A 72,089-nucleotide genomic window follows, 5' to 3' on the forward strand; every position below is an offset into this window, starting at 1 on the left:
TCTCAATGTTCAACCACCACCATGGTAGCTAAATAAATTTATTTCTTTGCAGTAGGGAAAAACTGGCTTTACGCAAAACTGTAATCATAGAGCTTTCCACCAGCCATATATGCATATAGTATAGCTGTTTCATTCCATTACTCTCTATGTGTTACCTTGCCAGCATATTCCATGTGCTGACCCGGCTGCAACTTTCATGTTGCAGACTTTTCAGACGACGAGTAAGGTGCTTTTAGGTCGTGGTTCTATACTCAGTGATGCCGTTGGAGTTGATGGACCCATTTATCTTCCAAGCCTTCCGCTGTTATCGTCACTAGATGGCCTTAAGCCATATTTATTGTAATAAGTTCTCTTTGAGACAACGATGTAATAAGTGTGTGATTGCCACTCTGCTATAAATCCTTTGATGTACTGTGTGGTGTCAGCATTACTGATCCAGGGATGACACCGGAGTACAGTAGACATGATCCATTCAGGTCGGGTCGCTATAGAAAGTGTCCCTTATGTATTCCTCCGGGGTTATAGTTTCAATAACATTGGTTTCAACATTTATGGGATTACCTGAGATATAATGTTTGACTCTTTGACCGTTCACCACCTTCGGATTTGTGCCTTCGAAGTTGTTGATTTTTAGGGCACCGGAACGATAGACCTCCTCGATAACATAAGGACCTTCCCATTTAGAGAGAAGTTTTCCTGCAAAAAATCTTAAACGAGAGTTGTATAGCAATACATAATCACCTACCTTAAACTCACGCTTTTGTATCCTTTTATCATGCCATCTTTTAACTTTTTCTTTAAACAACTTGGCATTTTCGTAGGCTTGGGTTCTCCATTCATCGAGTGAGCTCATATCAAATAACCTCTTCTCACCGGCAAGTTTAAAATCATAACTGAGCTCTTTAATAGCCCAATATGCCTTGTGTTCTAGTTCGAGAGGTAAGTGACATGCTTTTCCATAAACCATTTTATACGGAGACATACCCATAGGATTTTTATATGTAGTTCTATAGGCCCATAATGCATCATCAAGTTTCTTGGACCAATTCTTTCTAGATCTATTAACAGTCTTTTGCAAAATTAACTTGAGCTCTCTATTACTCAATTCTACTTGACCACTAGACTGAGGATGATAAGGAGATGCAATTCTATGATTAACATCATATTTAGCAAGCATTTTATGGAAAGCACCATGAATAAATGTGAACCACCATCAGTCATTAAATATCTAGGGACTCCAAATCTTGGAAAAATAACTTCTTTAAGCATTTTAATAGAAGTGTTATGATAAACACTACTAGTTGGAATAACTTCTACCCACTTAGTAACGTAATCAGCAACAACTAGAATATGTGTATATCCATTAGAGGAAGGAAAAGGTCCCATATAGTCAAAGCCCCAAACATCAAATGGTTCAATAACGAGTGAATAGTTCATAGGCATTTCTTGACGTCTACTAATATGAGCAATTCTTTGACATTCATCACAAGATAAGACAAACTTACGGGCATCCTTGAAGAGAGTAGGCCAATAAAAACCAGATTGCAATACCTTATGTGCAGTTCTATCTCCAGCATGGTGTCCTCCATAAGCTTCGGAGTGACACTTGCGTAGGATCTGTTCCTGATCATGCTCAGGTACACAATGTCTAATAACACCATATACTCCTTTATAAACATGTGGGTCATCCCAAAAGTAATGCCTCAAATCATAGAAGAACCTTTTCTTTTGCTGGTATGTGAAACTAGGTGGTATAAACTTAGCAACAATGTAATTATCATAATCAGCATACCATGGAGCAGTATGAGAAGCATTTATAACATTTAATTGCTCATCAGGAAAGCTATCATCAATAGGTAGTGGGTCATCAAGCACATTTTCTAACCTAGACAAGTTGTCTGCAACGGGGTTCTCAGCTCCCTTTCTATCAACAATATGTAAGTCAAATTCTTGTAGCAAGAGAACCCATCTAATAAGTCTAGGTTTAGCATCTTTATTTTCCATGAGATATTTAATAGCAGCATGATCAGTGTGAATAGTTACTTTAGAATCAACAATATAAGGTCTGGACTTATCACAAGCAAATACAACTGCTAAGAATTCCTTTTCAGTAGTAGCATAATTTCTTTGAGCATTGTCTAGGGTTTTACTAGCATATTGAATAACATTTAATTTCTTATCAACACTTTGTCCTAGAACAACACCTACAGCATAATCACTAGCATCACACATAATTTCAAAGGGTAAATTCCAATCAGGTGGCTGAACAATATGTGCAGAGATCAATGCTTTCTTAAGTATTTCAAACGCTTCTACACAATCATCATCAAAGACAAATGGTATATCTTTTTGTTATAAATTAGTCAGAGGCCGAGAAATTTTTGAGAAATCCTTAATGAACCTCCTATAAAATCCGGCATGACCAAGGAAACTTCTTATACCTTTGATGTCCTTGGGACATGGCATCTTCTCAATAGCATCAACCTTGGCTTTATCAACCTCAATACCTCTTTCAGAAACTTTGTGCCCCAAGACAATACCTTCATTAACCATAAAGTGGAACTTTTCCCAATTCAAGACAAGATTAGTTTCTTCACATCTCTGCAAAACTCGATCAAGGTTTCTCAAGCAATCATCAAAAGAAGATCCATAGACGGAGAAATCGTCCATGAAAACCTCACAAATCTTTTCACAAAAGTCAGAGAATATAGCCATCATGCATCTTTGAAAGGTAGCAGGTGCATTACATAAACCAAAAGGCATACGTATATAAGCAAAAGTACCAAAAGGGCAAGTAAAAGTAGTCTTTGATTGATCTTTGGCTGGCACGGGTATTTGAGAGAAACCAGAATATCCATCTAGAAAGAAAAAATGTGTATGTTTGGATAATCTTTCTAGCATTTGATCGATAAAAGGTAAGGGGTAATGGTCCTTTTTAGTAGCCTTATTTAATTTGCGGAAATCAATTACCATACTATAACCTGTAATAATTCTTTGAGGAATCAATTCATCTTGATCATTAGGAACGACAGTAATACCTCCCTTCTTAGGGACACAATGAACAAGACTTACCCACTGACTATCAGCAACGGGATAGATTATACCTTCCTGAAGGAGCTTTAGTATTTCCTTTCTTACCACTTCTTTCATTTTAGGATTCAGCCGTCGTTGATGATCACGAATTGGTTTAGCATCTTCTTCCAAATTTATTTTATGTTGACATAGAGTGGGACTAATGCCCTTAAGATCATTAAGAGTATACCCAATAGCGCCACGGTGCTTCTTCAGAGTTTTCAATAATCTCTCTTCCTCATGCTCTGAAAGGTTAGCACTAATAATAACAGGATATATCTTTTTCTCATCAAGATAAGCATATTTAAGAGTATCAGGCAACGGTTTAAGCTCAAACACGGGATCACCCTTGGGTGGAGGAGGATCCCCTAGGATTTCAACAGGCAAATTGTGTTTCAGAATAGGTTCCTGTTTAAAGAATACTTCATCTATTTCCCTTCTTTCATTCATAAACATATCATTTTCATGGTCTAGCAAATATTGTTCTAAAGGATCGCTAGGAGGTACGGCAATAGAAGCAAGACCAATAATTTCATCCTTACTAGGTAATTCTTCTTCACGATGTTGTCTACTAAATTTAGAGAAATTAAATTCATGAGTCATATCATCTAAGCCGATAGTAACAACATCCCTTTTACAATCTATGGTAGCATTAACAGTATTTAAGAAGGGTCTACCAAATATAATGGGACAAAAGCTATCTTGTGGGGAACCAAGAACAAGAAAATCAGCAGGATATTTAGTTTTCCCACACAAGACTTCAACATCTCTAACAGTTCCCATTGGTGAATTATTATCTCTATTGGCAAGTTTAATTGTGACATCAATATCGTCTATCTTAGTAGGTGCAATATCATGCATAATTTCTTTGTATAAGGAGTAAGGTATTGCACTAGCACTATCACTCATATCACATAAGCCATGATAACAATGATCTCCTATTTTAACAGAAATAACAGGCATGCCTACCACAGGTATGTTTTTATCTTTAGCACAAGGTTTAGCAATTCTAGCAGTCTCATCAAGGAAATGAATAACATGCCCATCAATATTATCAGACAAGAGATCTTTAACAATAGCAATATCAGGTTCAACTTTAATTTTCTCATGAGGTGTATAAGTTTTAATATTGCTTTTACGAACCACAGTTGAAGCTTTAGCATGATCCTTTATCCTAATAGGAAAAAGTGGTTTCTCAACATAAGAAGTAGGAACAATTGGATCATTATAAGTGACAATATTTTCTTCAACTTTAATAGGTGCAACTACTTTTACTTCTATGGAAGGATGATATTTAAACCACTTCTCTTTGGGGAGATCAATGTAAGTAGCAAAAGATTCACAGAAAGAAGCTACTATCTCAGAGTCAAGTCCATATTTAGTGCTAAATTTACGGAAAACATCGGTATCCATAAAAGATTGAACACAATCAAACTTAGGTATCATACCTGACTCCTTACCTTTGTCGAGGTTCCAATCTTCAGAGTTCCATTTAATTCTTCCCAATAAATCCCATTTGAATTCAATAGTCTTCATCATAAAAGAGCCAGCACAAGAAGTATCAAGCATGGTGCGATTGCTATCAGAAAGCCGAGCATAAAAATTCTGAATAATCATTTCTCTTGAGAGCTCATGATTGGGGCATGAATATAACATTGATTTAAGCCTCCCCCAAGCTTGAGCGATGCTTTCTCCTTCGCGAGGCCACAAATTATATATATAATTGCGATCACGATGAACAAGATGCATAGGATAAAACTTCTGATGAAATTCCAGTTTCAATCGTTTGTAATTCCAAGACCCCATATCATAACATAGCCTATACCATGTTGGTGCATATCCCTTCAAAGATAAAGGGAAGACCTTCTTCTTAACAACATCTCCGGGTACACCTGCAAGCTTAAATAATCCACAAACTTCATCCACATATATTAGATGCTCATCAGGATGCTTTGTCCCATCTCCTAAAAAGGATTAGCTAGCAGTTTTTCTATCATACCTGAAGGAATTTCAAAGTAGACATTTTCATTTTCAGTAGTTTCAGTAGGTTGAGGAGCAACTCTTTGCTCTACTGGTCGAGGTGAAGATACCCCGAACAAGCCCCTCAGAGGATTACTTTCCATAGTAACAAGTGACAGTAAATTTCAGCACACTATATAAATTTTTCCTTACCAAATTCCACCTACCAAAGGCACTTCACTCCACGACAACGGCGCCAGAAAAGAGTCTTGATGACCCACAAGTATAGGGGATCTATCGTAGTCCTTTCGATAAGTAAGAGTGTCGAACCCGACGAGGAGCAGAAGGAAATGATAAGCAGTTTCCAGCAAGGTATTCCCTGCAAGTACTAAAATAAGTGGTAACAGATAGTTTTGTGATAGGATAATTTGTAACGAACAACAAGTAACCAAAGTAAATAAAGTGCAGCAAGGTGGCCCAATCCTTTTTGTAGCAAAGGATAAGCTTGGACAAACTCTTATGTAGAGAAAAGCGCTCCCGAGGACACATGGGAATATCATCAAGCTAGTTTTCATCACGCTCATAGGATTCGCGTTCGGTACTTTGATAATTTGGTATGTGGGTGGACCGGTGCTTGGGTACTGTCCTTACTTGGACAAGCATCCCACTTATGATTAACCTCTATTGCAAGCATCCGCAACTACAACAAAAGTATTAAGGTAAACCTAACCATAGCATGAAACATATGGATCCAAATCAGTCCCTTACGAAGCAACGCATAAACTAGGGTTTAAGCTTCTATCACTCTAGCAACCCATCATCTACTTATTACTTCCCGATGCCTTCCTCTAGGCCCAAATAATGGTGAAGTGTCATGTAGTCGACGTTCACATAACACCACTAGAGGAGAGACAACATACATCTCATCAAAATATCGAACGAATACCAAATTCACATGACTACTAATAGCAAGACTTCTCCCATGTCCTCAGGAACAAACGTAACTACTCACAAAGCATAATCATGTTCATAATCATAGGGGTATTAATATGCATATAGGATATGAACATATGATCTTCCAACAATTAAACCAACTAGCATCAACTACAAGGAGTAATTAACACTACTAGTAACCTACTAGTACCAATCCCGGACTTGGAGACAAGAGATGAACTAGGGTTTTGAGAGGAGATGGTGCTGATGAAGATGTTGATGGAGATTGCCCTCTCCCGATGAGAGGAGCGTTGGTGATGATGATGGCGATGATTTCCCCCTCCAGGAGGGAAGTTTCCCCGATAGAACAGCTCCGCCAGAGCCCTAGATTGGTTCCGCCAAGGTTCCGCCTCGTGGTGGCGGAGTTTCATCCGAGAAGATGGCTTCTTATTTTTTTTCCATCGAAAGACTTCATATAGCAGAAGATGGCCACCGGAGGGCCACCAGGGGGCCCACGAGGTAGGGGGGCGCGCCCAGGGGGTAGGGCGCGCCCCCCACCCTTGTGGGCAGGGTGTGGCCCCCTGGTGAATTTATTTCGCTGAGTATTTTTTATATATTCTGAAAACGTCTTCCGTGAAGTTTCAGGACTTTTGGAGCTGTGTAGAATAAGTCTCTAATATTTGCTCCTTTTCCAGCCCAGAATCCCAGCTGTCGGCATTCTCCCTCTTTATGTAAACCTTGTAATATAAGAGAGAATAGGCATAAGTATTGTGACATAATGTGTAATAACAACCCATAATGCAATAAATATCGATATAAAAGCATGATGCAAAATGGACGTATCAAGCTTCCACTATATTCTCCTGGAGATTAAGCTTGAGCAGGGACTAGTAACCGTCTTAGACTCGAAACAAAAATCTCCCGAAACCTATGCGGACATGACTAAAATTCTCGAGAAGTAAGTTCAATCGATCACTATCGCACCATATCGGCAACTTTTTGTTCATTTCCTGATATCAAGTAATTGTTTTCTTTGTCTCGCAGGGTTTGGAAAGTATTCACCGCACAAGCTCCGGGACTGTCGGGGGAGTTGCGATGGACATACCCAAAAGTAAGTAGTACTAGCTAGCTAGTTCCACGCATCTCGATCCCGTTGATTCTAGCTACTTTCATCAATGCCATTTATAATGCTTCATTATCAGTTTGATTGACCTCTATTTCTCGTAAAGTGCTTGTGGCAGAAACAAGGGAATGATTGTTGTGGATACTACGTTTGCGAGTTCATCTACAACGCGACTTGCAAAAAAACCCGGGGCTACTCTAAAAGACAATTTGATGTGCGTAAGAAATCCTATTCACAATTTCATTTTATTACCATCATTTGTGTTAAGTTTCATTCATATATATGTATTGACCCCCTTCTTCAAATTAGATGTGGCAGATGCGGGATGAACTCCTACCACAAGATTGCATCAAAGCATTTCAAGAGGAATTGGCGGGATTCTTTCTTGACCACATCATCAATAAAGTCGGAGAATACCATCTGGAAGCTGAGTTCATATATAATTAGGGGATTATATTGTAAGAGATCTTAATATTGTATATATGTAGCTGATAACCCACAAGTATAGGGGGTCGCAACAGTTTTCGAGGGTAGAGTATTCAACCCAAATTTATTGATTCGACACAAGGGGAGCCAAAGAATATTCTCAAGTATTAGCAGCTGAGTTGTCAATTCAACCACGCCTGGAAACTTAATATCTGCAGCAAAGTGTTTAGTAGCAAAGTAATATGATAGTAGTGGTAACGGTAGCAAAAGTAATATTTTTGGTGTTTTATAGTGATGATAACAATAGCAACGAAAAAGTAAATAAGCGAAGAACAATATATGGAAAGCTCGTAGGCAATGGATTGGTGATAAAGAATTATGCTAGATGCGGTTCATCATGTAATAGTCATAACCTAGGGTGACACAGAACTAGCTCCAGTTCATCAATGTAATGTAGGCATGTATTCCGAATATAGTCATACATGCTTATGGAAAAGAACTTGCATGACATCTTTTGTCCTACCCTCCCGTGGCAGTGGGGTCCTATTGGAAACTAAGGGATATTAAGGCCTCCTTTTAATAGAGTACCGGACCAAAGCATTAACACATAGTGAATACATGAACTCCTCAAACTACGGCCATCACCGGTAAGTATCTCGATTATTGTCACTTCGGGGTTAACGGGTCATTTAGATATATTATAACCGAGCATCTTCCCAGCCCTCCGAGGCTATTAGTGTTTGCAGTCGTTGGATCATCATTTTTGGATGTTTCAACCGTCCGATTCGCTGTGAACCAAACCACCGAGCGCTAATCCACAGGGCCGCTACTCCCGTAACAATATCAGAAGCCTGCTGCGAAACTGGGCCTAATGGGCTTTAATCCAGCATAGGGTGAAGTACAAACACGGCGACGGTTCAGCAACAACCTGATTCACCTCTTCTGCTTCTTTTGTCTAAAAAAAACCTCTTCTGCTTCTTCAACCTTGGCACGCCCATGATCTCACGATTAGGGTTTTGTTTGTCGCCGCCACTTCTCTCCTCATGCGTCGTCGACAGCTGCAGCCACCCCGCCGCCTCCTCCTTCCCTCTCCTGGTCCCTTTCCAAGTTTGTCCGCGTCGCCTCCTATCCTCCTTGCTGCGTCCGTCCATCATCTTCTCTCCTTCTTGTCCCGTGGTTCACACTTCTCTTGACTTCACAATGGTGAAACCCTTCACATCTCATGGTTGCGCGAGGAAACTGTGACGAGCACTCCCTGTCTGTCTCGGTGGCGTGAGGGATCTCCTCTTGCGTCGTCTCACGATGGCCGTCGAGCAGGTATAAACATCAGTTTCTACATTTTAGATAGGCCAGCGAGGTAAATTTTTACCATGGAGAAGACTGAATCATGGTTTCTCTTTGTTGTGCACTATCCTTCAGTGCAGTCCAAAATATTTCACCTGACAGGCAGAATTGAGGGAACTAGAATGGGGCAAGGACCTTTATGCATTGGCTAACACAACAATAGTGCCCAGTGACATTCACTTGACCTTCGATTCCAACCTTAAAGTCCAAGGTCCTGCTTTCGCAGTATTTTGCTTTGCCTTTTATACATTACGAACAATGTGCTTTCTTTCTGGCTGCATAACAGCACTTTGTGGTCTGGAGTCTAGACTCTGGAATATGCCTGCAACAATCGAGTCAAATGAATATTTACTGAAGTTTGCAGCATTTATGTAAACTGCAGTTTTTGATCTTTCAGACCACCATTGTTTTCAAATGTATGTATTAACGTCTGTTTTCTTTCTCCCATTTACAGCGTAAAGAAGTTGGAAATTTCTGTAGTCCCCAAGTAAATCATTGATTGATTATATATTGCTCTTTGGTTTAGAAAAATTAAAACATACTCCCTCTTTGTGCTATATATACTGCTCAATATTCGTTACTATCAATAATAGAATTGATAGTGTGTGTGATTTCCCTCTTTGTGCACAAATACTTAACTTGCATTTTGATATTGGCCACCCTTTGGTTACTACATACTTATCCAGATGACTATAGCAAGTCTTTTTTTGGTGGAACTATAGGAAGTCTCTGTTTCATAGCATTCTATCATTTCTTTCCTTTCCTCTAGAACAAGAACACAAAGTATTTTATGAGATCTTTGGCTCTTCCTACATGAAATTTGCCATGTAACTATGGTTCCTGAAAGTACAACATAAATTTGTTTATCTAGACTCGTATGATTTATTACTTGGACAAATAGCGTAAGCATATTGGCCTATGACAATGTTGCTGCAGATTCCAGTGTTCGCATTTGCCACCTTGATTTCCCTTTTAGACAGTTTTAATAAGACCATCACATGGGTTAATTGGTCAGGAGGGGCCAACATTCTGCAAGATATGGTGCTGCAAAATGAATGCCGAATTTGTCCAGCTAATTAGGTGAGTGCAGTACAGTACCCTCATCTGTTCATATCTTTTTTTTCTATTGCGATGGTTGATCTACTAATTATGTTGCTTAGTTGTAGTAGATTGCCATACTGCCCATACATGTGTTGTATCTAGAGCTTCAGAAACCTATGATGATACAGGTTTCTTGAATGGTCAACTCCATTGCTGGCTATCTTTTAATCTTATGATGCTTCTTGCATTATCTACTTCAATGAGAAATTGTTATATGCAAAGAAACAAGCTTGAAGTTAATTTAGAACAGACATAAATACATTCAGTCCAATAGTCAATTAGTATAACACCAGCAACATTTGACTTGCTACTTTTGATTTTCGAGTCATTCATTAATCCTATGTCACTGACCCAGTGCAATTGCTTCTTAGGATCAGACTACATTTTGCCTATCATGCTATCAATTGTTTCAGATGTTGTCTCTAGATGCGTGCTTCATCTTCTTACGGCATGAGACGTCTTCCCATATTTGTCTGAATGAACTAAGTTACACCAACGATATCTTATGACAATCCATCTTAATCAGTGCTATGACTATCGCCCTCTGTCTTGCTGGCTATTTCTGATTTGACTTTAATGGCCTCAGTGATCCCAAACCCTTAGGTGATTCTTCCACGTTTGATATATTTATGGAGTTGGAAATTTTGATACAAACAAGCGTATTTATTTAGTACATTCATGTGTAATCAGTTTCCTGTCGTTTTAATACTCACATCACCTGTCAAATGTTAAAAAAAATCTTTCTTTGGTTCTTCACCGACAGTCCATGGTTCTTGGGAGCCTGTACTGAAACGCCTTACAAAGAAGATAAGAAAAGCTTACAAAACTTCTCTGTAGTATTTAGCTTTTCCTTTTATCATTGTGTATTTGTAGATGATCTTTTTACAACATTGTGCGCTAGATGACGATTATGAACATTTTCAGTACCAGCTATACTGATGAGTTGAAGGTTGTACTCGCAGTAGCAGCATGATGATCCTTTTTCCCACCCGAATGGATATAATAAAATATTATTTACTACTGTATTGGGTGTCTTGTTTCAAAAGAAAATGAAATACTTCCCTGAAATAACTCATTTGAGTCTATTTATCATAAATTCAAGATAGACGGGCGTAGCAACGCGCGTCATCAAAGACTTGCAAGATAGGATAAAGAACTCTCATATATTGATGAAAACATAATAGGTTCAAATCTGAAATCATGGCACTCGGGCCATAGTGACAAGCATTAAGCATAGCAAAGTCATAGCAACATCAATCTCATAACATAGTGGATACTAGGGATCAAACTCTAACAAAACTAACTCGATTACATGATAAATCTCATCCAACCCATCACCGTCCAGCAAGCCTACGATGGAATTACTCACGCACAACGGTGAGCACCATGAAATTGGTGATGGAGGAAGGTTGATGATGACGATGGCGACAGATTCCCCTCTCCGGAGCCCCGAACGGACTCCAGATCAGCCCTCCCAAGAGAGTTTAGGGCTTGGCGGCGGCTCCATATCGTAAAACGCGATGAATCCTTCTCCTTGGTTTTTTTCTCCCCGAAAGTGAATATATGGAGTCAAGGTTGAGGTCGGTGGAGCATCAGGGGGCCACGAGGCAGAGGGGCACGCCCCCACCCTCGTGGACAGGTGGAGGACCCCCTGACGTGGATCTTCCTTCCAGTATTTATTATATATTCCAAAATAATTCTCCGTTGATTTTCAGGTCATTCCGAGAACTTTTATTTCTGCACAAAAATAACACCATGGCAATTCTGCTGAAAACAGCGTTAGTCCGGGTTAGTTCCACTCAAATCCTGCAAGTTAGAGTCCAAAACAAGGGCAAAAGTGTTTGGAAAAGTAGATACGACGGTGACGTATCAACTCCCCCAAGCTTAAACATTAGCTTGTCATCAAGCAATTCAGTCGATAAACTGAAAGTGATAAAGAAAAACTTTTACAAACTCTGTTTGCTCTTGTTGTTGTAATTATGTAAAGCTAGCATTCAAGTTTTCAGCAAATATTATGAACTAACCATAGTCACAATAACATTTAGGTCTCATGTTTACTCATATCAATGGCATAATCAACTAGCAAGCAATAATAATAAATCACGGATGACAACACTTTCTCAAAACAATCATGATATGATATAACAAGATGGTATCTCGCTAGCCCTTTCCGAGACTGAAAAACATAAATGCAGAGCACTTTTAAAGATCAAGGACTGACTAGACATTGTAATTCATGGTAAAAGAGATCCAGTCAAGTCATACTCAATGTAAACTAATAGTAATGGATGCAAATGACAACGGTGCTCTCCAACTGGTGCTTTTTTAATAAGAGGATGATGACTCAGCATAAAAGTAAATAGATAGGCCCTTCGCAGAGGGAAGCAGGGATTTGTAGAGGTGCCAGAGCTTGATTTTGAAATAGATATGAATAATATTTTGAGCGGTATACTTTCATTGTCAACATAACAACCAAGAGATGGTGATATCTTCCATGCTACACACATTATAGGCAGTTCCCAAACAGAATGGTAAAGTTTATACTCCCCCTCCACCAACAAGCATCAATCCATGGCTTGCTCGAAACAATGAGTGCCTCCAACTAACAACAGTCCCGGGGGAGTTTTGTTTGTAGTTATTTTGATTTGATTTGCATGAAGCATGGGACTGGGCATCCCGGTGACCAGCCATTTTCTCGTGAGTGAGGAGCGGAGTCCACTCCTCTTGAGAATAACCCGCCTAACATGGAAGATACGGACATCCCTAGTTGATACATGAGCTATTCGAGCATACAAAACAGAATGTTTATTTGAAGGTTTAGAGTTTGGCACATACAAATTTACTTGGAACGGCAGGTAGATACCGTATATAGGTAGGTATGATGGACTCATATGGAATAACTTTGGGGTTTATGGGATTGGATGCACAAGCAGTATTCTCGCTTAGTATAGGTGAAGGCTAGCAAAAGACTGGGAAGCGACCAGCTAGAGAGCGATAACAGTCATGAACATGCATTAAAATTAATCAACACCGAATGCAAGCATGAGTAGGATATAATGCACCATGAACATAAATATCGTAGAGGCTATGTTGATTTTGTTTCAACTACATGCCTGAACATGTGCCAAGTCAAGCCACTCAAATCGTTCAAAAGAGGATACCATGCACCCTATCATACCACATCACAACCATTTAACAGCATGTTGGCACGCAAGGTAAACCATTATAAGCTCCTAGCTAATTAATCATGGCCTAAGCAACTATAATCTCTAATTGTCATTGCAAACATGTTTATTCATAATAGGCTGAATCAAGAACGTTGGACTAATCATATTTACAAAAACAAGAGAGGTCGAGTTCATACCAGCTTTTCTCATCTCAATAAGTTCATCATATAATCATCATTATTGCCTTTCACTTGCACGACCGAACGATGTGAATAATAATAATAGTGCATGTGCATTGGACTAAGCTGGAATCTGCAAGCATTCAATTCAACAGAGAAGACAAGGTAATATGGGCTCTTTGTTAGATCAATCAATAATGCATATAAGAGCCACTTTAACATTTTAATTATGGTCTTCTCCTCTCAACCCCCAAAGGAAAGAAAAGAAATAAAACTATTTACACGGGAAAGCTCCCAACAAGCAAAAGAAGAACGATAAATCTTTTTGGGTTTTCTTTTTAATTACTACTACAAGCATGGAAAGTAAACTAATTAAAAGCTACAAATAATTTTTTTCTTAAGGTTTATTAAACACACAAGAAGAAAGCATAAAAAGGAAAATAAACTAGCTTGGATGATACAATGAAAAAGTATGAGCACCGACAACTAGCAATGAGTGTGTGAACATGAATGTAATGTCGGTGAGAAATACGTACTCCCCCAAGCTTAGGCTTTTGGCCTAAGTTGGTCTATGGCCATGGCTGGCCTGGTGGATATCCAAAGTTGTAGCTGGGGTCGTACTGTGATGCAGCAGCTATTGCCTCATGAGCTGCCGCTTGGAGGCGAGCTGGTGTAGGGTTCCGGTAGGCATGAATGGCCTCCAACGGAATAAGGTACTTGCCTGCAGATAAATCAAACAAGGAAGGAGCAGGCAACATAATAGTCTCAGGATGATTTTTACCAAATATTAATTTGTACCTGAGCGCCTTTTCCCTATTCTTAACAATAATATCATGTGCTACCATACTCTTATAATCTAGATAAATAGGAGGCAGCAACTTCTCTTCCTTCTCGTAATGCCTAATAGGTATGTTAAAGTGTGCAGCGAGGCGCGAGGCGAAGATGCCTCCAAGGACAGGGCCCTTAGTACGGTTAAGATTTAACCGCTTTGCAACAATAGCGCCCAAACTAAATGTGTCATCACGAAATAAGGCATGGCACAAAATAACAATATCAGGGGCACTGAGATTTCCACATTTTCCATGCCCAATTAAGCATCTACTAGCAAATATAGCAAAGTAACATAGAACAGGAAACTGTATGCTAGTAATTCGTGCGTTGGAAACCTTCCTCGTTTCCCCTACAGTAATTGTATCAATAAACCCATCCACATCATCACGGTGTGGTTCCTCTACGCTGCCCTCGAAAGGGATCAAACAAACATGACAAAAATCATGAAGTGACATCTCCTTATGCTCATCATATAAATAAAATTCCACCGTAGGTGGTGAGCTCCTAGCATGGAAATGAAAGTGTTGCACAAAGATATTGGTGAGTAAGAGATACTGTTCGCGTTGGTCGTGGAGGAACGCGGTAAGGCCTGCATTCTCAGCCAATTCATAGAAATCATCATAAATCTCGGCTGATCTCAAGAAATCATCACAAGGCCATTCACATGGCCGAACCTTCATGGTGCGAGGAATATTATATTTGGGCCTCTTATCCTCCTCACTTCGCTTATCCTTCGAGCTTCGGCTAGTGAGCCCCTCAAAAATCTCTTCATCTTTTTCTGAAAATTTCTGAAATTTTTAGTAACTTCAAAATAAAAGTGAACCAAACTCAACAAAATTGATAGCAACTACTCCTACAAGTGCCTAGAGGCAATATCATGCATCAAAACTACTTTTGACCACATAAATTTGACATGCAAGCTCATGAACAGGGTCACCTAAGCAGCAAAAATATGCAATGAATAAAGCACTAGAACAAAAACTAATTGGACCATTGGAGGAGTCACATACCAAGGAACAATCCCCCAAAGCAATTTTGTGAGAGGTGCTTTGAGCAAGGAGATCGAAATGGCAGCAAAATGAGCTTGGACTCGGGTTTGAGCTGGTTAGTGATGTTTGTGGGAGGAAGAAGGAGTGTGTGGTAGCTGGGATAAGTGGAGGGGAGCCACCATGGGCCCACGAGGCAGGGGGCGCGCCCAGGGGGGTAGGGCACGCCCTCCACCCTCGTGGCTAGGTGCTTGCTCCCCCTGCTATGTTCTCAGTGCCAGATATTCTCAAATATTCTAGAAAAAATCATATTTAATTTTCAGGGCATTTGGTGAACTTTTATTTCTTGGGTATTTTTTATTGCATGGATAATTCAGATAACAGACAGAAAAATACTTATTTTTGCTTCATTTAATATAAATAATAGAGAGTAAAAAGAGGGTGCAAAGAGTTGTGGTTTTGATAACCCACAAGTATAGGGGATCGCAACAGTTTTCGAGGGTAAAGTATTCAACCCAAATTTATTGATTCGACACAAGGGGAGCCAAAGAATATTCTCAAGTATTAGCAGCTGAGTTGTCAATTCAACCACACCTGGAAACTTAGTATCTGCAGCAAAGTATTTAGTAGCAAAGTAATATAATAGTAGTGGTAACGGTAGCAAAAGGTAACAGTAGTAAAAGTAATGTTTTTGGTATTTTGTAGTGATGATAGCAATAGCAACGGAAAAGTAAATAAGCGAAGAACAATATATGAAAAGCTCGTAGGCAATGGATCGGTGATAGAGAATTATGCCGGATGAGGTTCATCATGTAACAGTCATAACCTAGGGTGACACAGAACTAGCTCCAGTTCATTCATATATTGTAGGCATGTATTCCGAATATAGTCATACGTGCTTATGGAAAAGAACTTGCATGACATCTTTTGTCCTACCCTCCCGTGGTAGCGGGGTCCTTACGGAAACTAAGGGATATTAAGGCCTCCTTTTAATAAAGAACCAGAACAAAGCATTAACACATAGTGAATACATGAACTCCTCAAACTACGGTCATCACTGGTAAGTATCCCAATTATTGTCACTTCGGGGTTAACGGATCATAACACATAATAGGTGACTATAGACTTGCAAGATAGGATCAAGAACTCTCATATATTGATGAAAACATAATAGGTTCAGATCTGAAATCATGGCACTCGGGCCCTAGTGACAAGCATTAAGCATAGCAAAGTCATAGCAACATCAATCTCAGAACATAGTGGACACTAGGGATCAAACCCTAACAAAACTAACTCGATTATATGATAGATCCCATCCAACCCATCACCGTCCAGCAAGCCTACGATGGAATTACTCATGCACGGCGGTGAGCATCATGAAATTGGTGATGGAGGATGGTTGATGATGACGATGGCGACGGATTCCCCTCTTCGGAGCCCCAAACGGACTCCAGATCAGCCCTCCGGAGAGGTTTTAGGGCTTGGCAGCGGCTCCGTATCGTAAAACGCGATGATTTCTTCGCTGTGATTTTTTTCTCCCCGAAACACAATATATGGAGTTGGAGTCGGAGAGGAAACAGGGGGGCCACGAGGTAGGGGGGCGCGCCCTAGGGGGGCAGGTGCGCCCCCCACCCTCGTGGTGAGGTGGTGGGCCCCTGGCCTTCATCTTTTGCAGTTTTTTTCTTATTTTCTGAAAAGTGGCTCCGTGAAGTTTCAGGTCATTCCGAGAATGTTTGTTTCTGCACATAAATAACACCATGGTAATTTTGCTGAAAACAACGTCTGTCCGGGTTAGTTCCATTCAAATCATGCAAGTTAGAGTCCAAAACAAGGGCAAAAGTGTTTGGAAAAGTAGATACGACGGAGACGTATCAACTCCCCCAAGCTTAAACCTTTGCTTGTCCTCAAGCAATTCAGTTGATAAACTGAAAGTGATAAAGAAAAACTTTTACAAACTCTGTTTGCTCTTGTTGTTATAAATATGTAAAACCAACATTCAAGTTTTCAGCAAAGATTATAACTAACCACATTTGCAATAATGCATAGGTCTCAAGTTTACTCATATCAATAGCATAATCAACTAGCGAGCCATAATAATAAATCTCGGATGACAACACTTTCTCAAAACAATCATAATATGATATAACAAGATGGTATCTCGCTAGCCCTTTCCGAGACCGCAAAACATAAATGCAGAGCACCTTTAAAGATCAAGGACTCACTAGATATTGTAATTCAAGGTAAAAGAGATCCAGTCAAGTCATACTCAATGTAAACTAACAGTAATGAATGCAAATGACAGCGGTGCTCTGCAACTGGTGCTTTTTAATAAGAGGATGATGACTCAGCATAAAAGTAAATAGATAGGCCCTTCGTAGAGGGGAGCAGGGATTTGTAGAGGTGCCAGAGCTCGGTTTTGAAACAGAGGTGAATAATATTTTGAGCGGTATACTTTCATTGTCAACATAACAACCAAGAGATGGCGATATCTTCCATGCTACACACATTATAGGCGGTTCCCAAACAGAATGGTAAAGTTTATACTACCCCTTCCAACAACAAGCATCAATCCATGGCTTGCTCGAAACAACGAGTGCCTCCAACTAACAAGAGTCCCAGGGGGAGTTTTGTTTGCATAAAGCATAAGACTGGGCATCCCGGTGACCAGCCATTTATCTCATGAGTGAGGAGCGGAGTCCACTCCTCTTGAGAATAACCCGCCTAACATGGAAGATACAGGCAGCCCTAGTTGATAGATGAACTATTCGAGCATACAAAACAGGATATTTATTTGAAGGTTTAGAGTTTGGCACATACAAATTTACTTGGAACGGCATGTAGATACCGTATATAGGTAGGTATAGTGGACTCATGTGGAATAACTTTGGGGTTTAAGGAGTTTGGATGCACAACCAGTATTCTCGCTTAGTACATGTGAAGGCTAGCAAAAGACTGGGAAGCGACCAGCTAGAGAGCGACAACGGTCGTGAACATGCATTAAAATTAATCAACACCGAATGCAAGCATGAGTAGGATATAATCCACCATGAACATAAATATTGTGAAGGCTATGTTGATTTTGTTTCAACTACATGCGTGAACATGTGCCAAGTCAAGTTACTTAAATCATTCAGAGGAGGATACCACTCTATCATACCACATCATAACCATTTTAATAGCATGTTGGCACGGAAGGTAAACCATTATAACTCATAGCTAATCAAGCATGACATAAGAAACTATGATCTCTAGTTGTCATTGCAAACATGTTTATTCATAATAGGCTGAATCAGGAACGATGAACTAATCATATTTACAAAAATAAAAGAGGTCGAGTTCATACCGGCTTTTTTCATCTCAGCCAGTCCATCATATATCATCATAATTGCCTTTCACTTGCACGATCGAATGATGTGAATAATAATAATAGTGCACGTGCATTGGACTAAGCTGGAATCTGCAAGCATTCAATAAACAGGAGAAGACAAGGCAATATGGGCTCTTTTGTCAGGTAAACAATAATGCATATAGGAGCCACTTCAACAATTTAATTATGGTCTTCTCCTATCGACCCCCAAAGAAAAGAAAAGAAATAAAACTATTTACACGGGAAAGGTCCCAACAAGCAAAAGAAGAACATGAAATCTTTTTGGGTTTTCTTTTTAATTACTACTACAAGCATGGAAAGTAAACTAGTTAAAAGCTACAAGTAATTTTTTTGATTTTTCTTAAGGTTTATTAAACACACAAGAAGAAAGCATAAAAAGGAAAATAAACTAGCATGGATGATACAATGAAAAAGTATGAGCACCGAGGTCTAGCAATGAGTGTGTGAACATAAATGTAATGTCGGTGGGAAATACGTACTCCCCCAAGATTAGGCTTTTGGCCTAAGTTGGTCTATGGCCACGGCTGGCCTGGCGGATATCCATAATAATAGTTGGGGTCGTACGGAGAAGAAGAAGAGAGGAAGACTCCGATTGCCACTGGCTGACAATCATCTTCGGATCCCACTAGTAATTAGATTGTCGTGAAGGATCAACTTGTGGTTCCGGCTCTGGCTCCTCAGCTGGTGCAGGGTTCCGGTAGGCGTGAATAGCCTTTAACGGAACAAGGTACGTGCCTAAAGATAAATCAAACAAAGAAGGAGCAGGCAGGGTAATAGTCTCAGGATGATGTTTGTTGAAGAACAATTGATATTTAAGCTCTCCTTCCCTATTCTTAACAATAAAATCATGTGCCACCATACTTTTATAATCTAAATAAACACGAGGCAGCACCTTTTCTTCCTTCTCATAATGCCTAATAGGTATGTTAAAATGTGCAGCTAGGCGTGAAGCATAGATGCCTCCAAAGATGGGGCCCTTTGTACGGTTCAGACTTAACCGTTTGGCAATAATGCCGCCCATACTAACAGAGTTATCACCATATAAACCGTGGATCAAAATAATATTATCAGGGATACTAAGGTTTCCACAGTTTCCGCGACCAATTAAGCAACGACTAGCAAATAATGCAAAATAACGTAAAACTGGAAAATGTATGGTAGTGATTCGTGCATCGAAAACCTTCCTTGTTTCCCCTACAGTGATAGTATCAATAAACCCCTCCACATCATCGCGGTGTGGTTCTTCTGTCTTGCCCTCAAAAGGGACTAAACAAACCCGACAAAAATCATAAAGTGACATCTCCTTATGCTCAATATATAAATAAAACTCCACCGTAGGTGGTGAGCTCCTAGAATGGAAATGAAAGTTTTGCACAAAGATATTTGTGAGTAAGAGATACTGATCGCATTGGTCGTGGAGGAAAGTGATGAGGCCTGCATTCATAGCCAATTCATGAAAATCTTCATAAATTCCGGCTGCTCTCAAGAAATCCTCGGAAGGCCATTCACACGCCCGAACCTCCGCGGTGCGAGGCATATTATACTTAGGCTTCGGTGCCTTTTCCTTCGAGCTTTGGCTCAATGAGCCCCTCAAAAGTCTCCTCATCATTTTTTGAAATTTTCTGAATTTTTTTGAAATTTTTAGTAATTCAAAATAAAAGTAAACCAAACTCAATAATATTGATAGCAACTACTCGTACAAGTGCCTAGGGCCTATATCATGCATCAAAACTACTCTTGACCATATAAATTTGACATGCAAGCTCAAGAACAGGGTCACCTAAGCAGCAAAAATTTGCAATGAATAAAGCACTAGAACAAAAACTAATTGGACCAATGGAGGAGTCACATACCAAGGAACAATCTCCCCAAGCAGTTTTGTGAGAGGTGCTTTGAGCAAGGAGATCGAAAATGGCAGCAAAGTGAGCTAGAACTCGTGCTTGAGCTGGATATTCATGTTTGTGGGAGGAAGATGAAGTGTGTGGGTGCAGGAATAAGTGGAGGAGGGCCACCATGGGCCCATGAGGCAGGGGGCACGCCCACGGTGGTAGGGCGCGCCCTCCACCCTCGTGGGCAGGTGGTTGACCCCCCTACTATGTTCTCAGTGCCAAATATTCTCAAATATTCTGGAAAAAATCATATTTAAATTTCAGGGCATCTGGAGAACTTTTATTTTCGAGGTATTTTTATATTGCACGGATAATCAGATAACAGACAGAAAAATATTTATTTTAATTTTATTTAATATAAATAACAGAAAGTAAAAGTGGGGTAGAGAAGGTTGTGCCTTTTAGTTTCATCCATCTCATGATCATCAAAAGGAATCCACTAACAAGGTTCATCAAGTCTTGTTAACGAACTCATTCCGAATAACATGGAACCAGAGAAATTTCGAATAACACTATGTTACCTCAACGGGGATATGCACATCCCCAATAATAAGAATATCATATTTCTTCTTGACGGTAGGAAGAGGAAATTCAAAACCTCCAAATATAATCGATGGAATTTTTCCAATAGAGTTGATACTATGAACTTGAGGTTGTTTCCTCGGAAAGTGTACCGTATGCTCATTACCATTAACATGAAAAGTGTCATTGCCTTTAGTGCAATCAATAACAGCCCATGCAGTATTCAAAAGGGGTCTTCCAAGAATAATATACATACTATCGTCCTCGGGAATATCAAGAATAACAAAGTCCATTAAAATAGTAACGTTTGCAACCACAACAGGCACATCCTCACAAATACCGACAGGTATAGCAGTTGATTTATCAGCCATTTGCAAAGATATTTCAGTAGGTGTCAACTTATTCAAATCAAGTCTACGATATAAAAAGAGAGGCATAACTAACACCGGCTCCAAGATCACATAAAGCAGTTTTAACATAGTTTCTTTTAATAGAGCATGGTATAGTGGGTACACCGGGATCTCCTAGTTTCTTTGGTATTCCACCCTTAAAAGTATAATTAGCAAGCATGTTGGAAATTTCAGTTTCTGGTATCTTTCTTTTATTTGTAACAATTTCTTTCATATACTTAGCATAAGGATTCATTTTGAGCATATCAGTTAATCGCGTACGCAAAAAGATAGGTCTAATCATTTCAGCAAAGCGCTCAAAATCCTCATCATCCTTTTTCTTGGATGGTTTGGGAGGAAAAGGCATGGGTTTCTGAACCCAAGGCAATCTTTCTTTACCATGTTTCCTAGCAACAAAGTCTTTCTTATCATAACATTGATTCTTTGATTATGGGTTATCAAGATCAACAACAGGTTCAATTTCTATATCATTATCATTACTAGGTTGAGCATCATCATGAACATTATTATTAGCATTATCACTAGTTTCAGGTTCATTACGAGATTGAGTTTTAGCATCAGAAATAGAAATATCATTTGGATTCTCAGGTGTTTCACCAATAGGATCATTAGAAGCATGCAAAGTCCTATCATTTTTCTTTTTCTTCTTTTTAGAAGAACTAGGTACATCTATGTTATTTCTCTGAGAATCTTGCTCAATTCTCTTACGGTAGCCTTTAGGATACAAAGGTTCCTGAGTCACTACCAGTTCTAGTAGCCACTCTAACAACATTATCATTATCTTTACTATTCAATTCATTGAGAAAATCATTTTGAGCTTTAAGTACTTGTTCTACTTGAGTGGTAACCATAGAAGCATGTTTACTAATAAGTTTAAGTTCACCTTTAACATTAGCCATATAATCACCTAACTGTTCAAGCATATTTGAATTGTATTTCAATTGTCTACCAAAATAAGCATTAAAATCTTCTTGCTTAGCCATAAATTTATCAAACTCATCTAAGCATGGGCTAGCAAATTTAGTAAATGGGATTTCGGCTTTATCATATCTATAGAGAGAATTTACCTTTACTACCTGTGGCGGGTTATCAAGACCATGAGTTTCTTTAATAGGTAAAGGATTAAGATTATATGTTTCTTCAACAGGCGGTAAATTAAAACCATGTATTTCTTCAATAGGAGGTAAATTCTTAACATCTTCAACTTTAATACCTTTTTCTTTCATAGATTTCTTTGCCTCTCGCATATCTTCAGGACTGAGAAATAGAATACCCCTCTTCTTCGGAGTTGGTTTAGGAATAGGCTCGGGAATTGGCTCTGGAGGTGTCCAATTATTTTCAGTTGTCAACATATTATTCAATAGAATTTCAGCTTCATCCAGTGTTCTTTCCCTGAAAACGGAACCAGCACAACTATCCAGGTAATCTCTGGAAGCATCGGTTAGTCCATTATAAAAGATATCAAGTATTTCATTTTTCTTAAGAGGATGATCAGGCAAAGCATTAATTAATTGGAGAATCCTCCCCCAAGCTTGTGGGAGACTCTCTTCTTCAATTTGCACAAAATTATATATATCCCTTAAAGTAGCTTGTTTCTTATGAGCAGGGAAATATTTAGCAGAGAAGTAATAAATCATATCCTGGGGACTACGCACACAACCAGGATCAAGAGAATTAAACCATATCTTAGCATCACCTTTTAATGAGAACGAAAATATTTTAAGGATATAAAAGTAACGAGTTCTCTCATCTTTAGTGAACAGGGTGGCTATATCATTCAATTTAGTAAGATGTGCCACAACAGTTTTAGATTCATAACCATGAAAAGGATCAGATTCAACCAAAGTAGTTATATCAGGATCAACAGAGAATTCATAATCCTTATCAGTAACAAAGATAGGTGAAGTAGCAAAAGCAGGGCCAGGTTTCATTCTAGCATTTAGAGATTGCTTACTCCATTTAGCTAATAACATATTGAGTTCATTTCTATTTTTGCAATCTAAAATAGCTAAAGAAGCTTCTTGATCAAAAACATAACCCTTAGGAATAACAAGTGATTATTCATCATCACTTTCATCAGTATCACCAGATTCAATATTTTCAATCTCTCTAGCCCTAGCAAGTTGTTCATCAAGAAAATCACTAAGTGGCACAGTAGTATCAGACGTGGAGGTAGTTTCATCATAAGTATCATGCATAGCAGAAGTGGCATCATCAATAACATGCGACATATCAGAACGAATAGCATAAGCAGGTGTAGGTGTCGCAAGCTTACTCATAACAGAAGGTGAATCAAGTGCAGAGCTAGATGGCAGTTCCTTACCTCCCCTCGTAGTTGAAGGATAGATCTTGGTTTTTGGATCTCTCAAGTTCTTCATAATGATAAGCAGATATATATCCCAAGTGACTCAAAGAATAGAGCTATGCTCCCCGGCAACGGCGCCAGAAAATAGTCTTGATAACCCACAAGTATAGCGGATCGCAACAGTTTTCGAGGGTAAAGTATTCAACCCAAATTTATTGATTCGACACAAGGGGAGCCAAAGAATATTCTCAAGTATTAGCAGCTGAGTTGTCAATTCAACCACACCTGGAAACTTAGTATTTGCAGCAAAGTATTTAGTAGCAAAGTAATATAATAGTAGTGGTAACGGTAGCAAAAGGTAACAGTAGTAAAAGTAATGTTTTTGGTATTTTGTAGTGATGATAGCAATAGCAATGGAAAAGTAAATAAGCGAAGAACAATATATGAAAAGCTCGTAGGCAATGGATCGGTGATAGAGAATTATGCCGGATGAGGTTCATCATGTAACAGTCATAACCTAGGGTGACACAGAACTAGCTCCAGTTCATTGATATAATGTAGGCATGTATTCCGAATATAGTCATACGTGCTTATGGAAAAGAACTTGCATGACATCTTTTGTCCTACCCTCCCGTGGCAGCGGGGTCCTTACGGAAACTAAGGGATATTAAGGCCTCCTTTTAATAGAGAACCGGAACAAAGCATTAACACATAGTGAATACATGAACTCCTCAAACTACAGTCATCACCGGTAAGTATCCCGATTATTGTCACTTCGGGGTTAACGGATCATAACACATAATAGGTGACTATAGACTTGCAAGATAGGATCAAGAACTCTCATATATTGATGAAAACATAATAGGTTCAGATCTGAAATCATGGCACTCGGGCCCTAGTGACAAGCATTAAGCATAGCAAAGTCATAGCAACATCAATCTCAGAACATGGTGGACACTAGGGATCAAACCCTAACAAAACTAACTCGATTACATGATAGATCCCATCCAACCCATCACCGTCCAGCAAGCCTACGATGGAATTACTCACGCACGGCGGTGAGCATCATGAAATTGGTGATGGAGGATGGTTGATGATGATGATGGCGACGGATTCCCCTCTCCGAAGCCCCGAACGGACTAGAGATCAGCCCTCCCGAGAGGTTTTAGGGCTTGGCGGCGGCTCCGTATCGTAAAACGCGATGATTTCTTCTCTCTAATTTTTTTCTCCCTGAAACACAATATATGGAGTTGGAGTCGGAGAGGCAACAGGGAGCCCACGAGGTAGGGGGCGCGCCCCCCACCCTTGTGGAGAGGTGGTGGGCCCCCTAGCCTTCATCTTTTGCAGGTATTTTTCTTATTTTCTGAAAAGTGTCTCTGTGAAATTTTAGGTCATTCCGAGAATGTTTGTTTCTGCACATAAATAACACCATGGTAATTCTGCTAAAAACAGCGTCAGTCCGGGTTAGTTCCATTGAAATCATGCAAGTTAGAGTCCAAAACAAGGGAAAAAGTGTTTGGAAAAGTAGATACGACGGAGACGTATCAGTTTTCTAAATTCATCCATCTCATGCTCATCAAAAGGAATCCACTAACAAGGTTGATCAGGTCTTGTTAACAAACTCATTCCGAATAACATGGAACCGGAGAATTTTCGAATAACACTAGGTTACCTCAACGGGGATATGCACATCCCCAACAATAAGAATATCGTATTTCTTCTTGACAGTAGGAAGAGGAAATTCAAAACCTCCAAAAATAATCGATGGAATTTTTCCAATAGAATTGATACTGTTGACTTGAGGTTGTTTCCTCGGAAAGTGTACCGTATGCTCATTACCATTAACATGAAAAGTGGCATTGCCTTTGGTGCAATCAATAACAGACCATGCAGTATTCAAAAAGGGTCTTCCAAGAATAATAGACATACTATCGTCCTCGGGAATATCAAGAATAACGAAGTCCGTTAAAATAGTAACGTTTGCAACCACAACAGGCACATCCTCACAAATACCGACAGGTATAGCAGTTGATTTATCAGCCATTTGCAAAGATATTTCAGTAGGTGTCAACTTATTCAAATCAAGTCTACAATATAAAAAGAGAGGCATAACACTAACACCGGCTCGAAGATCACATAAAGCAGTTTTAACATAGTTTCTTTTAATGGAGCATGGTACAGTTGGTACTCCGGGATCTCCTAGTTTCTTAGGTATTCCACCCTTAAAAGTATAATTAGCATGCATGGTGGAAATTTCAGCTTTCGGTATCTTTCTTCTATTAGTAACAATATCTTTCATGTACTTAGCATAAGGATTCATTTTAAGCATATCAGTCAAAAGCATACGCAAAAAGATAGGTCTAATCATTTCAGCAAAGCGCTCAAAATCCTCATCATCCTTTTTCTTGGATGGTTTAGGGGGAAAAGGCATGGGTTTTTGAACCCATGGTTCTCTTTCTTTACCATGCTTCCTAGCAACAAAGTCTCTCTTATCATAATGTTGATTCTTTGATTGTGGGTTATCAAGATCAACAACAGGTTCAATTTCTACATCATTATTATTGCTAGGTTGAGCATCAACATGAACATCATCATTAACATTATCACTAGGTTCATGTTCATTACCACATTGTGTTTCAACATCAGAAATAGAAATATCATTGGGATTCTCATGTGTGTCTACAACAGGTTCGCTAGAAGCATGCAAAGTCCTATCATTTTTCTTTTTCTTCCTTTTAGAAGGAAAAGGTGCATCAATATTATCTCTCTGAGAATCTTGCTCAATTCTCTTAGGATGGCCCTCAGGATACAAAGGTTCCTGAGTCATTTTACCACCTCTAGTCATAACTCTAACAACATTATCGTTTTTCTTACTCTTTAATTCATTGAGCAAATCATTCTGAGCTTTATGTACTTGTTCTACTTGAGTCCATAGAAGCATGTTTACTAATAAGTTTAAGTTCACCTTTAACATTACCCATATAATCACTCAAGTGTTCAATCATATAAGCATTGTGTTTTAATTCTCTACCAATATAAGCATTGAAGTTTTCTTGTTTGACCATAAAGTCATCAAACTCATCCAAGCATGGGCTAGCAAACTTAGTAAATGGGATTTCAGCTTTATCATATCTACAGAGAGAATTTACCATTACTACATGTGTCGGGTTATCAAAACCATGTATTTCTTCAACATGCAGTAAATTAAGACCATGCATTTCTTCAACAGGAGGTAAATTATTAACATCTTCAGCTTTTATACCTTTTTCCTTCATAGATTTCTTTGCCTCTTGCATATCTTCAGGACTGAGAAATAGAATACCCCTTTTCTTTGGAGTTGGCTTAGGAGTTGGCTCAGGAAGTGTCCAATTATTTTCATTGGTCAACATATTATTCAATAGAATTTCAGCTTCATCTGGTGTTCTTTCACTGAAAATACAACCAACACAACTATCCAGGTGGTCTCTGGAAGTATCGGTTAGTCCATTATAAAAGACTATCTTCGCCCGCGCAAAAGCGGGTCATAAGGTTTGTTAGGGCTGCCATTGTCCTCGGTTTCTCCTGGCCGAGGTGTCTGGCGAGTCATTCATCCCGGACACTGTGTTTGTAAGCCGCTAAGGCTTCAGTGTCCGGGCAGTCGACAATTTGATTCTTCTTAGTGAGGAATCTGTTCCAAAGCTTTCGGGCTGACTCTCCGGGCTGTTGAATTATATGACTGAGGTCGTCTGCATCCGGAGGTCGGACATAGGTCACTTGAAAATTAGCCCTAAAAGCATCTTCGAGCTCTTCCCAACTTCCAATTGAGTTTTCAGGGAGGCTCTTCAGCCAGTGCCGAGCTGGTCCCTTTAACTTGAGGGGTAAGTATTTGATGGCGTGGAGATCATCTCCGCGAGCCATGTGGATATGAAGGATAAAGTCCTCAATCCAGACCCCAGGGTCTGTCGTTCCGTCATATGCCTCTATGTTCACGGCTTTGAATCCTTCGGGGAATTCGTGATCCAGCACCTCATCGGTGAAGCATAGGGGGTGTGCGGTACCCTTGTGTTTGGATGTGCCATGGCGTTCTGATGGTTGTAGTGTACTGTTTTGATTCTGTGCCAGAGCGCGCTTCCGAGATCCGTAGATGGATCTGGTCAGACCGGCTTTTTGGTGCAAGTCCTCACGTAAATCGTGCGCCGACTTATGTTCGACATCGTTAGTCGCCCTATCGCAGACACGGGGTGGTCCATCCGGCTGATCTGCCGTTTTATTTTTTGGCTGTGTAGGCTCTAAAGCCTCGTCATCGAATTCAGGCAACAACTTGCGCTTTGGATAGCTCTTTGTGTGGCAACTGCCATCGTGCTTTTCTTCAGTGTCGAGCACTTTGTTCCATCTACTGTTGAGTGTAATAGATGACCCGTTGCGCCAATGGCGCAAAGGCCGAGTGTAAGATAATTATTGTGAGAGCATGCATTAATATATTGTTGTTTAAAAAGAATAGCTCATATACTATATGCAGTAAGTACATAAGATTGGAAATGATGCACTAAGTCATGTAGGAAAGGGCTCTTGTGATCTGTTTAGATTCGATACACAATTATGCAGAGGCCTTTGGATGTGCACTTGAAGGCGAAAGCATATATTTCTTTTATCATGGTTGTTTCAAAAGCACACCACACAATAGTTTAAGCAGCAAATAACCGATAGCTAAATGCACATGATGGTCTTAGGGGTTTACATAAGATCCAAAAGGACGATAAACATAGAAGTCTTGATAGACATCTATACTAATACGGAGTTATATAACAAGGGCTCTTGCAACTTGCTTATATTGGGTAGATGATCAAGCGCACTCCCTTGGAAGTGCATTTGAAGGCAAAAGCATATGCTTACCCTTTGTTCATGCTAGATGACCCGTTGCAACGATGGCGCAAAGGGCGAGAGCAAACCAAGTACTGATAGAGTGAGTGATCATTAAAGTATGTAGATACCTATTGTAGTGTATGAAATGAGTAGCTATTGCTGGCAGATAGTGGCCTAGTAATAATATAAAGTGTTCTAAGAATCTTATGAATGATTATCTACAATGATAGTCATAAGACACATTATATAGGCGGTACGAAGTGAAGAACATTAGATAGATCCATCATGACGTGCTTCACTGGCATTGAGAATAACCCTCTTGCCTCGGCAACTCTTTATAGTGGTTGTGATTGGTGGTTGGTATTGCCCAAAGCCGAAATACCTTCGATGTCGCCGGCTAGGCTCCAATAGTACTTGTTTATTTGATGGAGATCATACTCTGATTGTGTAGTTGTATCACTAAGATGGTCAGCAACATATCTTATGTGTGACAAAATATGATTTAGATTGTTGTCTTTTGATGTTGACCCGGCTGTGAAGTTGGCATTTATTATGCCATAAAGTTCCTTTGCTGCCATGTGATCTCCACTGAGGCTGCTACTCCAGCTGTTGCTAAAATAGTCTATTATTCCTTATTCTTTTTGCTTATGCTTAAGAGACTTGCATTTTTCCTGAGCTAGTTGTAGTTTGTTATAGTTTATGCCTTGCAAAACTTTGTTGTAAGAGCCTTCCATGCACTTGAGAGCTTCAGCTGCTAGCTGATCTTGTGCTTCTTCAACTTTGCCATACACATGGATGGATATTGAATTTCTTGGAAGTATATTGTTCAGATGGTGCTTACACCCATAGAAGTGAATTGTTGCATCAAAGACCAGCTGGCTTTCCCTTCTTTGTTGAGTATAATGCGCTTGGGAGGCCAAGTTGCTGCAACATAGCGTCTAGAAGCACCTTTGTTGGAATCTTGACCTTTTCCATTTTGGCTGCTTAATGACAAGGAAGATGTTAGCAAGCGAAGTTTATCAATTTGTATTAATTAGTAGAAAGACATATAAGGATCACAGTAACCAAATGATATGTGTTGTGTATCCATCTATAAAATGAGGCCCTCACTTTGTGTACTGGAAGCCTTCTACTGGCCTATTTTAATGCAAACGATTTTTTTGTATTTATAAAGCAGCCTACTTTTGTACAGTGCAGTAAGCAGTTATATGGGGCCTTGTTTATGGTAAATAGAAAAGTATGTTTCATTAATAAATTTGTTTTTTTGCATGGTATAAAAAAAGGCAAATATTTGGCACAAATTTGCCGAAGTAAAATAGTATTTTAGTATATGGGTTTGTTGCAAATATTTGGCACAAATCTCTGTCTCTATCTCTCTGTGTGTGTTTATGAAGGTTATCCGCACAATTGAAAGAGTGATGATAGAAACTTCAGACACAAATCAAAATGATTATTTACAATGTTATTAGCAAGGAAAGTAGATAGCCAGACAAACATCATATCGGCGCATTGAAGTGATGAACATTAATTGAGCTATTGCTGCACGTGCCATCATCATTGAAAATGACCTTGTTGTCCAGCATAGCCGCTATATGGGCCTACATCTGTTGCAATTCTGTCTTAATCTTCTTCCCCGTGGTTGACTGCTAATCTTTTTTTTACAAACTCATGCGCCCCAAGGAGGGCCTCCCTGCTTTCATTAAAATCAGAAACCAAAAGGCTGGCAGTTGGAGTAACATCACAGACCTTAAAGATAGAAAACTACAATCATGCCTTCAAGATACACGTGCTGAGAGACAACAACACACGTCAATTGTTGCTTCACGAGCTGCCACCACGTAGCACAATGCCTACCACGTGTCTCGCATGACCGCTGGTCTTGATTCCATCCACCAGTCTTCGTCCCATTCCTCTCCCCCTGTACTCGTACTGAAGTGAAGTGAGGAAGCAGCTGGAGGAGGCGGACGAGGGCACCTTGGGTTCCATATTCGCGGCGGCTCACACTGCAGCTTGGCGGTGGAGCAGCTCCTGCTGCAGCTCGGAGGCGCTGCGGCTCCATCTACATCTTGGTGGCCCAGCAGCTCGGAGTTGCAGCGGCTCCATCTGCATCCCGACGGCCCAGCAGCTCCCGCTGCAGCTCGGAGCCACGAAATCGGTAGATGGCGCCCCCGTTTCTCGTATGGGTGAGCCAAATCCACGTAGTTGCCACTGTCACTCCCTGCGTCTGTTCCGACTATGCTGGCACTCCCTGAAGCTGGTGACTTTCCATGACAAAGGAGGCTCCAGCAAGACAATACGACTGCTGTTTCCACTCAGGTAAAAACTAACCTCCTTCGGTGTTTGATGTCTATAGTTTTTTTTGTGAGCTCATTAGTTTGATCTCCATCGGTAGTAGTTACCTCGCTGCTGGAAAATCGAACTTTAATTCACCCCTGCAACCTTAGCTTCTGGAAGCCATTGTCAAGGGCGGGTGCATGGTCCTGGATATCTCTATTATTAAAGGGGGATCGAACGTCGTGATGGTTAGACCTCGTTCGATCCCCCCGATCGCATGTGGTCCTTCCCCGCCTTGATGCCCTGTAAAAAAAATAGCCGCTACCCACGAGGTTCACGACCACACGTCGCACGTCTCCATCCTCCCAAGCCCCTCGCCCCAATCCAGTATTCCCCGTCTCCCTCCGGGTCTCCCGAGAAAAATCGTCGCCGCCCATCTGCCCCATGGCCGCGGACAAAGCACTCTGCCAACGCCATCGGCGCTGCTTCAATGGGCTTGTACTCTGACTCAGATCACGAGTTTGATGAGGGCCTCAACCTGGTCCGCCATTCCTGTATCATCACGGGTGACGCTGTTGTGCACAGCTCTCCTCCTACCTTGATGCCGCTGGGATCCACAACCCACCGGAAAGGAGTAGCGGCGCCCTCACAGGTTGGACCACTCCCGGATCCGTCGCCGCCTGCACAGCCAGGACGGGCCGACCACCGAGGGCATCTTCCTCCACCACTTGTGATGAGTGGCCGAGCCATGGAGCGGAGGCAGCGGGGAGTATTGATTATATTGGAAGGCCAAGGTGCGCATCGTGCCTTGGGCTCTCTACATCTCCACGGTCTCCCTTCCCCATTAGTTTGCTACCCTTGATTATATTGCTTTGGTTGGAATTGGATCCTCATGTAGTTTCATGCTGATTTGAGCTACGCACTAGGGATTATTTCTGCACGAGGATGTATTTGGGAGAGATTTTGAGTGGCTGCTACTACTGGATGCAATTGTTGGAATTGTCAGGTAATTCAGTGGATAATGCGCCAGAAACTCAGACAATTTTGCTCTAGATGTTTGGAAATATTTCACAACTTACTTTGGGTTTTCGATGGTCTGGAGATGAATTACCAATGCCTTGCACTTCTAAAAGTTGTGGTTTATCTATGCCAAGATGAACCTTATGTAGTTCTTCTGTATTTCGGTTTGGATTGAATTTAGTTTCACACAGTTGGAATGCTTAGTACCCCACACTTCAAATTAGTCACTTAGGGATTTAGATTGAAGCCTCTGCCTTATCATGTTTTCTGGGAGAACCTGAAATATGAAACTGAACTCTGTAACTGAATTTTGATGATGATGCATGTTTCAGTTTCTGAAGATTGGGAAAGCAATCCTCATGACATTTCCATTCAAATGTTTCAAAATCCACTTTTAGGTCACTCAGTTTTTATTATATTGAATTTAATTTTATATTTCAATTACTTATGAGCTGAGATGGTGCAGATATTGAAGGAGTCTCAACATTGATGGTTACTTCCTGCCGAGATTTGTGAAATACTTAAGAACTACAAGAATTTTCATACAGCTCCGGTTTAGGCAAACGGATGGAGTACTTTGCTTTTGCATCATATGTTTTTAATGGCTTGGAGTTCATCCTCCGCCACACTAACGACGACCCAATGCCATGGTGGTGGAGACCACAACAGATGTCAAGGCAGAGGAGAGGTGTTTACATTTTTTTCCTGGCAGTGAGTGTTTACACAATCTAGACATGTCTATGATGCTGGCTCCAGCCAGATTTGGGGACTATTAACCAAAATATTGATCGCAACAAATTAGTCTGGATAATAAATTATGTATTTAGCTTCTCTATAAGCGGCACCAGTGAGAATGTGCATGCGTTAGACAATTCAATTTTAATGAATGCATGCAAACTGAATTATGTATTAGTTTGAGCACGTCATTGAAAAGACGGTTCTTCTCTATGCAAGTTTAACAGATTGCTTGGAAGAGATTTTTTAGGGTAATATCAGTGGTTGCTAGCAATCACTAGAGTCACTCATAGGCTTAGTGCGATCAAACATGCATTTTTTGTGCTACCAGTACCACGATTTCCACATTTTTTTAGGAGGGAGAGATGAGATTCGTACATACGACAGTCTGTTTGTACTTGGCAATGGAGTGGAGATGTTTGGTTCAGCTTGTTATGCCTTGAATTTGGTTACACTTAGTTTTTAAGATCAATAGCCCCTAAATCATATTACTAAACAACTAATACTTGTGCAAGCTTGCTTTAATTAATGTTGAGACGTGTTCCTTCTGATTGAAGATGGTCGTGACCAATTTCAGTAGTGCAAAACCATTCAACATTGTTGGTTGAATTGGGCTTGGAAAATACTTGATCGAGCAGCTCCTTTGTTGTTTGATTACAAGAAAATAACAATTATTAATGATAATCAGGTGTTTTGATGGCATGCTAGAAAACAAGCTTCCTGAAGGAGACACGCAGTACCACTAATTCTCTTGTCACTATGTGCTATCATATTGTAGAGTACAAGAAGCTATACAACCTACTGAAGGCGAGGGATTATGAGATAGAGCAAATTAAGAGAAAATTTGGGTTGCCTTGCCTCATGACCACAGCGCGCCACTGTGTGCATGTCGCTCGACCTCGATTCAGTAGCGGGGGCAGAACAACAGCAAGGTTTTGATTTTCGGTTTGTGGAAGTTTTCGCCCCAGGCCCAGATGGCCGAATTTTGGACATTTTCAAAACATTTGGTCAAAATTTCATCAACTTTTGACCAAAAATTGACTTAAATTTGACCAAAATCCATTTTTTTCACCGGAAGCTATTTTTCGCCCCAGGCCAAGATGGCCAAAATCTGGTTTTCTCAGCCGAAATTGAAAACACAGAACAGCAGTGTGGCGATGCGATGGGCAATAACGTTTGACCTTAGTGACGGGTCACGACAGCACACTGGTTCAAGATATGAGAATTAGTTTTACTTCCTTTCTATTTTTTCTGCGGCTGATGATGGATCTATCATTCTCCCTCTTAACTGTCAATAAATATGCCTAAGTGGTAATACTACTACTCTTTTATGATGTGGCTCTGCAGCTTTATCATTGTGCTTTCTGTATTTACTTATGCACTAAATGCCAGCATCTTTAATTTAGTAATAAGCCACCTCTTAGAGTAATGTACTGATGGCCTGCAGTTTGGTTCAACCTTACACACTTCACTGGATATATGAATTTAATTAGACGTACAAGGACCCATTATACTCCTTTTTTGCAGCTTCACAATCAGTACATATACATGTTCTAGACCGTACAAAGTAGCATAGTAGTAGTTAGAGCATAGTTCTATGAGACCTTTGGGCCATCACCACAATGAACCACCTGACCAAAAATATGTTGTTGGTTTTTTATTGTCGATGTGTCATAGAAGTGAGTTGTTTTGTTGCTGACGAGTACCTTTGTGTTTTCAGTTTTTGCTCCTAGCTTTTTATGCCTACCCAATTATTCATGCTCATGTACACCCAAATTGAATCACATATTTTTACATATATATAATTGGTTCAATATCAGATTATCCCTACAGGTTGAGTGATACTTATCTCATTAGAGAACTGTTTTATTTGTTAGAAATGTAGATCTGATTTTATTATCGACTTGTCGGCTATGTACATGAGCACACACAATTTGCAGTGACTTAATGCTGGTAAGAAACTTTGAAACACTTTCTCTTCCATTCACATTTATTTAGTAGGGGCGCTTACAGGGTTTTCGGGCAATGGATCTTTTCAAATCTTGAAATAAGCATACCACTAATATGGCAATACTACTTACTTTTACTTTGCTTCTGTTGAATCATATTGAACTCCAACAGTGAATTAGAATGATAAACTAAGCACCAATTATGATTCCTTAAAGGATTTGCAAACTATATTGTGTTCTCAAGGAACTTAATCACACAAGTTCACCATGGCCTACTATATTGTGTCTGAAGGAATTTCTCACAAAAGTTCTCGGTTACCATTGTTGTTTCACACATACAGTGATGGCAAATTTTAACATGCTCCCTCTTATGCCCTCTTTTTACATATGAGATAAGAAGGTAAGAGTTAATTAGACCACTAATTAATAAGATCAACGACCCAAATCTATTATATACTCTTACCTTTCATGTGAAAACACCCGGGGGGGGGGGGGGGTAAGAGGGAGCATGTGTCATGTGTAGTTTGAGGTGAAGTTGAGGCCAGCCGTACATTTGTTGTTATTATCCATCTAAGTGATGGACATTATATGCGATAATATGGAACACGAGGCAACATGAATTCCGTTAGGTAATCGTCAACTAGAACAAGCTTATGGATGATGATGAAACATCACACATGTAGTGGGAAGACATTTAATGAGAGGGGGGGCTGGGGTGGGCGAGGAAGCACGAATATAGATGGTGATATTTTTTTCATAGTTACTAACCTCTCCATCTAAATAAAACACATTCAATCAATAAGTTATTGTCATAAAATTTACATGTTATCCCGTGGCAACGCACGGGTATTCAACTAGTAATATTTAACTGATCTATGATGAAAGAAAAGAAATCAAAATCGAATACACATCAACATAAGCTTTAATTTATCAAGAAAATGCATTTATATAATTTCTAATTAGCTCAGATGATAGTATAAACAAAAATAAATTACAACATGTTCAAATGAATTATGAGGGCTCAAGACCTCGAACAAGATGTGAAAACCCAAAGTCAGATAAATTCTAACTGCACACCTACTTGTAACTACTTCCTCTGTCCGAAAATAAGTGTCGTTGAGTGCTAAATTTGACACTTATCGCATGCATTTGTATGCTCGCTAAATCAAAGAAAAAATAAAGCAGGAAGTACATAAAGTCCGGGCTGGTCAAGTCTACATTGACAACCGCTACGTGGGAGGAATTAGACTTTGTTGCTAGTTAGTACGTACAATACAGTCTATTCATGCTAACAACATTTTCTATTACTCTTAAATCACACATCATGTTTCTATTTTCTAAATTAGAATAGTGACCTCGATATAGCAGAAAAAAACACACGTGTAGCTAGCTTAATTACCTCACAAAGCTATTACCAAGGAAGTAGCGAAATCTTGAGCTCCTTCTGGTTCTTGATCTGTTTCCACTTGAGCAATCCCTCTCTACCTCCCAATCTTCACTGATGCCTGCAAAAAGTATGCACATGGGACTGCATTAAGATAGCCAAATGAACAAATAATCCAACAAAATCATTCACTATAACCAAGAATAGTTACCTTCCTAAACCACAACATGAAATCCTCTAGATAGCCTCATTTCAAAAGAGAAAACTGAACAACTATAGGATGGCAGAGACGCCAAAATAGCTCAAATAATCCAGCCACTGGCTGATTTCCAGGCATTATTGTGACACATACTTGCACTTTCTAAGCACCTACAATAATAAGTTAGAAAACCAATTTTGGCCTTCATCACACAAGTATCGAGAAGACACTTCCTGCTCACTGATGAGTGACCTTACTTAAGTACCGAAAAATCAAAAAAAAATGTTGATTTCAAGAGGGGAAGCAGACACAAGTAACTTCAGATATTGCTGTCATTTAAGATCTATACTAGAAGATGTTGTATCAATAAATATATATAATTCTTCAAATAAACCTGCGACAACATGCACACAAAATCAGAAAGAATCGGAAATGTTTCGTGCTTTGTAGAAATCTTTATAATTGAAAACTAAATATATAAAACTCATTGCAACTCATCTTTGTTTAGTACAACACTCTGTAACATGCAACCAAGAAACTCAAATTTTGTTCAACTTTCATACCCTCAAAATGCATGGCTAATTACTGATTGCAAGAAGTTTTAACTCATATAGGAGATAATACAACTCTATTTCACTTTAGATCAAGGATTCTGCCAAACTTTTGAAACTTATACCATAAATTCACATCTTATCTCTGCAAAGAAATGCAAAATTATGTAGAAGATAACATGGAGTTATTTTCACAAAGCCTCTACAGGATGGGATAGAGCTGATAAAGAAGAGTGCCATACCACTTGATAATCAGTGTCGGCCTTCATACTGAGAAGAGCATAACAGAGGAAAACTTCATAGTATTGAATAGAAAAATATGCAAAACACACACAATGGCGGGTAATAGCATGCTTACCTGTACCACATGTATTTTTGTAAGAAATTACATGGCATCAACAATGAACTTGTCGTCAACTTGCAGTACATGGAAACACGGCAGGACGGCTTGTTCCCTACATTTGATAAGTTCACCATCTTGTTACGATGATATCAATAAGAAACAATTGCACATAATGGTACAGTAACATTTCCGTGATACCAATGATTCGCCATAATAAGAAATAAGGTGTAGAATTAAAAACTATAGAGGAAATGAATGTACATAGGTCATTATGCAGTAGAGAAAAATATAACCAGCCAAAGTGATAAATCAGTCTCTATGTGTAAAGGCTGGAGGCTATATTCTGATAAGTCAGAATCCATCAAAGCAAAAGCAATCCAAGATTATCTTTCCTAAAAATGTAGATGAATGAAATAATGCTTCGCATTCAGTATGCCATTCTTATTTCTTTCAGGACATTTAACAAGGAAATTCACAGAAATTAGAACATTACTTAAAATCATCTTTATTACCCGTGATCGTGGGCTTGTCAACAAAGTTAATTTGTGTCATTGTCCCTTCCTGAGATTACCCCGGCAGTCACCTCATTATTGACCTATATGCCATCTGACAGCATCAAATACCTCCTTCCATGGCAGAGGATATATTCTACACCACTGCCACTGCAAAGGAAACATGAATGAACTAAATGAGCATGTAAAGACTATAAGAATAATATACATATGATGACACCTTGAACAAATAGTACAAAATTACCCATGGCCTGCACACAACACACAACACCCACCTTATCGCAAATATCAAAACAAATTTGTGAAAAACCAAAGACACAAATTCCACTCAAAGATAATCATATGCAATCCTGATATGTTAACCATTTGATGAAATGCATCGATCACATATCAAAACCAACATTGAGACCCAGCCTACTGATAGAGGCCACTATTTATAACCATTTTAATGGGCATTAGCTTTAACCTAAGAGCCTGACACGTTTACGCATTGAGAAATTGTAAAATATACATTGTGAAAACTAATTATATTCATTCATTGGCCATGCAACCATGTGAATTAGAACCTTACCAGATAGAGTATCTACATGAAAAAATAGACACAACATAAGAAGATAAGAGAAAATAATGTTATGTATCAACCCGCAACCAAAAATATGTTGGCAATATGAGGAAAATCATCTATAAAAAGTGTTATCTTAACCATTAATTCATAGTATAACATCACCATAAAATATCAGTATGCTTGTATATAATGTGTTGAATAAAAGTTGTACAACTCATTCCATTGAGCTGTGGGTCCGGTCGTCCGGGAATAAGCATGAGCAAAATATTTAAACACTTCATCTGACATTGGATCACTGGAGGTGGTCAAGAAATTAACATGTGTTTCCTGCCTAAAGAAAGAAAAATAGGCAGAAAGTCTGCACACTATCTTGACAGATTGGTATGATTATTATAAAGAAAGATCATGAACTGCAGCTCTTCCCAAAATATATAACGAAGATGCACCATTTCAACTACAGCATGGGATAATTTGGAACAGTTTCACTGTCTACAATGCACTATTTAATAGAGGAAAATTATGCCTAAACTAAACTTGCTGAGAACCTCGTCAGGCGCTCATAAAAGTATCACTCAAATTTGGCGCGGAACACACAAAATATCTTGTTGAGAGACGATGCTACTCTTCATTCCAGTTAGCTATATAAATGATACATTTTACTTTTTTGCACTTCGTCAAGCAGGTAAAATCTGTAACAAAAGAAATGTTCACACAAAGGAAACACTGAAATTACCTTTATAGATAAATATAACCAAGTCAACAAGCAGTAGATGCATCAGATCAGTCTTGCATGCCGTCAACTAAATGGAAGACAACCAGAATATACCGGATCTGCACTGAATGTTGGCTGTTTCTGTCAAAGGTGTTGCTAGCCCTCTTTTGTGTGAGGCAAAACTTGAGAAATCAGCAACCCATGAAGAAATCGTCGGCTACCAATCACATGGTCAGCAGCTGAAACAACAAGAAATTAAGCAATTAGTTAACTAAAATTAAGAACAATAGACTTCAAATATGAATCTGAAAGGCAATGAACAGGGGAGACATTTTTCTCTCTACAAATTCTTCTAGCAACAAAGAATTTGTGCATAGAAATAGGTGTCTTTAGTTGAGCTTTTCAGTTTGAGAAATTACCTCGAAAATCCTAGAATAGTTGAGATTTTCATATGTGGGCCTCTTCATGCCTTCTCCACTACTACCTGTTGCCACTTGTGCTGGTCAGACCTAAACTGTGATACAAAAAATAACACGGATTAACAGAGCAAGCTCCAAAACTCTACAGTAGGAAAACTATCTGAATCTCGCTGCAATGCAAAATGAGTTTGCGCATTAGTATGAAGTGACTCTAGTAACTATATTGTCTATTCAAATCTTATTAGCATTGCTTGTCATACCAAACCAAAGTTTCAGGTTTCAAAAGTACCTGCATCAAAATCTGAGCATAATCACCCCTTAGCCCGATGCTTCCAAAACCTGAGCATAATCACACACAAAATAAGGAAATTTATTATAACAGCCACATCAATTCATTCATTTTGGTTATTTGCATCAAATTAGGAATCAATCAATGTATCAAAAAGCGAAACCTGATGAAGCATCAGGGAAATTAGCAGACCATCCTGCACGACCTGAATTATTACACCACCCACATCAATCAAATTAGTATAACAGCCTGAATTACTAATTGAAAAGAATAAATCATGAAAGAAGTGGACAAGAAACCATGAAAGAGTACCAACAGAGATGGAGGACAAGGGGCGAGAGTATGGGCCGCATGTCATCCAAGAAAATCTATACAATGGTGGGATGACGTCGATGACAAAGAAATAACATGTGGTTCGATTCCTTCCTCTTCTCCTCTCACTCCAGCCCCCTCTTTTCCATCCCTCTCTTTCAAACACACGTGATGTCCTCCCCAGAGCAGTCCTCCTTGAGGATTTATACAAACAGCTGGTGGTCGCATCTACAGCCTCAAAAACAGATCACAATTTTAGAAATAATTATGTGCATAGCTGCAGCCACCTCTACACAATAATAATTCTTGCAACGCAATGCAACCGAATCAAGAGAGAGGGAGAGAGAGATAGAAATTAGAGAGGGGTTGACAGACTCACTGGCACACTTGAGGCAGCGAAGACGCAAGTGAATAGAGCACCTACGCGTTGGGGAAGAGGGGGTGGGCGTCGACGGACGGGACAGATGGCACCAAGCTCGTGGATCCTCCGTACATATCTGCCTCTTCTGGCTGCGAAGGCGCTCGAGGAGAGGACGGTGGCGTTCAGCGGAAGGCTGCCCTCCTCACCTGCATGGCCGCAAACCACCTCTTCCTCACTCAGTTCGAGCCCATGCTCTTCTATGGCGGCTGCGCCCGATCCAGAAGAGAGGAGGAGGAGCCAGCCGGTGGCGGCTCCAGAAGAGAGGAGGAGTGGCGGCACGATGCGGGAGGCCGTGGGAAAGAGGGAGGAGGCGCCGCCGGATGGGGAGGAAGGAGGAGGCGAGGGAGTGGAAGGAACGAGGAGGACGTGATCCTTTTGACTGCTCGATCTAGGTTTTTTCACGGGCGTCTTCATTGGTCACCAACCGAGTCGACGAGCACTTCGCTGCCGTGTGGACCAACGTCTTATGGGCCCAGTGGCAGTAACCCAGTAAATCAGTCAAGGATGTAATAAAAGATAGCAATGAACAGTAAAAATTGAGGGTGAAAAACGATCGAGCGAGTTGATCGAACGGCCGACCATTGCGCGCCCGCGAAGGCCTCCAGATGGGCGGGTACCCTAGCAGGCTTTATATGTTCGATTTTGCACGGCTTTAAGACTTTGCTTTTGCTTCTTTAAACTCCTCGCGGTGGCAATAAGCCTTCTATGAAGGTTTTCTTGCTCCAAGTGCCTTTCTGGGATGATGTGTGCATCGTCGTCCGGACTGTTCTCCTCTCCGGAGACAGCTTGGTGAGCTTTGCCCTTGGCGTCACCGTGATCGGGCAACGGTTCCGTACTATGCTCGGCGTCCACTGGTTCGTCCTGCTCTATCGCTGGGTCCATGTGGTCGTCGTTTGCTTTGGAGTCGTCCGGGGTATTATTCTTTCATGCGCTGTTATCGTTGTTTTTGCCGAGGTGGGATTTGGAGGGCGCCTACGTCGTCGTTTTGGCTACTTCTCGAGGGGGTTACCTTCCACTGCATCCCTCTGTTCCTTGTCATTGTTTTCTTTGGGTGTATCCACCATGTATATATTGTGTGATGAAGTGGCCATCAAGCGCCCTGTGGGCGGTGGTTCATGTTTCTCTCCTGCATCAACATCCATACCGTCGATGTCTTCGGGGCCGAAATTAAGCATGTCAGTTAAGTCGTCGACAGTGGCTATTAACTGGGTGGTGGGTGGGGAATATATTTCTACGTCGTCCACTTCCCACTCAAGCCGGACATAGTTCGGCCGAGGGTCTCCTGACAAGGAGAGAGGAGATTTCAATGAATCTAGCAACTCACCCAAAGGCGAGTGTTGAAAGGTATCCGCGGAGGTGAACTCCATGATCGGTGCCCAATCGGATTCGATAGGCATGGACGCAGGCGGTTCAGAGCCTGTGGTCGGGGATGAATCCAAGGGTCCAGCAACACAGGTCTCATAGGGAGTGAAGTCAGTATTTGGCTCTATCGCCGCTGAGTGTGCGGCCTCTGTGGTGGGGTTTACCCACACGTCCTCGGACGGCACGATCTGCTCCGGATCGAAGGCCGGAGTAGCCACAGGTGTGATCCCCCGAACACCGTCCGATGGCAGAGCTAAGTCATGCTTGTCGAGACTGTGCGGCTCACCTGACATGGGCTCGAATCCGTCGAAGATCAAGTCTCCGCGGATGTCGGCAGTGTAGTTTAAGCTTCCAAACCTTACCTGATGGCCAGGGGCGTAGCTCTCAATCTTCTCCAGATGGCCAAGCGAGTTGGCCCGCAGTACAAAGCCGCTGAATACGAAAATCTGTCCAGGGAGAAAAACCTCACCCTGGATCGCATCGTTACCGATGATCGGAGGAGCCATCAAGCCTTATGGCGAGGACATAGTGGAACTCTTGATGAAAGCACTAATGTCGTTGTCAAAATCGGCGGATCTCGAATAGGGGGTCCCGAATTGTGCGTCTAAGGCGGATGGTAACAGGAGGCATGGGACACAATGTTTACCCAAGTTCGGGCCCTCTCGATGTAGGTATACCCTACGTCCTGCCTGATTGATGTTGATGATATGAGTATTACAAGAGTTGATCTACCACGAGATCGTAGAGGCTAAACCCTAGAAGCTAGCCTATGATTCTGATTGTTCTTGTCCTACGGACTAAACCCTCCGGTTTATATAGACACCGGGGGGGCTAGGGTTACACATAGTTGGTTACAAGGGAGGAGATCTTCATATCCGAATTGTCAAGCTTGCCTTCCAAGCAAAGGAGAGTCTCACCCGGACACGGGAAGAAGTCTTCAATCTGGTATCTTCATAGTCCAACAGTCCGGCCAAAGTATATAGTCCGGCTGTCCGAGGACCCCCTGATCCAGAACTCCCTCAATAGCCCCTGAACCAGGCTTCAATGATGATGAGTCCAGCGCGCAGATTGTCTTCGGCATTGCAAGGCGGGTTCCTTATCCGAATACTCCATAGAACATTTTTGAACCCAAGGGTCGTGTCCGGCTCTGCAAAACAAATTCCACATACCACCGTAGAGAATATATTATTCCACAAATCCAATCTGCTGACAATCTTTTCATAACGTGACGTCCTGCCGTGGCCCGGTCATTACGAACCATTTTTCCCTGCCTGCCATCGCACGTGTTGCGAGGAGGCTTTCCAGGCACGTCTTGTCGAAGCAGAGATCGTGTCCCCCCATCACGGGATTCTCATCAATACGGGTGTGGGTAACCCAGCCATGTTTGTTAATATGACTCCTCGACTTTATCCAAGTTCCAAATGGGCACGCGGAGGACGCTTGATATTCACCCTCTTTATAAAGGGGCCAAGGCTTGTCCTTTTCTTCTCGTGCTCGATCCTTCCCTTCCCCTGTTGGGGATCGTAGCAGAAAACAAAAAAATTTCCTACGTTTCACCAAGATCAATCTATGGAGTCGACTAGCAATGAGAGGAGAGTGCATCTACATACCCTTGTAGATCGCGCGCAGAAGCGTTCAATAGAACGGGGATGATGGAGTCGTACTCGTCGTGATCCAAATCACCGATGACCAAGTGCCGAACGGACGGCACCTCTGCATTCAACACACGTATGGAGCGGATGACGTCTCCTCCTTCTTGATCCAGCAAGGGGGAAGGAGAGGTTGATGAAGATCCAGCAGCACGACGGCGTGGTGGTGGATGCAGCAGTGATCGCAGCAGGGCTTCACCGAGCTTCTGCGAGAGGGAGAGGTGTAGCAGGGGAGAGGGAGGCGCCAAGGCTTGAGGTGCGGCTGCCCTCCCTCCCCCCCTTTATATAGGCCCCCTAGGGGGGTGCGCCAGCCCTAGGAGATGGGATCTCCTAGGGGGCGGCGGCCAAGGGGGTGGAGTACCCCCCAAGGCAAGTGGAGGCGCCCCCTCCCCTAGGGTTCCCAACCCTAGGTGCATGGGGGGCCCAAGGGGGGCGCACCAGCCCACTATGGGCTGGTTCCCCTCCCCACTTCATCCCATGGGGCCCTCTGGGATGGGTGGCCCCACCCGGTGGACCCCCGAGACCCATCCGGTGGTCCCGGTACAATACCGGTGACCCTGAAACTTTCCCGATGGCCGAAACTACATTTCCTATATATAATTCTTCACCTCCGGACAATTCCAGAACTCCTCGTGGCGTCCAGGATCTCATCCGGGACTCCGAACAACTTTCGGATTACTGCATACTCATATCTATACAACCCTAGCGTCACCGAACCTTAAGTGTGAAGACCCTACGGGTTCGGGAGACAAGCAGACATGACCGAGACGACTCTCTGGTCAATAACCAACGGCAGGATCTGCATACCCATGTTGGCTCCCACATGCTCCTCGATGATCTCATCGGATGAACCACGATGTCGAGGACCTAATCAATCCCGTACTCAATTCCCTTTGTCAATCGGTACGTTACTTGCCCGAGACTCGATCGTCGGTATCCCAATACCTTGTTCAGTCTCGTTACCGGCAAGTCACTTTACTTGTACCGTAATGCATGATCCCGTGATCAACCACTTGATCACAATAAGCTCATTATGATGATGCATTACCGAGTGGGCCTAGAGATACCTCTTCGTCATACGGAGTGAAAAATCCCAGTCTCGATTCGTGCCAACCCAACAGACACTTTCAGAGATACCTGTAATGTACCTTTATAGTCACCCAGTTACGTTCTGACGTTTGGCACAACCAAGGCACTCCTACGGTATCCGGGAGTTGCACAATCTCATGGTCTAAGGAAATGATACTTGACATCCAGAAAAGCTACAGCAAACGAACTACACGATCTTTGTGCTATGCTTAGGTTTGGGTCTTGTCCATCACATCATTCTCCTAATGATGTGATCCCGTTATCAATGACATCCCCATGTCCATAGCCAGGAAACCATGACTATATGTTGATCAATGAGCTAGTCAACTAGAGGCTCACTAGGGACACATTGTGGTCTATGTATTCACACATGTATTACAATTTCCGGATAATACAATTATAGCATGAATAATAGACAATTATCATGAACAAGGAAATACAATAATCATTTTATTATTGCCTCTAGGGCATATTTCCAACATCCCCCGCCTTGAGTTCCGAAACCCAAGGCTCAGGCTAAGTGCTTCGGACCTTCAACCATGTCAGGATCCAACCTTCAGGGCCGGTGGGTCCCCTCTTCTGTCAAAGAGGAGGACATCAGGAAGCTAAGAGAAGCCAGGTATCTGACCGCCGAAATCTCGCACAGGCTGCCTACTCAAGGGTAGGTCATCCCCACTCCTGAACCCAACGAGAGCGTCGTATTTGTTTCCCACTTCCTCCGAGGGCTAGGTTTTAGTCTTGATCCCTTTGTTAGAGGGCTTATGTTCTATTATGGGCTCGATTTCCATGATCTAGCCCCAGATTCCATCCTTCACATCTCGTCGTTTATCGTCGTATGTGAGGCCTTCCTCCGCATCACCCCACACTTCGGCTTATGGCTCAAGACCTTCAATGTGAAGCCGAAGACGCTCGATGGGCGACACGTAGAATGCGGAGGCGCCACAATAAGCAAAGGCGTCGATGCCCCATAGCCAAAGGGTTCCTTCCCAGAGGTATCTAGCTTATGGCAGCGGGAGTGAGTTTACATCATAGCTCCCGAAGTACTAAGTGGGTAGCTCCCCCCGCCTTTCGTTCGGGCCCTCGCCGCAACTAGCGTCATGGGTCAACAAGGGGTTGGACTGCGGGCCAGTTAATGACATGCCAACATTGCAGAGTCGCATCCGGGATCTCCTCAAGAGAGATGTCAGCCTTGTCAAGGTAATGCAAGTCATGCTAGTTCACCGGGTCCTGCTGTGCCAACGTCGATCTCTCCGTATATGGGAGTTCAACCCGGAAGGACCACGAGCTATTCAGCAGTTCTTTGGCATGACACTCGAAGAGATGTATGGATTGTTCTTCGGATCATGAATAAAGTGCCCGGACACCACCGAGGATGCGGGTCTCAACTGCAACCGTCCAGATACCCAGGTAAGTAATTCTACGGCCGAATATGCTGTCTTTTTATTTGTCACAACATTATTCTGAAAAAAAATCAATCTTGGCCAGGACTAGATAAGAAAGGCGAAGATGATCAGGTGTTCGGCCCCCCTTCCCGAAGGCTCACCAGATCCTGTACTAGCCCGGATGCTCGAGCACGCACCTTATCAAGTGCCATCAGGGGAAGATAAAGGGAGGGATAAAGAAGCCGAAAGCGGGCCTCATGCATCACTTGTCTAAACCGGGGGAATTAGTGTCTCCACGAAGGAGGATGATCGGGGAGAGGAATCTAGAATCCCCTCCCCCTAGGAAGGAAAAGGACTGCCTCTGATGACTTGGAAACGAAAGATTCCAAACGAGGGAGGAAATCTTCATCAGGAGGCACTGCCCCGGAGGGCGTCCTTACCGCACAGTGCCCGCAAGGGGGCCAGCCCTCCACCGAGCTGTAAGTGAATCAAAAGTTCTTTTGGTAAATATATCATGCTTTATCTCCGAGGACAATAACCGACTCATATATCTTGCAGTCCGGCCTGTAGCCCTTCTCAGCAGAGTTCGTCTTTGGGGGATCTTCTTCCGAAGATGATGGAGAGCGAAACGCCTCCCCCTGCCTCCCCGCCTCCTGGGGCGGACGACCTTGAGGTGTCATCATGGAGGGTTTCTCCTGATCCGCCAAGGCCTGAAGGTGACCCTTCGGCCACCCGCAGTCCGGAGTATTCTTCTCCTATGGAGAGCAACAAAAAGAGTCCGGGATTGTCTAGTGGGCAACCAGCGCACTGATGAGTCTTTTGGAGAGAGCGGCTATTTCAGAGGAGCATCGTACTTTAATGAGTACAGTGGTTGAGAGGATCTCGTCCGCCACAAGTGGGTTGCATGAAGCTTTTATGAGCCTACTAAGAGGTTTTGAGGTACGCAAAGTAATATATAACAATTTTTTATGGTACCGCACACGCTAGGTGTGCTCTATACAGATAGTAGCCCCTGAGACTCTGGTTGCTGTCCGAAGGCGGCAAACAGAGGATCATAGTCCCAGGTAATTATTGTGCTACTTTCATGTGCAGGCGGCTGACGGCCCGGTGGCTGGTCGGACTGCTGAATTTGCCGGATTTATCCGGCAACTTGACATGGCAGATGCTGACATCGCGCTTGTGAACAAGAGGCTTGACGAGGCACAGGGTATGTATTTTTGGGTGGACAACAAATATTAAGAGGAGCATGATGCTAGTATCTATAATATTCTGTGACTGCAGATGGAGCTGCCGCTGTGGAGACACTTCGGGCGGAACTTGCCCAAGCCAAGGAACAAGCCAGGAGGAGTGATGCGGCCGCCCTAAAGGCGGCCGAAGAGTTAAGAGCCGAAAAGGCTGCTCATCGCCAGAGCGAAGACAAAATAGCCAAGATGGCTATTGAACTGAAGGATGCCGCCGACCGGTATGAGCTGCTTGAAAATGAAAGCCAAGCGAAAATGGCGGACTTGGAGAAAAAACCATGGTAGCAGCTAAGGAGACCCGCTCTAAAATCAGAGTGGCGAAGGAGGAGCTTCGCCAGGCCGGAGATATCACGGCTGGGAAGCCCTCTTTATTGCGAACGAAGTTCAGAGATCCGAAGTATGCCCCTCTGGATCAATTATGGAGTGTTGCCGACGCGTATACGGACATGGCAATGAGTGCTGCTGATGCGACTGAGTTCTTCAAAGATCAAAAAGATCATGAAGTGGAAAAGTTGTTCTGGTCGCAGTTTGGTGCTCCGACGCGTTCGCTGCTGTTAAATGAGCAAATGGTCGAGTGGGCTGAGCTCCATAGGTTGTCCGGGCTTGCCATGAGGTCTGTCATTGATCATCTTTGGCCGGGAGGACCAAGGCCGAATAGGTATTTTGGTTTAGTGCAAAGATTCCTTGGCGTTGTGCCGCATAATGACGCCGTAAAGAGGTCGGCATGCATAGAGGGTGTGCAGATGGCTCTTGCCCGTGTTAAGACATACTGGGCAGAGATGGACGCCACCGCTATTGCAACCCGGGGTCCGACCGTAGGCCAGGTCTCGTCCGAGCACTATTTTGAAGAAGTCCTAGAAGGCGCTCGTCTAATATAGGCTCAGTGCTCAAAGAGTATCATGTTCGAGTGACATGTATCCCAATTTGTGAAAACAATGTGATTTGGTTTATAAAAGGCTGTGTTTATACTTTTGCCTGAAAGTATTATGATGCCTCCTGTGCGGCCGTTTTATGTATGTATATAACCTGAAAGTTTGCAGTCGTCGGCTTCAACACCCACGCATATAGTGCGGGGGTGTTCGGAAAAGCGCGTATTCACACTTGATCCAATGTCTTGGTCCATTAAGGAGGTGATAGCGCGGCGAACAAGGCAATCGGACTATATTGCTTTAACACTTTCACTTAGCCATAGGAGTTTGACAATGGGGCTACTATATAGCCCCTGGTACTTCCGCGCTTATCCCGAATACGGTGCGCGTACATACATGATCGGGAAACCGGTCCTTCGTTAATGCGGAGGAATCACAAAGATTCCGCTGAGTCCTCGAGTGGTTGACCAGTCTCGCGCTTTACCATGACAGTTAGTTTTCGGCTTTCTCTACTGAGGTGCTCATCCAGATGAACCAGGGCACAATCGTAGTAGTTCTCCCGGTGCCACCTTAGCCGATAGAGTGGAACGTAAGGTAGCAAAACACGGGAGCCGGGCAAACCCAACTATTAACCAAAGACATGATTCGAAACTGATGCATATAAGGCCAAACTCACGATGCCGAACACTCCCTAAGGTATTCGGTCTTTACAACGTATACTGGGCTAAGTAACGCCCTTGATAATAAGCCCTGAATTTCCAGGTACGTGCATTAGTCTGACGTGATGGAATGTCAATAACACCATCATCCCTCTTGGTTATGTTGAGTATCCCGAGGGTGTGAAGCAACAAGAGACAGTAAAAAGGTTTACACAGGGTCTTAATCTAAAAAGAAACCTTTGAACGGGGCCCTGCTGCACGTCTGCGCCTGTGTCTCCGTTGTGCCGTATCCTGGAAGGGTGTAGCACGATGATAATATGTAAGAGAGGAAAGCCCGGGTGAAAGTTTTCGTGTGAAAAAATGGTTATTCTCAATAAACCATTAAAATTCAATCTAAATAAGATCAAATTGAACTATAGTCCTTTTTACATGTGGGAAGCCCCTAGCACCACCTATAGGGGTATATCCATCAACCCAGTTTTAAGTTTATCTGAGCTGTTACAGCTAGTGATTTGCCGGACTCGTCTAGCCGTGTCCGCGGTCTTGACGACCGATCATTTATTCTGGTTGGAGAGGGCATTCAGTGTTTGGCTACTAAAGCCGCTGCACGTTCTTCCACACGTAAGGAACATTCTGTGTTTCCGCTAACTGTGATGATGCCACGTGGACCAGGCATCTTAACCTTAAGGTAAGCGTAATGCGGTATTGCATTAAAACGAGCGAAGGTACTTCTTCCGAGTAGCGCTTGATAGCCGCTTCAGAATGGGGCGAAGTCGAAGGTTAGCTTTTCACTTCGGAAGTTGTCCAGAGAACCGAATACAACCTCTAGTACTAGAGAGCCCGTGTAGCGGGCCTCTGAGCATGGTATTACTCCTTTAAAGGTAGTATTGCTTTGGCCGATGCTTGTCGGGTCTATCCCCATTTTGCAGACTGTGTCCTGATATATCGGATTAAGACTACTGCCGCCGTCCATAAGGACTCTGGTGAGATGGTATCCGTCATTATTGGGTCTAGTACCAAGGTGGCCGATCCTCCATGCCGGATACTAGTTGGGTGATCCCTTGATCAAAGGTGATCGGGCAGGCCGACCAGGGGTTGAACTTAGGGGTGACGGGCTCTATGGCGCATGTGTCTCGGAGTGCGTGTTTGCTCCTCCTCTTCGTTACGTGAATCATGTTCACTGTTTTGACCTCTGGTGGGAATTTTTTCTGTCCCCCAATGTTCGGCTGACGAGGTTCATCCTCGTCTTTGCTTGGCGTCTCCCTACCCTTGTGGTCGGTGTTTAGCTTGCCGGCCTGCTTAAAGACCCAGCATTCCCTGTTGGTGTGGTTTGCCGGTTTGTCGGAGGTGCCATGAATCTGACATAATATGTCTAGAATCTTATTTAGGCTGGACGGTCCATCTCTGCTGCCTTTAAATGGCTTTTTCCGTTGACCGGGTCGAGAGCTCCTGAATCCGGCGTTTACCGCCGTGTTGTCTAGGCTGTCTTCCTTGTTTCGAATCTTGCTTTTATTGCATCGTGGTTTTCCATTGCCATCCCTAACTTCGGATGTGCCTGGGTTGCTGGTGCCGCTACGGGCTAGCCAACTATCTTCGCCCGCGCAAAAGCGGGTCATAAGGTTTGTTAGGGCTGCCATTGTCCTCGGTTTCTCCTGGTCGAGGTGTCTGGCGAGGCATTCGTCCCAGACACTGTATTTGAAAGCCGCTAAGGTTCAGCGTCCGGGCAGTCGACAATTTGATTCTTCTTAGTGAGGAATCTGTTCCAAAGCTTTCGGGCTGACTCTCCGGGCTGCTTGAATTATATGTCTGAGGCCGTCTGCATCCGGAGGTTGGACATAGGTCCCTTGAAAATTAGCCCTAAAAGCATCTTCGAGCTCTTCCCAACTTCCAATTGAGTTTTCGGGGAGGCTCTTCAGCCAGTGCCGAGATGGTCCCTTCAACTTGAGGGGTAAGTATTTGATGGCGTGGATATCATCTCCGTGAGCCATGTGGATATGAAGGATAAAGTCCTCAATCCAGACCCCCAGGTCTGTCGTTCGGTCGTATGCCTCTATGTTCACGGGTTTGAATCTTTCGGGGAATTCATGATCCAGCACCTCATCGGTGAAGCATAGGGGGTGTGCGGCACCCTTGTGTTTGGATGTGCCATGGCGTTCTAACGGTTGTAGTGTTCTGTTTTGATTATGTGCCGGAGCGCGCTTCCGAGATCCATAGATGGATCTGGTCAGACCGGCTTTTTGGTGCAAGTCCTCACGTAAATCATGCGCCAACTTATGTTCGACATCGTTAGTCGCCCTATCGCAGCCACGGGGTGGTCGATCCGGCTGATCAACCATTTTATTTTTTGGCCGTGTAGGCTCTAAAGCCTTGTCATCGAATTCAGACAACAGCTTGCGCTTTGGATAGCTCTTTGTGTGGCAACTTCCAACGTGCTTTTCTTCAGTGTCGAGCACTTTGTTCCATCTACTGTTGAGTGTATTTTGCACGGCTTTAAGCCTTTGCTTCTGCTTCTTTAAACTCCTCGCGGTGGCAATAAGCCTTCTATGGAGGTTTTCTTGCTCCAAGTGCCTTTCCGGGATGATGTGTGCATCGTCGTCCGGACTATTCTCCTCTCCGAAGACAGGTTGGTGAGCTTTGCCCTTGGCGCACCGTGATCGGGCAACGGTTCCGTACTATGCTTGGTGTCCACTGGTTCATCCTGCTCTATCGCTGGGTCCATGTGGTCGTCGTTTGCTTTGGAGTCGTCTGGGGTATTATTCTTTCCTGCGCTATTATCGTTGTTTTTGCCGAGGTGGGATTTGGAGCGGCGCCTACGTCGCCGCTTTGGCTACTTCTCGAGAGGGTTACCCTCCACTGCATCCCTCCATTCCTTGTCATTGTTATCTTTGGGTGTATCCACCATGTATATATCGTGTGATGAAGTGGTCGTCCAGCACCCTGTGGGCGGTGGTTCATGTTTCTCTCCTGCATCGACATCCATACCGTCGATGTCTTCGGGGCCAAAATTAAGCATGTCGGTTAAGTCGTCGACAGTGGCTATTAAGTGGGTGGTGGGTGGGGAATGAATTTCTACATCGTCCACTTCCCACTCAAGCCGGACATAGTTCGGCCGAGGGTCTCCTGACAAGGAGAGAGATTTCAATGAATCTAGCAAGTCGCCCAAAGGCAGGTGTTGAAAGATATCCGCGGAGGTGAACTCCATGATCGGTGCCCAATCAGATTCGATAGGCACGAACTTGGGCGGTTCAGAGCCTGTGGTCGGGGATGAATCCAAGGGTCCGGCAACACAGGTCTCATAGGGAGTGAAGTCAGTATTTGGCTCTATCGCCGCTGAGTGTGCGGCCTCCGTGGCGGGTTTTACCCACACGTCCTCGAACGGCACGATCTGCTCCGGATCGAAGGCCGGAGTAGCCATAGGTGTGATCTCCCGAACACCGTCCGACGGTAGAGCTAAGTCATGCTTGTCGAGACTGTAAGGCGCACCTGACATGGGCTCGAATCCGTCGAAGATCAAGTCTTCGCGGATGTCGGCAGTGTAGTTTAAGCTTCCAAACCTGACCTGATGGCCAGGGGCGTAGCTCTCGATCTTCTCCAGATGGCCAAGTGAGTTGGCCCGCAGTACAAAGCCGCCGAATACAAAAATCTATCCGGGGAGAAAAACCTCACCCTGGATCGCATCGTTACCGATGAGGATCCATCAAGCCTTATGGCGAGGACACATCGGAACTCTCGATGAAAGCACCAATGTCGGTGTCAAACCGGCGGATCTAGGGTAGGGGGTCCTGATCTATGCGTCTAAGGTGGATGGTAACAGGAGGCATGGGACACAATGTTTACCCAGGTTCGGGCCCTCTTAATGGAGGTAATACCCTACGTCCTGCTTGACTGATCTTGATGATATGAGTATTACAAGAGTTGATCTACCATGAGATCGTAGAGGCTAAATGATACGTCCATTTTGCATCATGCTTTTATATCGATATTTATTGTATTATGGGCTGTTATTTCACGTTATGTCACAATACTTATGGCTATTCTCTCTTATTTTACAAGGTTTACATAAGGGGGGAGTGAAGGAAATATGCCCTAGAGGCAATAATAATGTTATTATTTTATTTCCTAATATCATGATAAATGTTTATTATTCATGCTAGAATTGTATTATCCGGAAACATAATACTTGTGTGAATACATAGACAAAACTAAACGTCACTAGTATGTCTCTACTTGACTAGCTCGTTAATCAAAGATGGTTATGTTTCCTAACCATAGACATGTGTTGTCATTTGATTAACGGGATCACATTATTAGGAGAATGATGTGATTGACATGACCCATTCCATTAGCTTAGCACCCGATCGTTTAGTATGTTGCTATTGCTTTCTTCATGACTTATACATGTTCCTATGACTATGAGATTATGCAATTCCCGTTTGCCGGAGGAACACTTTGTGTGCTACCAAACGTCACAACGTAACTGGGTGATTATAAAGGAGCTCTACAGGTGTCTCCAAAGGTACATGTTGGGTTGGCGTATTTCGAGATTAGGATTTGTCACTCCGATTGTTGGAGAGGTATCTCTGGGCCCTCTCGGTAATGCACATCACATAAGCCTTGCAAGCATTGAAACTAATGAGTTAGTTGTGGGATGATGTATTACAAGATGAGTAAAGAGACTTGCCGATAACGAGATTGAACTAGGTATTGAGATACCGACGATCGAATCTCGGGCAAGTAACATACCGATGACAAAGGGAACAACGTATGTTGTTATGCGGTATGACCGATAAAGATCTTCATAGAATATGTGGGAGCCAATATGAGCATCCAGGTTCCACTATTGGTTATTAACTGGAGACGTGTCTCGGTCATGTCTACATTGTTCTCGAACCCGTAGGGTCCGCACGCTTAAGGTTTCGATGACAGTTATATTATGAGTTTACGAGTTTTGATGTATCGAAGTTAGTTCGGAGTCCCGGATGTGATCACGGACATGACGAGGAGTCTCGAAATGGTCGAGACATAAAGATTGATATATTGGACGACTATATTTGGACACCGGGAGTGTTCCGGGTGATTTCGGAGAAAATCGGAGTGTCGGAGGGTTACCGGAACCCCCCCGGGAGAAGTAATGGGCCTTATGGGCCTTAGTGGAGAGAGAGAGGGGCGGCCAGGGTGGGCTGCGCGCCCCCTCCCCCTCTAGTCTGAATTGGACTAGGAGAGGGGGGCGGCGCCCCCCTTTCCTTCTCCCTCTCCCCCTTCCTTTGCCCCTCCTAGTAGGAGTAGGAAAGAGGGGAGTCCTACTCCTACTAGGAGGAGGACTCCTCCTCCTTGGCGCACCATAGGGCCGGCCGGCCTCCTCCCCTTGCTCCTTTATATACAGGGGCAGAGGGCACCCTTAGACACACAAGTTGATCCACGTGATCGTTTTCTTAGCCGTGTGCGGTGCCCCCTTCCACCATACTCCTCGATAATATTATAGCGGTGCTTAGGCGAAGCCCTGCGACGGTAGAACATCAAGATCGTCACCACGCCGTCGTGCTGACGAAACTCTTCCCCGACACTTTGCTGGATCGGAGTCCGGGGATCGTCATCAAGCTGAACATGTGCTAAAACTCGGAGGTGCCGTAGTTTCGGTGCTTGATCGATCGGGCCGTGAAGACGTACGACTACATTAACTGCGTTGTCATAACGCTTCCGCTGTCGGTCTACGAGGGTACATAGATCACACTCTCCCCTCTCGTAGCTATGCATCACCATGATCTTGTGTGTGCGTAGGAATTTTTTTGAAATTACTACGTTCCCCAACAGTGGTATTAGAGCCAGGTTTTATGTGTTGATGTTATATGAACGAGTAGAACACAAGTGAGTTGTGGGCGATATAAGTCATACTTCTTACCAGCATGTCATACTTTGGTTCGGCGGTATTGTTGGATGAAGCGGCCCGGACCGACATTACGCGTACGCTTACGCGAGACCGGTTCTCCTGACGTGCTTTGCACAAAGGTGGCTAGCGGGTGTGAGTTTCTCCAACTTTAGTTGAACCGAGTGTGGCTACGCTCGGTCCTTGCGAAGGTTAAAACATCACCAACTTGACAAACTATCGTTGTGGTTTTGATGCGTAGGTAAGATTGGTTCTTGCTTAAGCCCGTAGTAGCCACGTAAAACTTGCAACAACAAAGTAGAGGACGTCTAACTTGTTTTTGCAGGGCATGTTGTGATGTGATATGGTCAAGGCATGATGCTAAATTTTATTGTAGGAGATGATCATGTTTTGTAACCGAGTTATCGGCAACTGGCAGGAGCCATATGGTTGTTGCTTTATTGTATGCAATGCAACTGCGCTGTAATGCTTTACTTTATCACTAAGTGGTAGCGATAGTCGTGGAAGCATAAGATTGGCGAGACGACAACGATACTATGATGGTGATCAAGGTGTCGCGCCGGTGACGATGGTGATCATGACGGTGCTTCAAAGATGGAGATCACAAGCACAAGATGATGATGGCCATATCATATAACTTATATTGATTGCATGTGATGTTTATCTTTTATGCATCTTATCTTGCTTTGATAGACGGTAGCATTTTAAGATGATCTCTCACTAATTATCAAGAAGTGTTCTCCCTGAGCATGCACCGTTGCGAAAGTTCTTCGTGCTGAGACACCACGTGATGATCGGGTGTGATAGGCTCTACGTTCAAATACAACGGGTGCAAAACAGTTGCACACGCGGAATACTCAGGTTATACTTGACGAGCCAAGCATATACAGATATGGCCTCGGAACACGGAGACCGAAAGGTCGAGCGTGAATCATATAGTAGATATGATCAACATAGTGATGTTCACCAATGAAACTACTCCATCTCACGTGATGATCGAACATGGTTTAGTTGATTTGGATCACGTGATCACTTAGAGGATTAGAGGGATGTCTATCTAAGTGGGAGTTCTTTAGTAATATGATTAATTGAACTTAAATTTATCATGAACTTAGTACCTGATAGTATCTTGCTTATTTATGTTTGATTGTAGATAGATGGCCCGTGCTGTTGTTCCGTTGAATTTTAATGCGTTCCTTGAGAAAGCAAAGTTGAAAGATGATGGTAGCAATTACACGGACTGGGTCCGTAACTTGAGGATTATCCTCATTGCTGCACAGAAGAATTACGTCCTAGAAGCACCGCTGGGTGCTAGGCCTGCTGCTGGAGCAACACCAGATGTTATGAACGTCTGGCAGAGCAAAGCTGATGACTACTCGGTAGTTCAGTGTGCCATGCTTTACGGCTTAGAATCGGGACTTCAACAACGTTTTGAACGTCATGGAGCATATGAGATGTTCCAGGAGTTGAAGTTAATATTTCAAGCAAATGCCCGATTGAGAGATATGAAGTCTCCAATAAGTTCTATAGCTGCAAGATGGAGGAGAACAGTTCTGTCAGTGAGCATATACTCAAAATGTCTGGGTATAATAATCACGTGATTCAATTGGGAGTTAATCTTCCAGATGATTGCGTCATTGACAGAATTCTCCAATCACTGCCACCTAGCTACAAGAGCTTCGTGATGAACTATAATATGCAAGGGATGAATAAGACTATTCCCGAGCTCTTCGCAATGCTGAAAGCTGCGGAGGTAGAAATCAAAAAGGAGCATCAAGTGTTGATGGTCAACAAGACCACTAGTTTCAAGAAAAAAGGCAAAGGGAAGAAGAAGGGGAACTTCAAAAAGAACAGCAAGCAAGTTGTTGCTCAAGAGAAGAAACCCAAATCTGGACCTAAGCCTGAAACTGAGTGCTTCTACTGCAAGCAGACTGGTCATTGGAAGCGGAACTGCCCCAAGTATTTGGCGGATAAGAAGGATGGCAAGGTGAACAAAGGTATATGCGATATACATGTTATTGATGTGTACCTTACTAATGCTCACAGTAGCACCTGGGTATTTGATAGTGGTTCTGTTGCTAACATTTGCAACTCGAAACAGGGACTACGGATTAAGCGAAGATTGGCTAAGGACGAGGTGACGATGCGCGTGGGAAATGGTTCCAAAGTCGATGTGATCGTGGTCGGCACGCTACCTCTACATCTACCTTCGGGATTAATATTAGACCTAAATAATTGTTATTTGGTGCCAGCGTTGAGCATGAACATTATATCTGGATCTTGTTTGATGCGAGACGGTTATTCATTTAAATCAGAGAATAATGGTTGTTCTATTTATATGAGTAAAATCTTTTATGGTCATGCACCCATGAAGAATGGTCTATTCTTATTAAATCTCAATAGTAGTGACACACATATTCATAATGTTGAAGCCAAAAGCTGCAGAGTTGATAATGATAGTGCAACTTATTTGTGGCACTGCCGTTTAGGTCATATCGGTATAAAGCGCATGAAGAAACTCCATACTGATGGACTTTTGGAACCACTTGATTATGAATCACTTGGTACTTGCGAACCGTGCCTTATGGGTAAGATGACAAAAACACCGTTCTCCGGTACTATGGAGAGAGCAACAGATTTGATGGAAATCATACATACAGATGTATGTGGTCCGATGAATGTTGAGGCTCGTGGCGGATATCGTTATTTTCTCACCTTCACAGATGACTTAAGCAGATATGGGTATATCTACTTAATGAAACATAAGTCTGAAACAGTTGAAAAGTTCAAAGAATTTCAGAGTGAAGTTGAAAATCATCGTAACAAGAAAATAAAATTCCTACGATCTAATCGTGGAGGAGAATATTTGAGTTACGAGTTTGGTGTACATTTGAAACAATGCGGAATAGTTTCGCAAATCACGCCACCTGGAACACCACAGCGTAATGGTGTGTCCGAATGTCGTAATCATACCTTACTTGATATTGTGCGATCTATGATGTCTCTTACTGATTTACTGTTATCATTTTGGGATTATGCTCTAGAGACGGCCGCATTCACGTTAAATAGGGCACCATCAAAATCCGTTGAGACGACGCCTTATGAACTATGGTTTGGCAAGAAACCAAAGTTGTCATTTCTGAAAGTTTGGGGCTGCGATGCTTATGTGAAAAAGCTTCAACCTGATAAGCTTGAACCCAAATCGGAGAAATGTGTCTTCATAGGATATCCAAAGAAAACTATTGGATACACCTTCTATCACAGATCCGAAGGCAAGACTTTTGTTGCTAAATTTGGAAACTTTCTAGAGAAGGAGTTTCTCTCAAAAGAAGTGAGTGGGAGGAAAGTAGAACTTGATGAGGTAACTGTACCTGCTCCCTTATTGGAAAGTAGTACATCACAGAAACCAGTTTCTATGACACCTACACCAATTAGTGAGGAAGCTAATGATGATGATCATGAAACTTCAGAAGAAGATACTACTGAACCTCATAGATCAACCAGAGTAAGATCCGCACCAGAGTGGTACGGTAATCCTGTTCTGGAAGTCATGCTACTAGATCATGATGAACCTACAAACTATGGAGAAGCGATGGTGAGCCCAGATTCCGCAAAATGGCTTGAAGCCATGAAATCTGAGATGGGATCCATGTATGAGAACAAAGTGTGGACTTTGGTTGACTTGCCAAAAGATCGGCAAGCAATTGAGAATAAATGGATCTTCAAGAAGAAGACTGACACTGACGGTAATGTTACTGTCTACAAAGCTCGACTTGTCGCAAAAGGTTTTCAACAAGTTCAAGGGATTAACTACGATGAGACCTTCTCACCCGTAGCGATGCTTAAGTCTGTCCGAATCATGTTAGCAATTGCTGCATTTTATGATTATGAAATATGGCAGATGGATGTCAAAACTGCATTCCTGAATGGATTTCTGGAAGAAGAGTTGTATATGATGCAGTCGGAAGGTTTTGTCGATCCAAAGGGAGCTAACAAAGTGTGCAAGCTCCAGCGATCCATTTATGGACTGGTGCAAGCCTCTCGGAGTTGGAATAAATGCTTTGATAGTGTGATCAAAGCATTTGGTTTTGTACAGACTTTTGGAGAAGCCTGTATTTACAAGAAAGTGAGTGGGAGCTCTGTAGCATATTTGATATTATATGTAGATGACATATTACTAATCGGAAATGATATAGAATTTCTGGATAGCATAAAGGGATACTTGAATAAGAGTTTTTCAATGAAAGACCTCGGTGAAGCTGCTTACATATTGGGCATTAAGATCTATAGAGATAGATCAAGACGCTTAATTGGACTTTCACAAAGCACATACCTTGACAAAGTTTTGAAGAAATTCAAAATGGATCAAGCAAAGAAAGGATTCTTGCCTGTGTTACAAGGTGTAAAATTGAGTAAGACTCAATGCCCGACCAATGCAGAAGATAGAGAGAAAATGAAAGATGTTCCCTATGCTTCAGCCATAGGCTCTATCATGTATGCAATGTTGTGTACCAGACCTGATGTGTGTCTTGCTATAAGTCTAGCAGGGAGGTACCAAAGTAATCCAGGAGTGGATCACTGGACAGCGGTCAAGAACATCTTGAAATACCTGAAAAGGACTAAGGATATGTTTCTCATATATGGAGGTGACAAAGAGCTCATCGTAAATGGTTACGTTGATGCAAGCTTTGACACTGATCCGGACGATTCTAAATCGCAAACCGGATACGTGTTTACATTAAACGGTAGAGCTGTCAGTTGGTGCAGTTCTAAACAAAGCGTTGTGGTGGGATCTACATGTGAAGCAGAGTACATAGCTGATTCGGAAGCAGCAAATGAAGGAGTCTGTATGAAGGAGTTCATATCCGATCTAGGTGTCATACCTAGTGCATCGGGTCCAATGAAAATCTTTTGTGACAATACTGGTGCAATTGCCTTGGTAAAGGAATCCAGATTTCACAAGAGAACCAAGCACATCAAGAGATGCTTCAATTCCATCCGGGATCTAGTCCAGGTGGGAGACATAGAGATTTTCAAGATGCATAAGGATCTGAATGTTGCAGACCCGTTGACTAAGCCTCTTCCACGAGAAAAACATGATCAACACCAAAGCTCCATGGGTGTTAGAATCATTACTCTGTAATCTAGATTATTGACTCTAGTGCAAGTGGGAGACTGAAGGAAATATGCCCTAGAGGCAATAATAATGTTATTATTTTATTTCCTTATATCATGATAAATATTTATTATTCATGCTAGAATTGTATTATCCGGAAACATAATACTTGTGTGAATACATAGACAAAACTAAACGTCGCTAGTATGCCTCTACTTGACTAGCTCGTTAATCAAAGATGGTTATGTTTCCTAACCATAGACATGTGTTGTCATTTGATTAACGGGATCACATTATTAGGAGAATGATGTGATTGACATGACCCATTCCATTAGCTTAGCACCCGATCGTTTAGCATGTTGCTATTGCTTTCTTCATGACTTATACATGTTCCTATGACTATGAGATTATGCAACCCCCATTTGCCGGAGGAACACTTTGTGTGCTACCAAACGTCACAACGTAACTGGGTGATTATAAAGGAGATCTACAGGTGTCTCCAAAGGTACATGTTGGGTTCGCGTATTTCAAGATTAGAATTTGTCACTCCGATTGTCGAAGAGGTATCTCTGGGCCCTCTCGGTAATGCACATCACATAAGCCTTGCAAGCATTGCAACTAATGAGTTAGTTGTGAGATGATGTATTACGACACGAGTAAAGATACTTGCCGGTAACGAGATTGAACTAGGTATTGAGATACCGACGATCGAATCTCGGGCAAGTAACATACCGATGACAAAGGGAACAACGTATGTTGTTATGCGGTCTGACCGATAAAGATCTTCATAGAATATGTGGGAGCCAATATGAGCATCCAGGTTCCGCTATTGGTTATTGACCGGAGACGTGTCTCGGTCATGTCTACATTGTTCTCGAATCCGTAGGGTCCGCACGCTTAAGGTTTCGATGACAGTTATATTATGAGTTTATGAGTTTTGATGTACCGAAGTTAGTTCGGAGTCCCGGATGTGATCACGGACATGACGAGGAGTCTCGAAATGGTTGAGATATAAAGATGGATATATTGGACGACTATATTCGGACACCGGAAGTGTTCCGGGTGATTTCGGAGAAAACCGGAGTGCCGGAGGGTTACTGGAACCCCCCGGGAGAAGTAATGGGCCTTATGGGCCTTAGTGGAGAGAGATAGGGGCGGCCAGGGTGGGCCGCGCGCCCCCTCCCCCTCTGGTCCGAATTGGACTAGGAGAGGGGGGGCGGCGCCCCCCTTTCCTTCTCACTCTCCCCCTTCCTTTCCCCCTCCTAGTAGGAGTAGGAAAGAGGGGAGTCCTACTCCTACTAGGAGGAGGACTCCTCCTCCTTGGCGCGCCATAGGGCCGGCCGGCCTCCTCCCCTTGCTCCTTTATATACAGGGGCAGAGGGCACCCCTAGACACACAAGTTGATCCACGTGATCGTTTTCTTAGCCGTGTGCGGTGCCCCCTTCCACCATACTCCTCGATAATATTGTAGCGGTGCTTAGGCGAAGCCCTGCGATAGTAGAACATCAAGATCGTCACCACGCCGTCATGCTGACGGAACTCTTCCCCGACACTTTGCTGGATCGGAGTCCGGGGATCGTCATCAAGCTGAATGTGTGCTAAAACTCGGAGGTGCCGTAGTTTCGGTGTTTGATCGATCGGGCCATGAAGACGTACGACTACATCAACCGCGTTGTCATAACGCTTCCGCTGTCGGTCTACGAGGGTACGTAGATCACACTCTTCCCTCTCGTTGCTATGCATCACCATGATCTTGCATGTGCGTAAGATTTTTTTTGAAATTACTACGTTCCCCAACAGGGAGAATGCCGGCAGCTGGAATTCTGGGCTAGAAAAGGAGCAAATATTAGAGACCTATTCTGCGCAACTCCAAAAGTCCTAAAACTCCACGGAACGTCTTAAAATAAATAAAGAAAAATCCTCGCCAAAGATGAAGGCCAGGGGGCCCACACCCTGCTCAGGAGGGTGGGGGCGCCCCCCCCCTAGGGTGTGCCCCCTACCTCATGGGCCCCCTAGTGGCTCTCCGACGTCCATCTTCTCCTATATGAGGCCTTTCGATGAGAAAAAAATAGGAAGGAACTTTTCGGGACGAGACTCCGCCGCCACGAGGCGGAACCTTGGCGGATCCAATCTAGAGCTCCGGCAGAGCTGTTCTGCCGGGGAAACTTCCCTCCGGGAGGGGGAAATCATCACCAACGCTCCTCTCATCGGGAGAGGGAAATCTCCATCAACATCTTCACCAGCACCATCTCATCTCCAAACCCTAGTTCATCTCTTGTATCCAATTCTTGTCTCAAAGTCCGGGATTGGTGCTAGTAGGTTGCTAGTAGTGTTGATTACTCCTTGTAGTTGATGCTAGTTGGTTTATTTGGTGGAAGATCATATGTTCAGATCCTATATGCATATTATTACCCCTCTGATTATTTGGTGGAAGAACAACACCCAAGCACCAGTCCACCCACATATCAAATTATCAAAGTATCGAACGCGAATTATATGAACATGATGAAAACTAGCTTGACGATATTCCCATGTGTCCTCGGGAGCGCTTTTCCTATTATAAGAGTTTGTTCCGGCTTGTCCTTTGCTACAAAAGGATTGGGCCACCTTGCTGCACTTTATTTACTTTTGTTACTTGTTGCTCGTTACAATTTATCCTATCACAAAACTATTTGTTACCACTTATTTCAGTACTTGCAGAGAATACCTTGCTGAAAACTGCTTATCATTTCCTTCTGCTCCTCGTTGGGTTCGACACTCTTACTTATCGAAAGGACTACGATAGATCCCCTATACTTGTGGGTCATCAAGACTCTTTTCTGACGCCGTTGCCGGGGAGTGTAGCGCCTTTGGTAGGTGGAATTTGGTAATGAAAAATTTATATAGTGTGCTGAAATTTATTGTCACTTGTTACTATGGAAAGTAATTCTCTGAGGGGTTTGTTCGGGGTATCTTCACCCCGTCCAGTAGAGCAAAGAGTTGCTCCTGAACCTACTGAACCTATTGAAAATGAAACTCCTTTTGAATTTCCTTCGGGTATGATGGAAAAACTGCTAGCTAACCCTTTTACAGGAGATGGAACAAAGCATCCTGATGAGCACTTAATATATGTGGATGAAGTTTGTGGATTATTTAAGCTTGCAGGTATACCCGATGATGTTGCTAAGAAGAAGGTCTTCCCTTTATCTTTGAAGGGAGACACATTGATATCGTATAGGCTATGTGATGATATGAGATCATGGGACTATAAAAGATTGAAGTTGGAATTTCATCAAAAGTATTACCCTATGCATCTTGTTCATCATGATCGCAATTATATATATAATTTCCGGCCTCACGAAGGAGAAAGCATCGCTCAAGCTTGAGGGAGGCTTAAATCAATGTTATATTCATGCCCCAATCATGAGCTCCCGAGAGAAATAATTATTCAAAATTTATATGCTCGGCTTTCTGATAACAATCGCACCATGCTCGATACTTCTTGTGCTGGCTCTTTTATGATGAAGACTATTGAATTCAGATGGAATTTATTGGATAGAATTAAACGCAACTCTGAAGATTGGGACCTCGACGAAGGTAAGGAGTCAGGTATGACACCTAAGTTTGATTGTGTTAAATCTTTTATGGATACCGATATTTTCCGTAAGTTTAGCACTAAATATGGACTTGACTCTGAGATAGTAGCTTCTTTCTATGAATCTTTTGCTACTTATGTTGATCTCCCTAAGGAGAAGTGGTTTAAATATCATCCTCCCATAGAAGTAAAAGTAGCTGCACCTATTAAAGTTGAAGAAAAGACTGTCACTTATAATGATCTTATTGTTCCTACTTCTTATGTAGAGAAATCACCTTTCCCTGTTAGAATAAAGGATCATGCTAAAGCTTCAACTGTTGTTCGTAAAAGCAATATTAGAACTTATACACCTCCTGAGCAAGTTAAAGTGGAACCTAACATTGCTATTGTTAAAGATCTCTTGTCTGATAATATTGATGGGCATGTTATTCAGTTCGAAGGTGAAACCGCTAGAATTGCTAAACCTTGTGATAAAGATAAACATAGACCTGTGGTAGGCGTGCCTGTTATTTCTGTTAAAATAGGAGATCATTGTTATCATGGCTTATGTGATATGGGTGCTAGTGCTAGTGTTATACCTCATGACTTATACAAAGAAATTATGCATGATATTGCACCTGTTGAGTTAGAAGATATTAATGTCACAATTAAACTTGCTAATAGAGATACTATTGCACCAATTGGAATTGTTGGAGATGTTGAAGTCTTGTGTGGGAAAACTAAGTATCCTGCTGATTTTCTTGTTCTTACTTCTCCGCAAGATAGCTTTTGTCCCATTATATTTGGTAGACCCTTCTTAAATACTGTCAATGCTACCATAGATTGCACAAAGAATGTTGTTACTGTTGGCTTGGATGATATGGTTCATGAGTTTAATTTCTCTAAATTTAGTAAACAACATCGTGAGGAAGAATTACCTAGTAAGGATGAAATTATTGGTCTTGCTTCTATTGTCGTACCTCCTAGTGATCCTTTAGAACACTATTTGCTAGACCATGAAAATGATATGTTCATGAATGAAAGAAGGGAAATAGATGAAGTATTCTTTAAACAGAAACCTATTCTACAACACAATTTGCCTGTTGAAATTTTAGGGGATCCTCCTCCACCCAAGGGTGATCCCATGTTTGAGCTTAAACCTTTGCCTGATAATCTTAAATATGCTTATCTTGATGAAAAGAAGATATATCCTGTTATTATTAGTGCTAACCTTTCAGAGCATGAAGAAGAAAGATTATTGAAAACTCTGAAGAAGCATTGTGCTGCTATTGGATATACTCTTGATGATCTTAAGGGCATTAGTCCCACTCTATGTCAACATAAAATAAATTTGGAAGCAGATGCCAAACCAGTTCGTGATCCTCAACGACGTCTGAATCCTAAAATGAAAGAAGTGGTAAGAAAAGAAATACTAAAGCCTCTGGAGGCAGGTATAATCTATCCCATTGCTGATAGTGAGTGGGTAAGTCCTGTCCATTGTGTCCCTAAGAAGGGAGGTATTACTGTTGTTCCTAATGATAAAGATGAATTGATTCCAAAAAGAATTATCACAGGTTATAGGATGGTAATTGATTTCCGCAAATTAAATAAAGCTACTAAGAAAGATCATTACCCCTTACCTTTTATTGATCAAATGCTAGAAGGATTATGCAAACATACACACTATTGCTTTCCAGATGGTTATTCTGGTTTCTCTCAAATACCTGTGTCGGCTAGAGATCAATCAAAGACTACTTTTACATTGGTACTTTTGCTTATAGACGTATGCCTTTTGGTTTATGTAATGCACCTGCTACCTTTCAAAGATGCGTGATGGCTATATTCTCTGACTTTTGTGAAAAGATTTGTGAGGTTTTCATGGACGACTTTTCCGTCTATGGTTCCTCTTTTGATGATTGCTTGAGCAATCTTGATTGAGTTTTGCAGAGATATGAAGAAACCAATCTTGTCTTGAATTGGGAAAAGTGCCATTTTATGGTTAATGAAGGTATTGTCTTGGGGCACAAAGTTTCTGAAAGAGGTATTGAAGTTGATAAAGCCAAGGTTGATGCTATTGAAAAGATGTCGTGTCCCAAGGACATCAAAGGTATAAGAAGTTTCCTTGGTCACACCGGATTTTACAGGAGGTTCATTAAGGACTTCTCAAAAATTTCTCGGCCTCTGACTAATTTATTGCAAAAAGATATACCATTTGTCTTTGATGATGATTGTGTAGAAGCATTTGAAATACTTAAGAAAGCATTAGTCACTGCACCTGTTGTTCAGCCACCTGATTGGAACCTACCCTTTGAAATTATGTGTGATGCTAGTGATTATGCTGTAGGTGCTATTCTAGGGAAAAGAGTTGATAAGAAATTAAATGTTATTCATTATGCTAGTAAGACTCTAGACAATGCTCAAAGAAATTATGCTACTACTGAAAAAGAGCTTTTAGCAGTTGTATTTGCTTGTGATAAGTTCAGATCTTATATTGTTGATTCTAAAGTAACTATTCAAACTGATCATGCTGCTATTAAATATCTTATGGAAAAGAAAGATGCTAAACCTAGAGTTATTAGATGGGTTCTCTTGCTACAAGAATTTGATTTGCATATTGTTGATAGAAAGGGAGCTGAGAACCCCATTGCAGACAACTTGTCTAGGTTAGAAAATATTCTTGATGACCCACTACCTATTAATGATAGCTTTCCTGATGAACAATTAAATGTTATAAGTACTTCTCGTAGTACTCCATGGTATGCTGATTATGCTAATTATATTGTTGCTAAATTTATACCACCTAGCTTCACATACCAACAAAAGAAAAAGTTTTTCTATGATTTAAGACATTACTTTTGGGATGACCCACATCTTTATAAAGAAGGAGTAGATGGTGTTATTAGACGTTGTGTACCTGAGCATGAACAGGAACAGATCCTACGCAAGTGTCATTCCGAGTCTTATGGAGGACACCACGCTGGAGATAGAACTGCACATAAGGTATTGCAATCTGGTTTTTATTAGCCTACTCTCTTCAAGGATGCCTGTAAGTTTGTCTTGTCTTGTGATTAATGTCAAAGAATTGGTAATATTAGTAGACGTCAAGAAATGCCTATGAATTATTCACTTGTTATTGAACCATTTGATGTGTGGGGCTTTGATTATATGGGACCTTTTCCTGCCTCAAATGGATACACACATATTTTAGTTGCTGTTGATTACGTTACTAAGTGGGTAGAAGCTATTCCAACTAGTAGTGCCGATCATAACACTTCTATTAAAATGCTTAAGGAAGTTATTTTCCCGAGGTTTGGAGTCCCTAGATATTTAATGGCTACTGGTGGTTCTGAAGGAAATATGCCCTAGAGGCAATAATAAAGTTATTATTTATTTCCTCATTTCATGATAAATGTTTATTATTCATGCTAGACAAACAGAGTGTGTGCTAGAATTTTATTAACCGGAAACATAATATATGTGTGAATACATAGACAAACAGAGTGTCACTAGTATGCCTCTACTTGACTAGCTCGTTAATCAAAGATGGTTATGTTTGCTAACCATAGACAAAGAGTTGTTATTTGATTAACGGGATCACATCATTAGGAGAATGATGTGATTGACTTGACCCATTCCGTTAGCTTAGCACTCGATCGTTTAGTATGTTGCTATTGCTTTCTTCATGACTTATACATGTTCCTATGACTATGAGATTATGCAACCCCCGTTTGCCGGAGGAACACTTTGTGTGCTACCAAACGTCACAACGTAACTGGGTGATTATAAAGGAGATCTACAGGTGTCTCCAAAGGTACATGTTGGGTTCGCGTATTTCAAGATTAGAATTTGTCACTCAGATTGTCGGAGAGGTATCTCTGGGCCCTCTCGGTAATGCACATCACATAAGCCTTGCAAGCATTGCAACTAATGAGTTAGTTGTGAGATGATGTATTACGACACGAGTAAAGATACTTGCCGGTAACGAGATTGAACTAGGTATTGAGATACCGACGATCGAATCTCGGGCAAGTAACATACCGATGACAAAGGGAACAACGTATGTTGTTATGCGGTCTGACCGATAAAGATCTTCATAGAATATGTGGGAGCCAATATGAGCATCCAGGTTCCGCTATTGGTTATTGACCGGAGACGTGTCTCGGTCATGTCTACATTGTTCTCGAACCCGTAGGGTCCGCACGCTTAAGGTTTCGATGAGAGTTATATTATGACTTTATGAGTTTTGGTGTACCTAAGGAGTTCGGAGTCCCGGATGAGATCGGGGACATGACGAGGAGTCTCGAAATGGTCGAGACGTAAAGATCGATATATTGGACGACTATATTCGGACATCGGAAAGGTTCCGAGTGGTTCGGGTATTTTTCGGAGTACCGGGGAGTTACGGGAATACGGGGGAAGAAGTATATGGGCCTTATTGGGCTTTAGGGGAGAGGGAGAGGCAGGCCGCGCCCCCCCCCCCCCATTGACTAGTCCGAATTGGACTAGGGGGAGGGGAGGCGCCCCCTCCTTCCTTCTCTTCCCTCTTCCCCTTCCTTGTCTCCTACTCCTACTACATGGAAGGACTCCTAGTTGGACTAGGAAAAGGGGAATCCTACTCCCGGTGGGAGTAGGACTCACCTAGGGCGCGCCATAGAGAGGGCCGGCCCTCCCCTCCTCCACTCCTTTATATACGGGGGCAGGGGGCACCCCATAGACACACAAGTTGATCTTCATGATCATTCTCTTAGCCGTGTGCGGTGCCCCCCTCCACCATACTCCTTGATAATATTGTAGCGGTGCTTAGGCGAAGCCCTGCGAAGGTAGAACATCAAGATCATCACCATGCCGTCGTGCTGACGGAACTCTTCCCCGACACTTTGCTGGATCGGAGTCTGGGGATCGTCATCGAGCTGAACGTGTGCTAGAACTCGGAGGTGCCGTAGTTTCGGTGCTTGATCGGTCGGGCCGTGAAGACGTACGACTACATCAACCGCCTTGTCATAACGCTGCCACTGTCGATCTACGAGGGTACGTAGACTACACTCTCCCCTCTCGTTGCTATGCATCACCATGATCTTGCGTGTGCGTAGGATTTTTTTTAAATTACTACGTTCCCCAATAGTGGCATCCGAGCCTAGGTTTTATGTGTTGATGTTATATGCACGAGTAGAACACAAGTGAGTTATGGGCGATATAAGTCATACTGCTTACCAGCATGTCATACTTTGGTTCAGCGGTATTGCTGGATGAAGCAGCCCGGACCGACATTACGCGTACGCTTATGCGAGACTGGTTCTACCGACGTGCTTTTCACACAGGTGGCTGGCGGGTGTCAGTTTCTCCAACTTTAGTTGAACCGAGTGTGGCTATGCTCGGTCCTTGCGAAGGTTAAAACAACACCAACTTGACAAACTATCGTTGTGGTTTTTTGATGCGTAGGTAAGAACGGTTCTTGCTAAGCCCGTAGCAGCAACGTAAAACTTGTAACAACAAAGTAGAGGACGTCTAACTTGTTTTTGCAGGGCATGTTGTGATGTGATATGGTCAAGACGTGATGAGATATAAGTGGTTGTATGAGATGATCATGTTTTGTTGAAGTTATCGGCAACTGGCAAAAGCCTTATGGTTGTCTCTTTATTGCATAAGATGCAAGCGCCAAGTAATTGCTTTACATTATCACTATGCGATAGCAATAGTTGCAAGAGCAATAGTTGGCGAGACGATCGTGTGACGACACATTGATATAGATCAAGATGATGGAGATCATGGTGTCATGCTGGTGACGATAGAGATCATGACAGTACTTTGGAGATGGAGATCAAAGGCGCAAGATGATGATGGCCACATCATGTCACACATTTTGATTGCATATGATGTTTATCTTTTATACATCTTATTTTGCTTAGTTTGACGGTAGCATTTTAAGATGATCTCTCACTAATTATCAAGAAGTGTTCTCCCTGAGCATGCACCGTTGCGAAAGTTCTTCGTGCTGAGACACCACGTGATGATCGGGTGTGATAGGCTCTACGTTCAAATACAACGGGTGCAAAACAGTTGCACACGCGGAATACTCAGGTTATACTTGACGAGCCAAGAATATACAGATATGGCCTCGGAACACGGAGACCGAAAGGTCGAGCGTGAATCATATAGTAGATATGATCAACATAGTGATGTTCACCGTTGAAACTACTCCATCTCATGTGATGATCGGACATGGTTTAGTTGATTTGGATCACGTGATCACTTAGAGGATTAGAGGGATGTCTATCTAAGTGGGAGTTCTTAAGTAATATGATTAAATTGAACTTAAATTTATCATGAACTTAGTCCTGATAGTATTTTGCAAATTATGTTGTAGATCAATAGCTCGCATTGTTGCTTCCTTGTGTTTATTTTGATATGTTCCTAGAGAAAACTAAGTTGAAAGATGTTAGTAGCAATGATGCGGATTAGATCCGTGATCTGAGGTTTATCCTCATTACCGCACAGAAGAATTATGTCCTTGATGCACCGCTAGGTGACAGACCTATTGCAGGAGCAGATGCAGACGTTATGAACGTTTGGCTAGCTCAATATGATGACTACTTGATAGTTTAGTGCACCATGCTTAACGGCTTAGAATCGGGACTTCAAAGACGTTTTGAACGTCATGGACCATATGAGATGTTCCAAGAAGTTGAAGTTAATATTTCAAGCAAATACCCGAGTTGAGAGATATGAAGTCTCCAACAAGTTCTATAGCTAAAAGATGGAGGAGAATCGCTCAAGCAGTGAGCATGTGCTCAGATTGTCTGGGTACTACAATCGCTTGAATCAAGTGGAAGTTAATCTTCCAGATAAAATAGTGATTGACAGAATTCTCTAGTCACCATCACCAACTTAGTAGAACTTCGTGATGAACCATAATATGCAAGGGATGACGAAAGTAATTCCCAAGCTCTTCGTGATGCTGAAATCGACGAAGGTAGAAATCAAGAAAAACATCAAGTGTTGATGGTTAACAAGACCACTAGTTTCAAGAAAAGGGCAAAGGGAAGAAGGGGAACTTCAAGAAGAACGGCAAGCAAGTTGCTGCTCAAGTGAAGAAGCCCAAGTCTGGACCTAAGCCTGAGACTGAGTGCTTCTACTGCAAAGGGAATGGCCACTAGAAGCGGAACTACCCCAAGTAATTGGTGGATAAGAAGGATGGCAAAGTGAACAAAGGTATATTGGATATACATGTTATTGATGTGTACTTTACTAGTGTTTATAGCAACCCCTCGGCATTTGATACTGGTTCAGTTACTAAGAGTAGTAACTCGAAACGGGAGTTGCAGAATAAACAGAAACTAGTAAAAGTCGAGGTGACGATGTGTGTTGGAAGTAGTTCCAAGATTGATATGATCATCATCGCACTCTCCCTATACTTTCGGGATTAGTGTTGAAACTAAATAAGTGTTATTTGGTGTTTGCGTTGAGCATGAATATGATTTGATCATGTTTATTGCAATACGATTATTCATTTAAGTTAGAGAACAATTGTTGTTCTGTTTACATGAATAAAACCTTCTATGGTCATACACACCAACGAAAATGGTTTGTTGGATCTCAATCGTAGTGATACACATATTCATAATATTGAAGCCAAAAGATGCAAAGTTAATAATGATAGTGCAACTTATTTGTGGCACTGCCATTTAAGTCATATTGGTGTAAAGCGCATGAAGAAACTCCATGCTGATGGGATTTTGGAATCACTTGATGCTTGCGAACCATGTCTCTTGGGCAAGATGACTAAGACTCCGTTCTCCAGAATAATGGAGCGAGCAACAAACTTATTGGAAATAATACATACTGATGTATGCGGTCCGATGAGTATTAAGGCTCGCGGTAAGTATCGTTATTTTCTGAACTTCACAAATGATTTGAGCAGATATGGGTATATCTACTTGATGAAACATAAGTCTGAAACATTTGAAAAGTTCAAAGAATTTCAGAGTGAAGTGGAAAATCATCGTAACAAGAAAATAGAGTTTCTACGATCTAATCGTGGAAGAGAATATTTGAGTTACGAGTTTGGCATTCAGTTAAAACAATGTGAAATAGTTTCACCACTCACGCCACCTGGAACACCACACTGTAATGGTGTGTCCGAACGTCGTAACCGTACTTTATTAGATATGGTGCGATCTATGATGTTTCTTACCGATTTACCACTATCGTTTTTGGGGTCATGCATTAAAGACAGCTGCATTCACGTTAAAAAGGGGCACCATCTAAGTCCGTTGAGACGACACAATATGAACTGTGGTTTGGCAAGAAACCAAAGTTGTCGTTTCTTAAAGTTTGGGGTTGCGATGCTTATGTGAAAAAATTGCATCCTGATAAGCTCAAACCCAAATCGGAGAAATGTGTATTCATAGGATACCCAAAGGAGAAAGTTGGGTACACCTTCTATCACAGATCCGAAGGCAAGATATTCATTGCTAAGAATGGATCCTTTCTAGAGAAGGAGTTTCTCTCGAAAGAAGTGAGTGGGAGGAAAGTAGAACTTGATAAGGTAATTGTACCTTCTCCCTTATTGGAAAGTAGTTCATCACAGAAATCTGTTCCTGTGACTAATACACCAATTAGTGAGGAAGCTAATGATGATGATCATATAACTTCAGATCAAGTTACTACCGAATCTCGTAAGTAAACCAGAGTGAGATCCGCACCAGAGTGGTATGGTAATCCTGTTCTGAAAGTCATGTTACTAGACCATGACGAACTTGCGAACTATGAGGAAGCGATGATGAGCCCAGATTCCGCGAAATGGTTTGAGGCCATGAAATCTGAGATAGGATCCATGTATGAGAACAAAGTATGGACTTTGGTTGACTTGCCCGATGATCGGGAAGCCATAGAAAATAAATGGATTTTCAAGAGGAAGACGGACGCTGATAGTAGTGTTACTATCTACAAAGCTAGACTTGTCGAAAAAGGTTTTTGACAAAGTTCAAAGGTATTGACTACGATGAGATTTTCTCACTCGTATCAATGCTTAAAGTCTGTCCGAATCATGTTAGCAATTGCCACATTTTATGAAATCTGGCAAATGGATAACAAAACTTCAATCCTTAATGGATTTCTTAAAGA

General features: G+C 42.2%; 1 protein-coding gene and 2 long non-coding RNA genes across 4 annotated transcripts; 1 reads left to right on the forward strand and 2 right to left on the reverse strand.

The window, feature by feature from the left end:
- Positions 1-27,574: 27,574 nt before the first annotated feature.
- Positions 27,575-36,167, reverse strand: LOC123128460 (uncharacterized). Its single transcript, XR_006463126.1, has 3 exons — positions 36,051-36,167; positions 35,855-35,960; positions 27,575-29,457 (listed from the first exon to the last, which is right to left on the reverse strand). It is a non-coding gene; the product is annotated as an uncharacterized lncRNA (long non-coding RNA).
- Positions 31,024-32,683, forward strand: LOC123128459 (uncharacterized). Of its 2 annotated transcripts, XR_006463125.1 has the most exons (3): positions 31,073-31,545; positions 31,678-31,757; positions 32,238-32,683. It is a non-coding gene; the product is annotated as an uncharacterized lncRNA (long non-coding RNA). The 2 variants fall into 2 exon arrangements; XR_006463124.1 differs by having other exon boundaries at positions 31,024-31,757.
- Positions 36,168-36,210: 43 nt separating the features above from the next.
- LOC123128461 (uncharacterized) lies at positions 36,211-40,576 on the reverse strand. The gene is made up of 8 exons (XM_044548465.1): positions 40,121-40,576; positions 39,742-39,976; positions 39,593-39,634; positions 39,430-39,479; positions 39,141-39,235; positions 38,743-38,960; positions 37,445-37,594; positions 36,211-37,044 (listed from the first exon to the last, which is right to left on the reverse strand). The coding sequence occupies exons 1-5, from the start codon at positions 40,574-40,576 to the stop codon at positions 39,185-39,187; spliced, it is 834 nt and encodes a 277-aa protein (XP_044404400.1). The 3' UTR covers positions 36,211-37,044; positions 37,445-37,594; positions 38,743-38,960; positions 39,141-39,184.
- Between the last annotated feature and the right edge of the window lie 31,513 nt (positions 40,577-72,089).

The sequence above is a fragment of the Triticum aestivum genome, chromosome 6A (genome assembly GCF_018294505.1).
Source record: "Triticum aestivum cultivar Chinese Spring chromosome 6A, IWGSC CS RefSeq v2.1, whole genome shotgun sequence".
Taxonomy (NCBI): domain Eukaryota; kingdom Viridiplantae; phylum Streptophyta; class Magnoliopsida; order Poales; family Poaceae; genus Triticum; species Triticum aestivum.

What these genes read in the sequence shown, in the direction of transcription:
- LOC123128461 (XM_044548465.1), bottom strand. Translation starts at nt 40,576, where the DNA reads ATGAAGACGCCCGTGAAAAAACCTAGATCGAGCAGTCAAAAGGATCAC. An exon ending in TCGCTGCCTCAAGTGTGCCA is followed by an intron (nt 39,977 to 40,120) that starts GTGAGTCTGTCA and finishes TCTGTTTTTGAG; the next exon opens with GCTGTAGATGCGACCACCAG. An exon ending in TTTCCCTGATGCTTCATCAG is followed by an intron (nt 39,480 to 39,592) that starts GTTTCGCTTTTT and finishes GATTATGCTCAG; the next exon opens with GTTTTGGAAGCATCGGGCTA.